At 35.6% G+C, this 72089-nt stretch overlaps 2 protein-coding genes across 3 annotated transcripts; one reads left to right on the forward strand and one right to left on the reverse strand.

The window, feature by feature from the left end:
* Positions 1–1951: 1951 nt before the first annotated feature.
* Positions 1952–33475, reverse strand: Topors (Topoisomerase I-interacting protein). 2 transcript variants are annotated; one of them, XM_073957545.1, is made up of 6 exons: positions 32828–33465; positions 27178–28254; positions 26828–27115; positions 9638–10020; positions 7297–9556; positions 1952–2636 (listed from the first exon to the last, which is right to left on the reverse strand). In XM_073957545.1, exons 2-5 carry the CDS (start codon positions 27795–27797, stop codon positions 7302–7304), a joined length of 3546 nt encoding a protein of 1181 aa, XP_073813646.1. In that variant the 5' UTR covers positions 27798–28254; positions 32828–33465; the 3' UTR covers positions 1952–2636; positions 7297–7301. The 2 variants fall into 2 exon arrangements, with proteins under 2 accessions (XP_073813646.1, XP_073813645.1); XM_073957544.1 differs by having other exon boundaries at positions 7297–10020; positions 32828–33475.
* Positions 33476–44304: 10829 nt separating this feature from the next.
* On the forward strand, positions 44305–49839 carry prod (proliferation disrupter). The gene is made up of 3 exons (XM_073989926.1): positions 44305–44727; positions 44814–45450; positions 48773–49839. Exons 1-3 carry the CDS (start codon positions 44494–44496, stop codon positions 49102–49104), a joined length of 1203 nt encoding a protein of 400 aa, XP_073846027.1. The 5' UTR covers positions 44305–44493; the 3' UTR covers positions 49105–49839.
* The last annotated feature ends 22250 nt before the right edge of the window (positions 49840–72089 follow it).

The following is a 72089-nucleotide window of genomic DNA, read 5'->3' on the forward strand; positions in this document are numbered from 1 at the left end:
TGTTGCGTTTCGACCAACGATTCATTTTTGCTGCAAATATTTCATGTAAAGAAATAGAAATACTTTTTTATTTGCTTATTGTGTGTTAAATTTGTGTGCTAAATCTTCATAAATTTGATGAGATTAGGCAAACAAATCCTGATAATGAAGGTTAACCCCCCAAAAAGATCTAATATAAACAGCATATAATAAAATGAGTTTAAGGCTATGCCGTGTGTTCATTATTGTATTTTAATGTTTACACGTTTACACCAGACAATTTATTTTCAAATACAACTCGGATTTACTAACACATACGTACATTTGCCGGCTGTCTTCCAGCTGTCTATTATTTTTCACAGACAGTAGGGTTAACAAAGTTTTGACATTTTTTGCAAAAATGTCTGAGATAATAATTGATATGGGTTGAAAACAAAAGAATATGAACAAAAACAAAATTTGTGAACGGAAAACAAAAAGATATCGATGATTTTCACTCATAATTTTCCAACAGTTTTTGCAGTTGTCGGGACGCCTACGTCACACAGACAAGTTTTGCGATTTTGACCATCAATACATGAAGTCAACTGTCCTGTCTTGTGTAAACGCAAGGTTAGGAATGTTAATATACATTGCAGTGTACGGCATTTATTTTACGAACAAAATTTATTAATATGGCATATAATATTATAATGTTGTAAGTACTAATTTCGGATGTCCGAATCTTCTGAACAAATTCAGAAGATTTTCTAAGAGATTTTTTGTTTGGTTGTTGTCGAAAAACGAAGCGGTTGGCTATAAAATTCGCATATACAATTTTTCATTTTTTTTTTTTTTTAAATACAAATGCATGTTATAATGATTCAAGCTAGTGTTGATTCAACATACTTTTTACACATCGTTTAAATTGTTCTACTATTAACAACAAAATGATAACAACAGTGAATATCATTAGAACGTTTGAAATTAGAATCTTTCTTAAATAGCATTACTAAAAAATTGTCTCTGAGTGGGTTTTGTTCTGTGGGGGTGTGTCAATAAAAGCCGTCGGCGAAAAAATATTTTTCTTCATTTTCACATAACAAAAATTTCCCTTCCGAATTTCCCAAGATTTCGGAACGAAATGACGGAAGAAACATTCGATTTTCTTCCGAAATTACGGTCCGAAAACATGTCTACCACTAAATATATAATTTGCGGACCAGATTCGGATCCTAAATCGGAAGCAGCATCATAGTTTCGCACCGATTTCGGCCCGTTTTCGGACAGTTTGGTTTGCTGGGAATTTTGTTAAGAACCCGAGAGATTTACAACCGATCTCCTTTACATTCAAGTGAAATTTTTTCAAAATGTTTAAAACATCTGTCAATATTGCAGTTGCATTTTTTTATAAAATAAAAATTCGCTATATAAAACGTCAATATTTTAAAATAAAACACACCGTTATTTTTTTAAATACATGAACATAGGTATGTATTTGTTTTCACTTTCACGTTTGCTCCAATATGAATGTGTGTTCTTTGTTGTGTATGTATATATGTTTATTGTTTTATATTATGTAAAGTGTTAAAGTTCAATCGTTTGTAAATTATAGCTTATAAAACTTAGAACGGTGAAAGCATTTTATTATATTTTAATAGTACAATATCTTTATAATAGTATGAACAGTGGTGAATGATTCCAAACACGAAAGGAACAACCAATCATTTATTTATTTGTTTATGTTTTCCAAATATACGCACACACACTCACACATTTAACATTATAGGTTTTGTTCATTTGAAATTTGCATCAAGGATTAAAGAAGTTGTTGTGCTGAAAATTAAATAAAACCTTTTCACAACACCATCATATTTAGCATTTATGTACAATAGAGTCCCCCGCCATAAAAGGTCTTTTCATTTGATTTTTTTTTCCTTTTACTTGTTCGTTGATTGTTTTATAAAAAATGATGAGAATTCATTTGATCAAATGTTTTGTAAAATAATAGCAATTATTATTTAAGTATTCATTTATAATTAAGTGGGCCAAATATTCAAAGAACTGGGGACAAATTTATGGAACAAATTCTAAAATATAAATTATATTTATTTTTGTTGTGTGCAATTGCAGGATGGAGAGGCTTCTTCTGTCTTATGTGGCTGTGAGATGACATACAAAAATATTTTGTATTTTGATTTCCAGTTGTACACTATACAAAACATAACTTAAAATTTCTATTGACAACTTATCGTTACTTACTAATAAGAATAATTATGTATATAGATTTGTGTTCAAACTTAAATTAAATTAAACTAAGGATTGTGGTTTGTTTCAACTCTCGAGAGAGAATCAAATTTGAATGAAGCATTTGAAGTTTGTAAGGTATGGTATGTAAGCATTGCTGTTTAACTTTTTCTTTTTCTTGCAATTTGTAAAATTCTATTTGCCACATGCATATGCACATATACATACATATGTATGTGTTCACATTGCTATGGATAGATATAAAATTAATCTATTATGTTTATGTGTCTATGGATTTCCGTGCTATTAGTGAGTTTTTTCTTCAGTTTCTATCGTTTTCGGATATTTGATGGATGCCATAAAAAATTGGACAAAGTTTGGTTTATTCTATTTCATTATATTGGAATTAAAGTATAGATGATTATTTTACCCTGAAAGTAGAAGAAAAGATATTGTAAGTAAAAATATAAAAGTAAAATAAGAAAGTAATATAGTATCACACAAAAACCACAAAATAAATTTAGCTGGAAAAAATACAAAATACAAAGAAACTCCGGACCGCATGTTTAAAAAAACGCTATGCTATGTTTGCGGTTATTGTACGTACATACCATAGTCTATGGAAAGATATAACGATGACCTACATACTCAAAGCTAGTTAACCGAGTCAACCGTTAACTAAAGACTATAGACCTTAACCTTAACCTTTCTTCCTTTCCTTTGAAAACGATCGAAATGTTACTAAACCTAAAAAATTGGAACAGTAAATTGTGGACAATGGTTCAAGCGTTATCGAACCCTGCGGAAAAAGATAATGAGTTCTGAGATCCGAGGAGGTGGGCAGGTTATTTTTAACCGACAATTTATGGAATAGCAGTTGTCGGATACCTACAGGGTAGTCCCGGTTCCCATAATGCCAGCAAAGTTGAATCAACCAGCTCGATATCACTTTTTTCGCCAGTTGCGAAGATTTTGAGGCTAACTAACACCTGTGTCAGGCTAAATCCATACCTCATTGTGATACGCAGTTGATAAATATAAAAAACAACGCAGGCCTGCTTGTCAGGAGGGATCCTCATGATCTATAGCGGGAGTTTCTAAGCTATAAAAAAGAGAACCTCTTGATCAACAGGCATATAAAGCAGACATGAATATTCGGAATAGGTCATCACATGTCAATACTGCCCGCAGATGAACAGCAGGTACCTTGAAAAATTAAGATAAACTGTAAGCGGATATGAACATAATCATTTCCTACAACAATATCCTCCAGCGGTTACGGATATCGAGAGAACCCTACCCAGATGCACCAGAACCATACTTGCGCAACTGATATCAGCCTACTCAACCATCCTCAACATGTACAAACACGGAATACTCCAAAGTGTAGAGTACATTTGCCCATGGTGCAGGGAGGAATGTATGGGGGCAGCAGTCAGGTGTGGAAATGCCGAGATAGAGATGCTGAACGTATACATCCCGCCGAGAAATAGCTGTATGTCGAATTACGAGCGTGACACTAGCCCGCTTTTGGAAGGTCCCGGGGGCTTTAATGCGCATTATGAGATATGGCACTCGGTCGTCGGAAACGACCAGAGGGCTACAGCGCACGGTTAATGAGGACGCCCCTACCAGAAATAGAGGAGAGCGCATAGTTCGCCAGACATAACGCACAGTTCGCCAGACATAACCACATCTGAACGCCGCACCTACGTCATTCATACGACAGCTGATTGGCCGAGTTTCAGAAAGTTCACCAATCACCACTTCAGAGAACTGCCCAATCCTTCTGATGTCGGGTATCGGAAAGGACGTTCCGAGATGTCATTACTGTTGCAGCCGCTCGCCATGCTGGTCGAATACCCGAAGTAAGACCAAACTTCCCAGCAGAGTCAGGGAGCTGACACTGGAAATTAACAGGCTGGTCGGCGACCATAAGCGGAACAAGTAGTTAAATCATCTGAAGAGTTGCAATATTGGAGCCGGTATACGTGAATTGTGGGCAACGGTTAAGTCACTCTCGAACCCTGGAAGAAGAGAAGATAGGACCTCAGTCACGACGTTACGTTGACTGACCCGAAGAGGTGAGCAATAGGGGTATAACAACAAAAAAATACCACGCACGCCAGTGCCATGTGCGGAATATTGGCCTGATAACGAAAACGCGTGTTTTAGTTCGATTCGGTGAAAAAAGTTTCCGCACCGACTGCGATTACTAAAGCCCTTTTGATATTTTTTCTATTTAAAAATTTAAATTTGCTTTGTTTGAATAAATATTTATAGAAAACAAATACAATTCTCATAGGCAAATTCATTAAAAACAGTCGGTTACTTTCGCGAATTCGTTACAAATGACCACATATTCCCTTGTCCGATAGGTACAGTAAATATGAACATAAAATTCGCGAGTTTATAAAGAAAAACAAAAAATGTCAATATTGTCAAAAGTGCATTAAATGCTCTGAAATATCGCGATTTGATAACTAATTGGTCCAGAATGGTTCGAGATTGATTTTAAATTAGATTAAAACTATTAATAAGTTAATACGAAAAGCGTATATGTCAGTATAACAAATAAAATTAAATAATGCATTACTGAACTTCAATGCATTTGGTGCGGAAACTTTTTTTGCGATAGAGAAAAAAATCATCAATCGACAGTTTGTCGAGCACCCCGAGAGTGACAGGGCAAAGAGAAGAGTGTTACGTCGCATCAGATCTCTTCTTGGTAATGCTGAAGCAGATGGATGAGCCGGGAGTGGAGTATCTCACCAAAGTTCTCAACTTGTCGCTAGCCACCCTCATTGTCCCGAAGTCTGAAAAATGGGCAGGGTGTTCCCGCTACGGAAGCAGACAAGGATGCCAGCAAAAGTGAATCGTACAGGCCGATTTCGCCTTTGTCGCCCGTAGCAAAGACCCTTGAGGCCTTAGTCCTCCCCAGTATCGGAAATAGCTATCAAGTTGCCGATCATCAGCATGGATTCCATAAGTAGAACATACATTTGTCAAGGACTTAACCAGAGAGCGCCGTGTGATAGAACAGTGATGGTGGCGCTTGACTTATCAAAGGCCTTTGATAATCAGGCACTCCACGCTGTTTGAGGACATTGAGCAGACAACCCTCCGGCCAAGCTTGAATAGTCAACTATACGTGTGGAATTCAGGAACAAGAAGTCCAAACCTCGTAGTGTGAAACAGGGACTTCCTCAAGGTGGGGTTATATCTCCGGAACTGTTTAACCTCTACCTCTCCTGTATTCCGCCCCCTCCAGACGGCATCGAGAACGTAACGTATGCGGATGATTGCACGATCCTGGCGTCTGGTACCATCCCTGATGGCATCTGTAATAGACTGAATTCCTATTTAACCGATCTTACCACCTTTTTCCACTCGAGGGATATGCAGATTTCTGTTCACCACATGGACAGCGCAGTTTGGAAGAGAGTTGAATGTCGTACTCGACGGTACCAGAATTCCGACCACTAACTGCCCCAACATTTAGGGGTCTCATTCGACACTACATTCAAGTAGTGCGCGAAGGCCACAGCTATCTGTGACAAACTGAAAAGCAAGAACAAGGTCCTCAAGTGCCTAGCCGGCAGCACTTGGGGCGCAGATAAAGAAACCTTGTTGTTGACCACATATAACGCGATAGGTCCGTCTGTGGTAAGCTATGCGGCTCCAGTTTGGTCCCAGGGATTATGTGATACGAATTGGAAAAGATTCAAACCTGTCGGAATGCCGCCCTGAGAACAACAACAGGTTGCCTCCGAAAGCCTTCAGTGGACTATATACATGAGGAGGTAACGATTCTTCCAGTGCAGCAACAAAATGAGATGCTTTCGGTGCAGTACTTGCTTGGGTGTTACCGTGAGAGCCATCCCAATCACCATCTGGTTTTAGGCCCGACACATTCAGGCACATCAGGAAGGATATCCACGCTCTCGAGGGATAGGTCCAACGATACAGGAGAGAACCCCTAGATCACAAGCATATTAAGTCGGTTTATGTAGCATTCACATGGATGCAGTTGCTAAGGACATAAGCAAATATAGTGTGAATTAAATCCTCGGAGTACATACCCATCTATCGCAGCTGAGGAGCGTCAGCTACACCGACAAATCGGAGTAGTTTTTCTCAACTACCCTCGAAATATTGCAGTCGCCTAAATTCTTATTGGGAGGAAATCGATCGCGCCGTGCAAGACATCTGTCCAGTATGCGGCATGGACCCGAACGACATAAAGCACCTTTTCAAGTGTCCCGCCAAACATCCGATCGAAGCTGCCACATTCCTGGAACTGGAAATAGACCCAGAGCCAGATTGAACAGAAGAACAACAACATGGTTCAGGCAAGTATCTCACGATACAAAGCACTTATTCGCGTTCCACGCAGATCCTACAGATTTGCGGATTATGGATTTGTGGAATAGGCATAGATTGATTTTTGGAATAGGCTAATACCCCCCGGTTACACTTAACCGGATTAACCCAGTGGGTTTGAATTTCAAATGTCAATTCCATAGCTCAAACGTCAAATAAATCCACTCGAAGTGGGTTAACCCGGCAAAAACCTTTAGTGTAATCGTACTATAAACCAGATTTAACAACTCGAGTTATTATCGCCAGCTTCCCTCTCTTACCCTTGGTCGTTTAAACGCCACAAAAAAATTGACGTAAAACTCGGATATTTTCGTGTGGTTTTTTGCATTTTGTTATAGTATTGTGTGTTATATGTCATTCCACGCTTATAAAGCTTCCTTTGGCTTACGCATTTCCAAGCATTTGATTAGCATTCGCTTTAGAAACATTTGAATCTGCAACAAATAACGATTTTATTAATTTTGAGAGGTGTTCGAATGTGATCTTTGCATACTGCACATATACAAATACCGTTTTTATTCCTTATATAGGCCTTCCAGTAACACTTATATGTATATACATACATACCTTCCGCCACATTTTAAATACATATATCTAGCACGCAAAGAAAGCGAAGGTCCAACTTAAAATTGAAATGTTTTAGCATTTCTTTTTTTCTACATTTAATTTTACTTCGAAAACAGAACACAAATACATATACATACTCACATAATTTATAAATGATAACTCGTAAAGTCATTGGTAAAGGTGCTACTGCTACTACTGCTCGATGTTGTAGTAGTTGATGATACTGAACTTTCCGAACTACTACTATTCATTGTATTGTCGTCAGCAAAATCGGCAGTACTGAAGGAAGAAGACTGAGTAGTATAAAAACTAACGGCAGCTGGTGAAATCTGTTCGGCAGCATCGTTCAATATTGTATCAGTTGTTGTTGTATTGCTCATACTAGTCCCATCGAAAACATTCGATTCGTGGGAAATATTCATATTTAATATTGTTTCAGTTTCATGTACATTATCTTCGTCACCTTCCTCATCATCGTCGTCTTCTTCATTTTCGAGTTTTATATCTTCATGGTCTTCATTGTGTTCTGTGGGTGAATATAAATTGGTTGTTTCATTACTATATTCATTGTCCCCATTTGCCTCTGTGTTGCCTTCTTTTTCTAAGTCCTCTGGGTCTTCCCTCTCCTCCTTTTTTATATTATCAATTGGATTTTGGACATTATCTGAACTTTCAGCAGATTCGTTAGAATTCTCTTTTTTTATGGCATTCTCAGAATTAACGGTAATTGTAGTTTTACTTATGTGACGGCTGTGACCAGCAGCATTGCTATCAATATCATCATCAGATGAACTACGCATTTCAAGGGCACATTCCACAACGGTGGGCATATTTGAGGTGGTGTTATAATCACAGGATGTTGTATGAAGACTTTCTTCGGTTTGAGTTAAACTAGGATTGGTTGTGGCTTTTTTATTAGAACTTTCTGGAGGATCTGCATCTTCGTCATGTAAACGACCACTGTTTGGTGATTCGGGGCTTTCATTGCTCGTGGAATTTTTCGAAATCTTTGTTTTCAACTCACTTAAGTTCAAGTTATCGCTTTCGTCGCTCGAACTTCCACTATTCTTGAAGGCGTACTTTTCATTTTCAAGCAACTCACCATCTCTTTGTGATTCACAGGGATCCAATTTAGGTTGTTTACCGTCGTTCGACTGTTTGTGTGACGTTTTTCGTAACCTTCGTTTGCGTCCATTACTTGTGAGGGCAATTTTAGCTTGCTGCTGTTGCTGTTTTCGAAGAGGTTCATTGACGGCTTTTACTCGCCAGGAATTTTCTCCCTCACTTTGGTTGTCATCATCAGTTTGGTTATTCGCACGGGATTTCTGTAGAGTTTCCTGTTGTCTATTTATTCGACCATGCACTGCCATAACCAGGGCAAAATTCTTTCCCATGTGGCCGTTATCATCTTCATCGTCGTCGTCATCCTCGCCGTTATCATCTTCTTCGCCTGTTGAATCATAGTTATTACTGGCTTTCCTTCGCTTTGTTGTTGACGAGCTGCTACATTTGCTTCTCCTCCTTTTTGATTTTGTAACTCTTCTACGCTTTTTCGCATTTCGTTTTTGATTGGCCGACAGCGTAAATTCCTCGTCGCTTGATGAGTCGCTTGTTATCCCACTGCCTACAGTTGAAAATGAAGATAGCGAAGACCAAGAGTCGAAACTGCTGGAGTGGCTACTTTCGCTGGGCATTCGTTTACCCCGACGTTTTGGTGGATTGGCCTGATTCGTGGTGTCTGTTCTGGCATTACGCAGGGAATATTTGGTACGCCTTAATCTCGATTTTTCACTGCTTTGTTGTATTGACAACCTTAAAGCGGCAGATGTACTAGCTCCCACATTGAAAATCTCTGAATTGTTTTGCGTCTCATTCCTTGCTGCATTTGTAGCAGATTGTTGATTACGTTTTTTAGCTTCTACTAAGGCTGTTATTTTAGATCGATTGGATGATGACCGCTTTGTTTTTTCTGTAGCGACGTCTTCGTTGTCCGGTTCTGCTTCACTTGTACTGAAAGTGGTTTTATTTAAGGGCTTAGTTTCCTCAACAAATACCACATCGGAATCGGATGCCGAGTCTAAGCTAACCATTTCTGGTGTTCGCAAATGTGGTGGTTTACGTTCTAGGACAAATTCACATTCATCACTGCTACCTGAAGTTAGTTCGATGTTTTCGGTAACTGTTGGCTGATTTGAATTCGAAGCCCCAGTTTCTGTATTGTTGTTACCAAATACTGCGGAATCAACGGGAGCAGATTCCTCGGGGTCATTTCTTAAGTCAATCACCAAACTAACTCCATCTTGTACAACGGAACGCACTGAGCCACTTGGTCCGGCTGCTCCATCAACGCCGTGACGTAATGTATTCGTCGATAAGCGATTATGAATTGTCAGATTTATAGCTGTAAAAGAGTTGAGATGAGTATTAAATACTCTGTAATAACTTGGAACATTTTCAACATCATCATTATCAAGAATCCCACCATTTGTCGATACTGCGAAAGATTGTGTAGCAGAATCTTCGGCTACGTCAATTTCATCCGTATCAGTTGTATCATCCGATGATGAGAATTCAATGACGACTTCCTCACTGGATTGTGGTGAGTATTCTACAACTCGATCATAACCAATCATATCGTATGGTGATCTGGCAAAGTTGTTCAATTCGTGTATGAAATGTGCAGTTTTGTTGCCCAAATATGCTTGCAAACGACGACGGAATGCCGGCGAAAGGATATTCATGAGGACTAAGGCCGAATTAATGGATTCTAAAACGGTGTTAACGTCATGCTGTGACTGTCGCAGCAAACACTGCAAATCACGATTAATCCACGGCATTAGGCGATGTATTTGTGCTGGATTATCCCTGAAAATAGAAAGTAAAGACATTAGATACAATGCAATGTAATGGACTTTATAAAAGTATAGTACTAATCTAAATGGGTTCTGATGGGTTTAAATTAAAAATTTTGCGACTTGTGTTTCCCCATGTTTGTGTCTATGTTGTTCATATCGTGAATTCTATCTTGACTACGTCGGTGTTTCCTTCTGATTGGAAGATAACAAAAATTGTGCCAATTCCTAAAAATGGTGGCACTGGCGATTTGAAGCCTATTTCGATTACGCTCATTAGGTCTAAAATGATGGAATATGTGATGAAGAAGCAAATGCTTGAATATTTGGATAGTTCGTCTCTCGCCAACATGGCTTTCAGTGTAATCGCAGCACCACATCATTGCTTGTTGGGATGACTGATAACATAAGGAAAAGGGTCAGTGATGGTGGTTGTTGCGTTCTTTTGTCGATGGATCTCGAAAAGGCTTTCGAATTAATTAATTACGCTACCTTGACTGAGAAGTTTTTTACTCATTTTATATTCTCCTCCTCTTCTTGTAGACTAATGTAATCTTAACTGTGTTGTAGGAAACAATATGTTAGTAGTAGTAATTGTACGTCCAGTATTATGTCTGTGAGTAGTGGGGTACCACAAGGTTCTGCCCTGGGTCCCTTGCCGTGCATAATGTATATTAATGATCTGTTTAGTTGCAGGAATTACTGACGATGTTTAGCTGCTGTTTTTGGTGATTTTTTTGTTTTTAAACGTTCTTCAAAATACTATAAATTTCATGTTAATGGATTGAGTGTTAATGCGAATAAAACAAAGGCAACGCATTTTGGCAATATCCCCGAAGGTTCAATAGCTATTTCCATCTACATATATTAATGTTATAGATTTTGTTAATAAGTTAAATTGTCTGGGTGTTATTGATGAAAAACATTTGACTTTTGAGGCGCATGTTAATATGGTTGTGTCCAAGGTTAACTTTGCACTTAGAAAGTTATTCAACAGCCATACATCACCATCTGTAGCCACACATCACCATACAGTCTCATCCATAACATGCATCTCATCATACGTTTCTTCCACACCATCATCATCTGTATGCACACTAGGGATACGTAAAATCGATTTCAGTTAATCGATTAATCGATTATTAGCCGCAAAATTTCTAAAAATCGTAGTCGACTATTGACTGTGCGAAAACCGGATAATCGATTTTTCTTAATCGACTTTCGAAAGACGGAGTCAACTATTATTCGTAGTCGACCATTAGTCGTAGTCTATTATTATTCGTAGTCGACTATTAATCGTGGACGGTTATTAGTCGTAGTTGACTATTGGGTGTTCTAAAACCGCGTAGTGGACGGTACTTTTTTATACATTTATACATCATGGATCGCATCAACGAAAATGGTCGATTATATTCGATTATAATCGGTTTTCGGCGGTTAACGAATAATCGAAAGTCGACTTTTAGTACACTCTCAAATAATCGACTAACCGAAAATCGAGTTTTAAGTTTTTCACGAAAACCGTATAATCGAAAAACCGATTATTGCATTCCACTGCGTATCCCTAATGCACACATCACCATATAACCATCAGTAACACACCATCACCATCTGCATGCACAAATCATTCCACACCATCATCATCTGTATGCACCCAGTAAACCAAATGTCGGATGTCTGACACGTCTGAACAATTTCGGAAGCAGCGTCGTTCAGATTTCGTTCCGATTTCTAAACGATTTTTCGGTGCGGAAATAGTTCAGATTTTGTACCGATTCCGAAATCGGAACGAATGTCGGAAAGAAATTTCCCAAGGATTTTCTTCAGATTTCGTTACGAAATCGGATCGAAATCGATACGATGTCGCTCCGACATTTCGTTCCGAAATTATGTCAACCACTTCATACAACTTTCGTTAAGATATCGTTACGATTTCGGATCAGACATCGGACGTATCGTCCGAATTTTGTTCCGATTTCGTTAAGATGTCGGTACGATTGGTTTGCTGGGCACACATCACCATATAGCCATCAGTCACACCATATCACCTTATAGCCGCACTACAATCACCCCATACATAACTAGCATCACATCTTACATCTCTACCATACCATCGCCAAATCAATAACCGGATCACCTTTTTAACAACACACATAGCCACATTCTTCATCTACACAAAAAATAACCCAATGTACACACCATCACATCACAACAACATCATCATCTATACAATACACACAATTCAATAGTCAGGATGATCACAATGGACCTCAAGGTCTCCGAGTGGAGTTGCTGCCAGCACGGCAGCTACGCATCCTAAACCTAACCTAACCTAAGTTATACACGTTCTATATCGTGCTGCCTCGTGTTGTAAAAGTCCGCGCTGTTCATGCGTTCATGCCTATGTTTTTGTATGGCATTGAAGTTTTAAGTGGTACATGTGGTTATGTCCTGCGCAAATTGCGTTTAATAAGAGTGGTACGGTATATTTATTCCATAAGTTGGCGTCAGCATATTTCAAGATATGTCGAGAGCTTTCTTGGTTGTAGTTTTCGCAATTTTGTTAATATTAGATGTCTTTTATATTTTTATGCGGGATCACTTCTTTCTTTTAAAACCAAATTGTATACTTATTCCCGATCTCATGATATCTGATTGTAATGCACTCTACGTCAGTAGAATAGAACACCTAAATTTTTGTTAATGTAACCTTATTTATCCCGAACCGAATGAATCAACGTTTTTAATCTTGTGGGATTTAAAGTCTATGATGTTCCATATCAAACACAGAAAAAATTATGTTTCTACCTCTTCGCGAAATGATTTTATGATAATTTTTTTAGTACTATGAAAAATAGACATTTATTTTTGGTCATCAGGATTGAACAGTCACTTTATTTTCTTTCGGTCGATAAAGAAGCGCTTTCTTATCATTTTAACCAAAGAAAACCTATAAATAATTCCGCGGACACAGCGTAAAAGGGTTCAAATTGACAGATAATTGAAACATCTCGGAATATCAATAGGAGTTGAGCAGTTATGTCATATTTCTTAGCAATAAGATAGAATATGACACAGACAACCGCGACGGATACAATCGAGAGCTTCGGATGCTGATAAGATGGAACATTTTTAAAAAATTATGAAAAACTTCAAACTTTCTTCTAAAAACCCTCATGTTTGGGTCAATAAAATGATTTTTCCGCAAACAAGTCGGACGTTTCTTTCCTTTAAATATAAATTCAGATACTAAATTTAATTGTTTGGAGTAGATTATGCTTTAAAAACACTATAAAAACCGTTTAATTAGAAATTCGTTTAATTACCTTTATGTCTTTATTTTAATTTAATTTTTTAATTTAATTTTTATTTGACAAACACAGTAACCTAGCCCATAGGGCCATGAGCGGTTCCAAAAACAGCTATACAATAACTACTCTCAGATACTTATATCTAACAATATTTCTTAGCATATCATGAATAGAATTAAACATAAATAAAAGCAAAAGCATGTAAATTAAGAAATGAAAATATATAACAAAATAATCATTAATAGAATCAGCTATGCAACAATATATCATTACAAACTAAGACAACATTTATGAACGCTGTATTTGATTACGATTAAAATGAGCACATAATTTATTCTTGTAACATTTTAAGGAGGAATTAAATGTCTTGAGACTTGGTGGCAGATTGTTATAAACACGCGAAATTCTAACATAAAACGATTTTTCCAAAAAAGGAGTCAACTGCGGAACAATTATCTGTTTGTTCCTCTCAGAACGAGAAAACGTGAACAGACTCAACACACATAAAGGGGTCTTCAACTTAAAAACCTTATAGAAGAATAACATAGAACGCAAACTCAAAAAATGTTCAAACGTGCAGCCAAGAAACTCTTTCACATAAGGAGAAATATGATCACGACGTTTAACACAGAAAACATATCTCATAACACTATGAAACAATAGTTGCAGCTTACGCAAAACAAAACCATAACTAGTTTTAAGGATTAATTTCGGAATTAGGTGTAGTCTGGTATAACTTTGCTTTTGTAACATAAATGGCCTTAAAGGCTTGGTTACCCGTTTGAAATAAATAAAATAAAAAAATATTTGCAACAATTACAAAATCAATGAGAATTCCTGCTTTTAAAAAGTAAACCATAACCATAAACCATCTTGAACTACGTTCGAACAACGTTTAAACGTTTCAAAAGGATTTGCAATCCAAACCACATCCTACTAAAATAAAATGGTAGCCTCATTTTATGAGTAATTCGATTATAAAAACTTTTGTTGGAGGAGGAGACAGTCTCATATAATTGAGCTTAAAATGGAATGGGGGCTCTTCGGAAATGTTCGTGATAAATAGTACACAATTTATTTTGATAAGATTTCGCAGCCGCTATAATTAACAGCACCAGATTTAGACATTCCCACATACACTCATAAGGTTGGCCAAGTTGTCAACAAATCAAAAAAAGATGACACATGGAAGACATATGTACATCGATTAATCCCTAGGAGCATAGGTACAACACGAAAGGCGGACATCGGAAAGCTGCAATCACATCAGACAGCTGCAGCTTGTTCCATTCAACGTATCCAATAGCTTAATGAAATCACTCCTCGTTCCGAAAACATATTAATATTGTCCACTCCATAAAAGCAGACGCAAAATCTGTCATTGGGTAGCAGAGACCTCCACGAAGAGAAAAACGTTGCATAAAGAGCTACTCTGATTTAAAACCCTAATGGGCGCGTCGAGTTTCTGATTCCTGGGATTGTACTGAGCAAATAAGTCCACTAAACAAATTGGAGATTTTATCAAAACGGGCGGAGACTATGGAAAGTTCCTCCTTTGTTGAATCTAATTCCAAACGTAAATCCTTTGCAAAATCGTAGAATTCAGCAGAGATTTTTCTACAATTTGGACAGCACCAATGAATTCCGTTATAATGTCAGTAACTGTTGTCCTCATACGAGCAGCCTTGCAGTGCCATTGATTTAGACAGAACCAATAAGTAACACAAACTTCACTATCATTTTATAAGAACAGGTCATGATATTTATATTGTTTATTAACCCTTTCGGTGCTTCTTTTTTGTTTTTGATCTGAAAAATATATTTTTACATTTTTATATATACTTAAGCCCACTATATAAATAATCAAAACTAATTTTTTAACATTTTGTTTGGAAAAGTGGTTTTTGGACACTATGCCATATGGCATAGAATGTATTTAAAGGAAAAAAAAAAAACAAAACTAAAATATTCAAGTTTTTAATTAAATTTCATCTTATAGAAGACCAGGAGGCCTCATAGAAGAGGAAGAGGTCTTCTTATAGAAGAGCAGGACGTCTTATCATAAAAGAGCAGAAGGTCCTCTTATAGAGCAGGATGTCTTCTCTTGGAAGAGCAAAAGGTCGTCTCATAGAAGGACAGGACGTTTGCATATAGAAGGGCAGGAGGTCTTCTTATAGAAGAGCAGGAGGTCTTCTTATAGTAGAGCAAGAGGTCTTCTTATAGAAGAGCAGGAGGTCCTCTCTCTGAAGAGCAGGACGTCTTTTCATACAAGAGCAGGACGTTTGCATATAGAAGGGCAGGACGGCTTCTGATAGAAGAGCAGTACGTCTTTTCATATAAGAGCAGGACGTTTGCATATAGAAGGGTAGGAGGTCTTCTTATCGAAGAGAAGGAGGACTTCTTATACAAGAGCAGGAGGTCTGCTCATAGAAGAGCAGAGCGTCTTCTCGTAGAAGAGAAGGACGTTTGCATATAGAAGGGCAGGAGGTATTCTTATAGAAGAGAAGGAGGTCTTCTTATATAAGAGCAGGAGGTCTGCTCATAGAAGAGCAGGACGTCTTTTCATAGAGGAGCCGGACGTTTGCATATAGAAGGCGGGAGGTTTTCTTATAGAAGAGAAGGAGGTCTTCTTATACAAGAGCAGGAGGTCTGCTCATAGAAGAGCAGGACGTCGTAGAAGAGAAGGACGTTTGTATATAGAAGGGCAGGAGGTATTCTTATAGAAGAGAAGGAGGTCTTCTTATATAAGAGCAGGAGGTCTGCTCATAGAAGAGCAGGACGTCTTCTCATAGAAGAGCAGGAGACCTTCTTATAAAAAAACCAGATGGTCTTCTCATAGAAGAGCAGGGGCCCTTCTTATAGAAAAGCATAAAATCTTCTCATTGAAGACCAGGAGGTCTACTTATAGAAGACATGAAGGTTTTTCATAGAATATCTGGAGGTCTACTATTAGAAGATTTGGGGGTCTTCACATAGAAGGTCTTCTTATAGAATATCTGGAGGTCTTCTTTTAGAACATTTAAAGCCTCTTATAGAAGACCTAGGGTCTTCTTATAGAAAACCTAAGGTCTTCTGATAGAAAAGCTAGGGTCTTCTTATAGAAAACCTAGGGTCTTCTTATGGAAGATTTGAGGTCTTCTTATAGAAAAACTGGAGGACTTCTTACAGAACACCTGAACGTCATCCTATAGAAGGGCTGGAGGTCAGCTTGTAGAAGACGTGGGGGCCATCTTATATAATATCTGGAGGAGTTATTTTAGAAAATCTGCAAGAATTGTTATACATCATCTGGAGGTTTCCTTATAGAAGACCTGGAAGTCTTCGTATAGAAGACCTGGAGGTCTACTTATACAAGATCTGGAGGTCTTCTTATAGAAGACCTGGAGGTCTATTTATACAAGATCTGGAGGTCTTCTTATAGAAGATCTAGGGGTTTTACAATAGAAGATCTGGGAGTCAAACAAAGTGAAACATTTCCGTTGGGAAAAATCTATGCCATATGGCATAGTATGAAATATAAAAAATCTGGCAGCTCCATTGAACTATATTTCGGATCTTTTTTTCGTTTTAATTATTAAGGCAATGATTAGCTACTAAATTAAATACAAAAAGTTAACAAAAAAATTTTTTTTGTTAATAAAATATATAAAATTATAAGATGGTATTTTCATGCAAATTTTAAATCGAACGAGGAGCGCGTGCTCTTTGAGACATAACAATGTATAGGGTCCACCAATCAAAAATTTTTGTCGAATTATTTTTAGATAACACTTCAGGGAAAAATACAAAATTATTAAAAAAAGAGTGCCCATAAGTATTTTACCTTAAAACGGGCTTCAAAAACTGGTTATGCCATATGGCATAGACTCACCGAAAGGGTTAACGAATTAAAAATTCCAGGAGATTTTGTAGCTGGATTTCTTTATCCTTTACTTATAATAAAACAAATCTCAGGATCAGAAACGCGACAGGCCTTTTAAGGTTTCTCCTTCTATACAAATCGCCCCCCGCCAATTCCAAGATAATTGGTTCTCAAAAGGCATACATCAAAGGCAAACCAGTAGAAACCACATTACATGAAATGGTGGACACGTTCAAAAGAATATGGAAAATTTAACCCTCCGTTGGACACCTGAGTCTAGCCAGGCCTTTTTCATTTTATTTTGCATTTTAAACTGGGTTAAAATAAAGCTATGGACCTGAGATTTCAGGTAGCTTCATGAAATTTTCTTACCTTTCCAACGAAAGAAACATGAAATCAAAAGGATGACCAGAAAAGGAGCTACAAGGATTTTTTGACATACATATCACATTCGTAACACATGAGTCTGGCCAGACCCCACCTATTTTTTACTGAAAAATTTCCAAAATTTTTCTTAAAATTGTATTTTTTCTACATTATTTGACAGAATGAATACCATTTTATGAAATTTATCGCATTTCACCCTACCATGTCTTCAAAATTGCACGTAAAAAGGTCGCAAAGTAGGAGATGGGTTTGAAATTAGTGTACGTACCACAACCTAAAAAAAATTCCTTGGAAATAGGGTTACCCATTTATTTTAGACAATTTTACACATAACTGGACAAATAAAACCCATTACAAAGCCTTTATGCTCTTTTTGTGGAGTGGAATGGTTCAAATATAGGATTCTCCATATGAATTAGAAGAAAGTCCTTAGGACACATGCCCTCATTTACCTATTGATATTATCGTTATTGCACTGCAATAAGCTGTAAAGTTATAAAATAGACCCTATTCATTCAGAGTAATACCCCAAAATAAAATATAGTGCATTGGAGTTATATATAAATAGGATTTTCGAGCATAGAGACAAGAAAAGTTCGAATTTTTACTCCATAGGCATATGTCCGTTTTTACTACCTTGATAAAATTAATTAAATTTAGTGTTTTTAGGTATGTTTTTTGACAAATAACGATTATATATGTAAGATTAGGATCCTTAAAACATATTCTACAACTTTTTATACGAAAATATTCATTAAGTTTACTAAAAAATTTATATTTATTACATGGGTCTGGCCAGACTCATGTGTTACGAATGTGACAAACAATATCGGTGTCCAACGAAGGGTTAAAATGTTTTAACTAGTACTGATAAGTGGGTCTGTCTGACATTACGCAAGTGCTCTGGTACTACTGTCTAGCTGGGCTCATGACAATTGTTTTGGCGTCAACAAAATATTTGCATTCAGGATTGACTCCGTCTCCGTAATTTTTCCATTTGAACTGAATGTAAACCTCCGGCGAACAGTCTGGCAAATTACAAAGATGGATACAAGGTGGAGGAAAGCACTCATTTAAGCTTAATAATACCTGTAGCGTCTTTTAAGAAGAGATTCTTGCTATAAGAAAATTGCCAGTATTGGTTACCGGACTTAAAATCAGGACTTGATGCTGAAGAGAAAGATATGGTCGAACATCTGCTTTGCACGAGCCCCTTGTTGCACACAAGAATACACGTACCTCTGGGAAGATACGGGATACATTATTATTATATATATCGACGCCTCCAAACAATAGTATGCTAAGTCGACTTAGCATGTTTTCAAGTTCTTTACATTTTTACATTTTACGTCCTTTAACTTAAATTCTGTCAAATTTTGGTAATGATCGCTCAATCCGAACAGAAGTTATAAACAAATGTTCACTCAGAATAGTAGTGAAGGTCAAAGAAAACTGTAAACTTTGAGAGCTTCTCCTGCAAAACTCACTTTTCAGACTTAGCATACTATTTTTTGGAGGTGTCGATATGTACATTATCCTTTTTTTTTAAATTTGTCAAAAAGAATTATCATGGCTTGGCAAAAACACATTACTACTTAACTTGCTTTGCTCTATATATTCCGGTTCAAACCATCGATCAATAAAAATAGGTAAAAAAAAACTTTTTAAGTTAAACGGTCTAGTCTAGTCTGTGCATACAGTTTGTCAAGTAATTGTTTTCGAACTAAGAAAACTAATAATTTTCTGTATTAATTTGTGAAAAATGTCTGATAATTGGGATAAAAATGTCGGGTTTTTTGCAAAAATTAGTTGGTAGACATATTAAAGACAAGATAGGATGTATAAATAAAAAATTGACCCACGTAGTCCAACAAAAAATAACGAAAACCCATAACTACATATAATTCCAGCTGTCAAATAAATGTTTTCGAAATTTAATGGAGGTTCCAAAATAACACATATTTTTGCAAAATTCTTGAAATCATGACATTTTATGAATGTCATTCTTAAAAAGGGTTAACTACTAACAAGTATCAACAATATTAGTCATAGTATATCCCTACTAGGAGGGTTACCATATGGACCAAGGGAGTACCAGGTCATATTACATGTAAATAGGGTCATATAGGTCTTAAACAGGGAATATATGAAAACTAAGACGTTTTATGAGTTTCTTTAGTTCACTAGGATGGATTGTCATCAACAAAAATAAAGATTACCTTCAGAATAATAAAATCAGGAGGGTTGCCAGATGTACGAAAAAGGTACCAAGTTATATAAACAGTAAATGAGACCACCTAAATCCATAACCAGGGCTTAAGATTTGTTTATTTAACTCAAATTGAATTAAGGGATAAGGGAATTCTCCAACATAAACCAAAATATGACTTAAAAGTACAAAAATCGCTTAGAAATGAATATATAAGATATTGTCAGTCTATACTGATTTTTAATAGACCTCCGATTTCAACTGTTTATAGCCAGTTCGGAGGAATTCTCCATGTTTTTTGCTTCCATTCTAACACTGAAGCATTATTTACCCATTAACATAATTTTTCGCTTAAGAATGTACTACAGTAGTATTGCAGAGTACGCGAAATGTGTCCAATAGGTCGAAGTATGCATTTCTGAATATTGTCGAAACCTTTACCCCATACATTTCTAAGCAATATTGGTCTCCTACTGCGATATTTCCGATTATTTAGTGAAATGTCATTATCTCTTAATCAATATTAGGTAAAAAAAACAAACTTCGGTGCCCTGTTTTAGGGCCTACGTGGCCTCGTTCACTGTTTATATAACCTGATACCTTTTTAGTCGATCTGGCAACCCTTCTGATCTAGTTATGCTGCAGGTAATTTTTATTTTTGTTGATGACAATCCATCCTAGTGAACTAAAAAACTCATAAGACGCCATAGTTTTCAGATATTACCGGTTTAAGACCTATAGGACCCTGTTTACATGTAATATGGCCTGGTACTCCCTTGGTCCATATGGTAACCCTCCTAGTAGGGATATTCTATGACTAATATTGTTGATACTTGTTAGTAGTTAACCCTTTTTAAGAATAACATTCATAAAATGTCATGATTTTCAAGAATTTTGAAAAAATATGTGTTATTTTGGAACCTCCATTAAATTTCGAAAACATTTATTTGACAGCTGGAATTATATGTAGTTATGGGTTTTCGTTATTTTTTGTTGGACTACGTGGGTCAATTTTTTATTTATTCATCCTATCTTGTCTTTAATAAGTCTACCAACTATTTTTTGCAAAAAACCCGACAGTTTTATCCCAATTATCAGTCATTTTTCATAAATTAATACAGAAAAACATTAGTTTTCTTGGTTCGAAAACAATTACTTGACAAACTGTATGTTTATAATTCCCACGACTGTATCTATTTTATTATTGTTTGGTTTTTAGTACATTCATGTTAAATATTGCAATTTTTGTTTAACATAAAACCGTTTAACTTAAAAAGTTTTTTTACCTATTTTTATTTTTTGGTTTTTAGTACATTTATCTTAAACATTGCAATGTATGTTTAACATAAAACCTTTTAACTTAAAAAGTTTTTAACCTATTTTTATTTGTGTTTATATTTTTTAATTTTTTTTTTACTATTTTGTTCCCACGAGTAATGGACATTTAAACGGTCGACCCCCCAGAGGTCCAATAAAGGGGCAAGGCTATGTACAACAAGATGCGCCTGAGTCTTGAGGGGAAAACGCTAACGACATATCATTTTTATCCACTCTAATGTCATACAGTTCTCGGCGCGTTTTAACCTTTCACCTTAACTTGGGTGGTGTACCGCTAACGACGTATCATTTTTAGCCACCCTAACGCCATACAGTCCTCAACACGATACAAAATCTTGACTTGGGTGGTGGATTAATCAGATACAGATTACAGATTCAATTTCTAAATTTAAATCTTAATTATACGCCATTTAGTGGCTGCGCCTATCTAAAATATTGAGTTTGTATAGTGCACTGTATTCTTCTTGTCAATCCCTTTTATTTTGATACCCATATTGGGGATTGATAAAAAATATTATTTACATTAGTGTCTTGATCTAAATCAGCCCTGCTCAAAACCAGCATCTGTTGTTGTGTGTGTGAGCAACACTTTGTCGAACACTTTCCGTTAGCGTGTTGTTTTGTTAAACGATTCAACAGCAACTGAGCATGCATACATGAATATCGTCGCACACTTTCCTCTGGCGTGTTGTTTTGTTGACGACTCAACAGCATAGATGGTCAAAATTACTCTTAAATACGCTTTAAGGGAAAAATTAAAACAGCCTTTTTGTTAGCATTTTTTACGTTTTTTAATATTTTTAAGACACAGACGGCATCTAAACAATTATAAAAAACAATTTTGTAAACAATACAATAAAAAAACAATCCGTAAATGTTTATTTATGTTGTAACAACGAAAAAGAGAAACAAACCACAGCAACGCTGGCGTGCGAGAAAGCCCATCTATGCTCAACAGCAACTGAGCGAACGAGCATAAGAATACAGTTTGTCAAGTAATTGTTTTCGAACGAAGAAAACTAAAATTTTCCTATATTCATTTATGAAAAATGACTGATAATTGGGATAAAAATGTCGGTTTTTTTGCAAAAAATAGTTGGTAGACTTATTAAAGACAAGATAGGATGTATAAATAAAAAATTGACCCACGTAGTCCAACAAAAAATAACGAAAACCCATAACTACATATAATTCAAGCTGTCAAATAAATGTTTTCAAAATTTAATGGAGGTGCCAAAATAACCAATATTTTTGGTAAATTCTTGAAAATCATGACATTTTATGAAAGTTATTCTTAAAAAGGTTTAACTACTAACAAGTATCAACAATATTAGGCATAGAATATCCCTACTAGGAGGGTTACCATATGGACCAAGGGAGTACCAGGTCATATTACATGTAAACAGGGTCCTACAGGTCTTATACCGGGAATATCTGAAAACTAAGACGTTTTATGAGTTTTTTTAGTTCGCCAGGATGGAATGCCATCAATTACAATAAATATTACATACAGAATAAATAGATCAGGGGGGTTGCCAGATCTACTAAAAGGTGACAGGTTATATAAACAGTAAACGAGGCCATCTGGATCCATAACCAGGGCTTAAAATTTGTTTATTTAACTCAAATTGAATTAAGGGATAAGGGAATTCCCCAACATAAACCAAAAAACGACATAAAAGTACAAAATTCGCTTAGAAATGCATATACACAGTCTTACATAAGTATACGTACGCCCCATAAATCTCGGGTTTTAGAAAAAGTAATGATATTTATGAAATTCCAAGTACACAGGTTTATTTCGTCTCACTAATAAACAATATTTAATACAACAAAAGTATATTCCATAATATAAATAACGGTAAATTTTACAAAAACCAAAAAATGATACTTACAAAAGTATACATACGCCCCAAGGAAATTGAGTATTATCGCACAATTAATGGAATTAGCAGCAAAATTTATACATTTTATTGTTTTGGCGAATGTGTCTGGGAGTCCGGGATATATTTTAGAGAAAAAAAAAAATAATTTTTGGGTGTTAAGTGCCGTTATTTAATGCCAAACTTCTTGTATAGCTCGTTAAAGCGGACCCTTGCTGATTTCTTTCCGTTTTAGGTATTTGAGTATACAAAAGCCACAATATTAGTGTCAGATTATAGATTTTGAGATCTTAGGAAGCTTTTTAGTTGACCTTGTGCATAACACACCTTCCTGGGTGTCGATAAATTCACATTTTTCCTGGGATATCTCAGGAAGTTAATAGATTCCTCGGAATTCTTGGCTCAAATTACATACAGAAGACCTTGAATTGTGTTCTAATATGGCGTTATATAATCCTTGGACACCAATTGAATCAGAAATGTACAATTATCCGATACTTTCCGACCCTATATTGACGGTAATGGTTATAATACGAAAACTACGTTGTTCACAGTGTAAATTTCATGCTTTTTGGTAGTGATTATATTTTGATGCTTTGTGAGCAGGTTTTTAACAGAATATTTCACATTTCTGATTCAATTGGTGTCCAAGGATTATATAACACCATATTAAAATACAATTCAAGGTCTTCTGTATGTAATTTGAGCCAAGAATTCCGAGGAAACTATTAACTTCCTGAGATATCCTAGGAAAAATGTGAATTTATCGACACCCAGGAAGGTGTGTTATGCACAAGGTTAACTAAAAAGCTTTCTAGGATCTCAAAATCTATAATCTGACACTAATATTGTGGCTTTTGTATACTCAAATACCTAAAACGGAAAGAAATCAGCAAGGGTCCGCTTTAATGAGCTATACAAGAAGTTTGGCATTAAATAACGGCACTTAACACCCAAAAATTATTTTTTTTTCTCTAAAATATATCCCGGACACCCAGACACATTCGCCAAAACAATAAAATGTATAAATTTTGCTGCTAATTCCATTAATTGTGCGATAATACTCAATTTCCTTGGGGCGTATGTATACTTTTGTAAGTATCATTTTTTGGTTTTTGTAAAATTTACCGTTATTTATATTATGGAATATTCTTTTGTTGTATTAAATATTGTTTATTAGTGAGACGAAATAAACCTGTGTACTTGGAATTTCATAAATATCATTACTTTTTCTAAAACCCGAGATTTATAGGGCGTACGTATACTTATGTAAGACTGTGTATAAGATATTGTCAGTCTATGCTGATTTTTAATAGACTTCCGATTTCAACTGTTTATAGCGAGTTCAGAGGAATTCTCTAAGTTTTTTTTGCTTCCATGCTAACACTGAAGCATTATTTACCCATCAACATAATTTTCCCCTTAAAAATTTACTACAGTAGTACTGCAGTGTACGCGAAATGTGTCCAATAGGTCGAAGTATGCATTTCTGAAAACTGTCGAAACCTCTACCCCATACATTTCTAAGCAATATTGGTCTCCTACTTCGATATTTCCGATTGTTTAGTGAAATGCCATTATCTCTTAATTAATTTTAAGTAAAGAAACAAACTTCGGTGCCCAGTTTCGGGGCACAGGTGGCCTCGTTCACTGTTTATATAACCTGGTACCTTTTTAGTCGATCTGGCAACCCTTCTGATCTAATTATGCTGTAGGTAATATTTATTGTATTTGATGGCAGTCCATCCTCGTGAACTAAAAAACTCATAAAACGACTTACTTTTCAGATATTTCCGGAGTAAGACCTATAGGACCCTGTTTACATGTAATATGACCTGGTACTCCCTTGGTCCATATGGTAACCCTCCTAGTAGGGATATTCTACACCTAAAATTGTTGATACTTGTTAGTAGTTAACCCTTTTTAAGAATAACATTCATAAAATGCCATGATTTTCAAGAATTTACCAAAAATATGGATTATTTTGGAACTTCCATTAAATTTCGAAAACATTTATTTGACAGTTTGAATTATATGTTGTTATGGGTTTTGTTGGACTACCTGGGTCAATTTTTTATTTATACATCCTATCTTGTCTTTAATAAGTCTACCAACTATTTTTTGCAAAAAACCCGACATTTTTATCCCAATTATCAGTCATTTTTCATAAATTAATACAGAAAAATGTTAGTTTTCTTGGTTCGAAAACAATTACTTGACAAACTGTATGTGTGACATAGCTGGTGTAAATTTTTCACCGTATTGAGCAGGGCTGATCTAAATATTATAAAAATTAACGAAATTCAGGTAAGTTTTATCTCACAGTGAAAAGTATCCACTCCAAAAGTAAAAATTGTAAACATCACCGATTTTTATCTCACGGTGAAAAGTGTCCACTCTAACAACAATATTTGACAAAATGTCTAAAAGCTGTATAGGATAACAAAGGATGTCATACCGAATGCTAAATCGCTAAGAAATCCTTATGGTTTCATAAAACTTTTAGAGTGGATACTTTTCACTGTGAGATAAAAATCGGTGATGTTTATAATTTTTACTTTTGGAGTGGATATTTTCACTGTGAGATAAAAATCGATGATATTAACAATTTTTAATTTATTATCTAAATTCATCAGAATTTCGTTAATTTTATCTTATAATATTTAGGTCAAGACATATAAAAATAATGCAAAGAAAAAAGAATGAAGTCGGCATTATTAATTATCTCTTCGCAATAGCAGTTTTAATAAAAGAAATTGATGTGGATACTTTTAATGTGATTCGCTGTAAGTTATTCGCCATTTTGTAGGGGCCGCCATCTTGGATTTTAATTTTATATAGTACATTGTATTCTACTGGTTGAGCACTTTCATTTGATACCCATATTGATGGAATTGATAAAACCTACGTTATCCGCCATTTTGTAGCGGCCGCCATCTTGAATTTATAGTGATAATGAATAAACATAATTGTATTGCCCCCAAAGTCCAAAGTGTATACAAAATTTCAGGTTAATCGGTTGACAGGAAGAGGGTGAAATTTGATGTACTAAATTTGACCCAAGAATAAAACAAACAGGCTGAGTTAAATAAAACCGTTTAACAAAACATATTCTTCTTCATCCAAAATCCAACAACCAATATTTTCATTGCCATCTTCAAACCTATCCAGGATGAACACAATGTACTTAAGATCTTCGAGTGAAGCTGAGCTATATTGTTGCATCCATCTATTAAGGGGTTATCCCTAGTTGTACAGACCAAAAGAAACTCATTCTTCACATATTTTTTTTTTAAAGAAACTATCAATATTTTTTAGTTCTTTCTTTCACCTGAGAGAGCTTTATACTACCTCTCCTTCAAAATAAGCCAATAATATGTTTCTACTTTCAAGTTCCATATCTCTGTGGTAAAAATTAAAAACAAAATATTGGGCAGTGTCCAACCGCACTTAGTCCAAAAAATTCCATAAAAATTGTAACATTTCCTATGCACATGTGCAAAAGTCGGCTACGATAACTAAATTTTCTTATAAATTATAAGTTTGTCCCAATAGTTGGCCTTCTGAGGGGAATTTAAGACTTGCGTGGCTACGAGATTTTTTGGAATTTTGAAGGCTTATATCTTTGGAAGTATGAAATGTATTCACGACAAAGAGATATATATGGTAAAAATGTAAAAATGTCAAAAGAATCGGGAGGTTGCATGTAAATTCGTATTTTGCCCAAAAATCTCAACTGTAAAATATGACAGACTTCCCTCATAGATCTAGTAATTGTGTTTGTTTCGAACTTTCAATAATAAATGAATACAAACATTTATAAAACTTACCTATAATACTGAGAGCTACTATCTCGAAAACGTCCAGTTATATCACAAACTGGTAGGGCGTACAATTTTCGATCATAGACATAACGACGCCACAATTGGCTTAGTGTACTGTCCGGATACTCTTGACGATATAAATCCAATAATTCGGCACGATAAACATATTGGTTACGCAAATTACCAACGGCCATGGAACGATTATTGCTAGCAGCACCAGCTGCTGTAGGAGCGAGAGCATACATAATATTTGGATTTACAGGATTATTATTCCAGGATTCATTGCGTCCAATACTAGAAGAAGAAAATATAAATTTATAATAAGTGTTTAAATCATTTTTCTAATTTTCACTTACTTTTGGCTAACCACGCCAAAGATACGCATCTGGGTAAGGTCCATTTCAAATTGTGATTGAGCAATTTGTACAGTAGGCGGTTGGACATGATACTCTTCGAATTGATCCTCCGATTTTACATTGTGTATAATCGACTTGAAGGTTTGCTTGCACAGTGGGCACTCCGGTTTCACTTTGCTCCACTCGCACAAACACTTGAAGCAAAATTGATGCATACAAGAATCGGTGAAACATTTATTTTTACAACGACCCAAGCAAATGGCACAATTTGGAGGTGGTGAAGCCACCCTATCTCCATTACCATCGGCCGATGTGCCAGCTGTTGTATTTATGGCCTCCTCTGACTCACTCTCACTGCTGCTAGATGATCTAGGCAATTTTAATTCAAGACGTGGTAAAAAGGCTTCTTCCAACGTCTGTTGTGCCTGAGACACAACAACATCTGCTCCACTGGCATCACTACCAACTGTTCCACCTCCACCTGCTGATGCAGTAGCCATTGCTTCGTGAACTAAATTATTTGCATTCGCTGATTGCAGTTGGTATAAGGATTCGCCAGGTGTCGTCGTTGAACTTCTGTTACTAATAGTGGGCGATGAAGTATTACTCAATAACTCCATTACGGTGGACAATACTTTACATTTACAATTCAACACTTTATTGTAAAAAAAGAATATTGTTCACATTCAACCACTTCTTTATTGTATGAACCATTTGTTAGTTTTTTCTTCCTCAAAAAAATTTAATTTCCACACGTTTGTTCAGAAAATTGTAAAATGTCTACATATTCTGCGATTTTCTTCTTCTCTCTTATTTTCTTTCATTGTGTTATTCACATACGACGCACGCACTAGCACACAAACACTATTTCTTATTTTCTTTTGTTGTTTTTGTTATTGTTTTTCATTCATTCCATTTGACAGTTCACGAATGACGATTGAAACAAAAGGATTTTGTTTTTGTTTTGTTTTGGGTTTTTTATAGCTTTTCTCACTTTTTGCCGAAACAAATGTGTTATCGAATTTATTTCCAAAAATTATTTTCTTTCCTTTCCCCAGATGCGAAGGAGTCTAAGTGCTGCAAAGAAGATAGATAAGAGAAAATAATGTAAAAATTAAAAATTGTCTTCAGTTGTAAGCACGAAAATGGTTTGTTTACGAAGAATAGAATGACGGAATACTAAACTAATTGTTGTGGTGGTAGCTGAGATGGGAACTCTTCAAATTTAAAACGTACGAAAAATGTTACTACTTTGTCAAGAAACAAATTTAAAAGAATTATAACAAATAGAGGATATATAAAAAAGTAAATAGCACGCCTGTTCCAGAACCTGCAAAAATCTACACATTTTTACTCCGACAACAATTTTTCCTTTATGTTATCGAACAAATAGTAAAAATTAGTAGATTATTGCAGTTCTGGAACAGACCAAGCATTTACTGTTAAACCTATTACAACCGTCAAGCCAAAGCATAATGAATTTATAGACGGCGGATTACTCAATTGCCGCTGTCAAGTCACTCAAATCCGAAAACTCAAAAAAGTTCGAAGACGATTTCTGGGGAAAATGACAATATTTTCTTGGATATTTTTCGTGAAAACCTAAAGAACCCCTAAAAATGTGAATTTAAATCGCGATTTATTTGAAAATGCCCCCGGCGATTTTTTTTTGTTTCTTGATATTTCTCATCTATGAGCATTGTAGTTTCAGAATCTGCAAAAAGGTGTAAGCACCTTCCATTTAAAATTAGTTAAGGAGCACCGTGTTTATTAACTTGTATATTTTTGGCATTTTATATTGAGTTTCTTAGTTACCACACTCAATTCGAACATATTCGGTGAGAGCATTCCGTCGTCTATAAATGCAACAATTTGGACTCGTTTTTCGCTGATATCTTTTTACTATGCTGTTTTTTAGACCAGAGCCTACCGTACCAAATACTTCGAAATTTATAACGATTTCTATCCAAAAATTACTTCTGGACCGGTTAGCGGCTTTCATTCGTATCTAGTCAATAGAAAGGGATAAAAAAAGTGACTTTAAATCTGGAAATTGGAGGTAAAAGTCTTAGCACGTTAATATAGAGAATTCTAATACTGCACAAGTAATTGTTAATCAATTAAGATCAATAGCACAAGAATTTCCTCTATCATTGTGGGATGGATTGATGAAATGTTAATGAACACAATAGTTAACCATATATAGGAAATTGTGCCGCTAGAAAAACTTTTACCACTGCTAAATTCAAGTGTGGTTTGATGTTGTTGCCAAGTCGTAAATTATAACCAAATTGTCTGACCTGATACTAGGTGCTGATACTACAATAATCTTGTTTGTAATTCTTAACTTCCCTGATACTACAATAATCTTGTTTGTAATTCTTAACTTCCCAGTTTCCCGCTACTCTGGTGGAGTTCCACTGGAGCACAACTCTGATAAATATACATATTATTAAAATTTTGGGTTTAGACCATCATAAAACACAAAAAAAAATCGCCTCAAAAGTTGCACTTAAATCACATGTACACGTGTTACAAAAGCGTAACCACCCAAAATGTGCAGTCTATTTTAGGTCCTAATCATGCCATTTTGTCTAATCGGCCAGCACTGCATTATCTACAAACCTTTGGTATAGGATAGGATCCTCCAACGGACATAAGTGAGGCCAGCTACAAATGCGAAGGTGTTAAAAATCTCTGACAATCAAATTGTGGGCAGTCATCTTCAGAAGCTCCAGATTGTTAACGGTTGGTTAACCCAAAACCGGCTATTGAAACAAATGTCGTTCTTATGTATAATTTCATGTTTCTTAAGGTTAATGGGCTTCACCGGTGCTTAATAAAGTGAAAAAGGGATTACTTTCGACCGTGTCGACATATCAAACATGTTTATATTATAGATATATGTATATAGTAATATATATTTTTGTGAAGTTTAATAAAATCAAAAGTAAATAACAATAACAAGTCGTTTTTAATTCATTTGACAACGCGTTATACAAACGCTCAAGGAGAAGCAGCAGTTATGCGACGCCACTGTAAAGCAAAGCCTTATACTAAGCAGTATAAGGGCCATTATTATATGTGTTCTTTTACTATCTGATGGATTTGAAAACGCAAAATAAACCAATATTGAGGCATTAAAAATATAGTTTTTACATTGAAAGTTATTGCCAAGAAGCTCCTCCTTGAAATTCAATCATCACTTTTAACTTTATGTTAACCGGAACGCTATAAATCTGTTCGGTAAATCCAAACTATAACAAAAGAAGACTTTTATAATAATGGGGGTCAGAATATTAATTCAAAGTAGGATGCCTTTTTATGTCATAAGTGGATTGCCCTCATGAAGATGCGCACATTTTACCGATCCACTTGGGCAGGTTTCCCTATTGAAACCTGTTTAGGGCTGACATTTTTAATATAGGTAGTTGTTGATCACAACGATGAACAGAGGCCAATTTTCAAAAAAAAAAACCTGGCCAAAACTCCAAAAATGAATGGTTTTAGACATAATACCCCGTTTATATATAACCGGATTTAACAAACCGACTGGGTTTTAAATGTCAATTCCATTGCTTATATTTCAAACAAATCCTTATAAAGAAGGTTAACCCTGCAAAAAGCTCTGATATAAACAGCATATAACATTAGGTTCATATGTTTTTCGGGTCGATGATTTAATTTTTCGTATTTTTTAACCCTTAGACGGTCATTAAAGGGGTCTGTTTGGTCCCTTCTCATATAAAATGAGATCGTATCAGATCAAAATATTCTACAAATTTGTTCGTCATCAATTTCTACTATAGGTCCTAGAATACACCAAAATTCTATTTCTTACCTAAACTCCAGAAATATGCAAAATTATAAACACATTTTAGGTTTAAGGACGTACTTTATATGGGTTTTGGCAAAATTGTCATACAAAGCATCATTTTAGAAGAATGGCGTCAAAGACAAAAATGTTCTCTGCTAAATTTCACTATAAGTCATTAAAGAAATGAAATCTCTATTTGAATTACATACAAAGGAAATATCGGTATAAATTTTGCCAAAATACCAAGAAACTAAAAGCTTCTACCATTTCTACAGTTTTGGAAATGTTTGAGTTAAGATCACTTGGAATCCTTCACTTTAGGTGTATAATGTCTTTGGGAACTTTACTGAAAAGAATGCGAGGAATATTTTTCTTAAAATAATTAACCATCGTGCGAGTCATAAAAGGGGTCTTTTTGGTCCCTTTTTCTAAAAATCTTTTAAATTTGTTCGCCATAAAATTTTATTATAGGTCTTACAATACATCAAAACTCTAAACTGAGGATAGCAAAGTCTATCTATGATAATTGTATCCGATCTAAGGAGTGCTCCTAAATAATCGGATATGTTCTGAGACACACCTCACCCCATTTACGCTTATTTTTCGAGTATTTTATGGGCGGACAAGGGTGTACTCTTCTTTTTGAATACCGTAATAAATCTTAGCCCAAAGAAATTCGCAAAAAAAATACAAGCATAAGGGGTGAACAAAATGCTTGAGGCCTGAAGTGTGTTTCAGAACATAACCGATTATTTAGGGCACTCCTTAGATCGGATACAATTGTCATAGATAGCCTTTGCTTTCGATTTGAATACCTGCTACGCAACCAAACCTTTTTGCGCAGGAATGATGTATTAGGGAAGTTTCAGGTGTTGAGGCCCCGATTGGACGTATGACTTGCCGACAAAAATATATTTGGATTAAAGTCCGGATTTGCTCTATGAACTGATGAAAATATTTGTAAAGTTCCATCTCTGGCTAGTTTTATGGGTTATCATAGACTAATGAATTTATAGACGACGGAGTGGTCTCACCGAGTATGTTCGAATACAAGTTCGATTTGCAGAATCGAAATGGTATATAATCGGATTACCGTTGATGATATACCCATATAGTTTTGCTTCGCAAAAGCCCCTTATTTGAATAATATTTTTAAAATCCATTTTCAATTTCATTAAAATATTCACCAAAATTAGAGATATACGATTTCGTTTTATGGCAAAACGAGTCGAATCGTTTTCCATCACATACTATGATTACGTTTTTAGATGTTTTCATTCAAATGGTTACATACATTTCGAAATATTGTATCACTAATCTACAAATCTGAAGTAATATGTGACCATGGTATAAGTAAAGAGGTAGATTTAAATGAAAAAAATCTATAGAACCCTTGTTTTTCTTGAATTCCTAAAACTTCAAAATAAAAGCAACAAGTGGGTTTGTTTACAATCCATTTTTTGAGCATTTTATAAAAAACACGAAAAATGAATGAAGAGTTAAGTTTTCTCCACATAATCGAGTTGTGAATATGATAAACTGATTGTTTCAATGCAAATCTCACCAATTTCTTCCATACAAATGGTCTAAAAACAATTTTAAAAATCATTGAATTCGATTGTTTTTAAAATTGTTTGGCATATTATTCAAATACCACACACACATACACAGTTTGGTTATATTGTTTTGAAGTTTCAGGCATACTCGAATGAAAAAAATTAAATTGACATAAAGCTTTGGCTAACCTTTCTTATTAAACCATGTATGTGACAATCTGTATTTAGAATAAGACAACAAAAAAATTCAAATATATACTGCTCGACTTTCTATTACCTTTAAATCTTGTATTTTCTTTTCCATTTATCTTCCTATTTATTAAGGAATGTCCGCAACGACCCGGTATTGTTCAACTCAATATCTCTACTCAAATCTCTTTTCAACATTTCCACTCATTAACACCAAGGCAATTACCAATCACTTTCGACTCAAAATTCAATGGCCAAAACAACTCACTGATTGATTTTGGCTTATTGCACAAGTAGCAAATTTTCTCATAAGTTGTTTCACTCTGAAAGCTTTATGTTTTAAACTTTTTTGATTGTTTTTGATATTTGGGCAGCTCCCTTTGAATTTTCATTTCTTTTAAATTTTATTTACTGCAAGTCTGAATTTGTTCATCAGACGACAACTACTAACAGTGTTGTAAAACGCATATAAACTGTTTGTTGGTATTCATAATTACATCAATCGCAATCACACTCATTTTCTTTTTGATAAATAATGCAAAATGAGATTTTAGAATCACTACAATTTAATGTTTCTTCGCATTTTTATACCACATTTTAATAGATTTTGGGCAATTTTAATAATATTTTGTCCGGTTTTAGTATTTAAAATGGATTTTATTCCTGAAAAACACTCCGATTCTTTTCTTAAACACGTTCGTATACCAGCTGTCTACACACAATATTGCCAGACAGTGGCAAAATGCTTTTAATGGGAAATACAATATGGCAAGGGAAATTCAAACACAATTAAAAGTGCATTAACGTACGTTTACATAATACTGGATTTAGTAACTCCAGTAGGCCTATTCTGTAACTTTTATCGATTTAAAAGTTGTTAAAATTTCTTTTGTTTTTGTAACAACTACAAAACAAACAAATGAAATTGTTGTAAAATAAACAATGAGTAAAGTTGTTAAAAAGTTACTGAATAGGGGGGCAGGTAGGGATACGCAAGTCGGTTTTCGAGTAATCGATTCATCGATTCTTTGATTTGAAGAATCTAAAAATCGGAATAGAGTTTTGACTTCATAGAAAATCGAAAGATCGATTTTCTATTATGATTCTTCGATTCTTGCAGTGGGAATCGAAAGATCAATTCTGTTTTGACTTTTTGATGTACCACAAAAATGAAATATACGGATTACATTGGAAAGAGCAAGACAATAATGTTATATTATTTGTTGTACTGATGAACAAAGTTAATCTAACGGTACGGCAGTGTTAAACGCGAAGCATTGTACACTAAAACGTTCACATTTTCAACTAAGGAGTCATCTCGATCGAACGATTCTCTTATCCAAGTGAGTTCTAAGTAAGAATCAAAAGATCGATTCTTGAATTCTAAGTAAGAATCAAAAGATCGAAAGATCGATTTTTGCTTGGTAATACGTATCCCTAACTCCAGGGGCAGGATTCTTGTTCTATGAAAATTTCAAATGAAAAATAGTTCCTTTATAATTTTTTTCATTTGACAGTTTTTTTTTCCTTTATAAAAGGTTTTATTTCATATTTTCATAGAAACAGAATTGAGCCCCAGTACATATCAATATCATATCAACTGTCACTTCTTTTATCCAATCGACATCTTTTTGGTCTGTTCCTTTACTTTTGAAAATGGTAAAACCGGCAAAAGTAGTAAAAGTTTTAAACTGTTCCCAAATGAATTGTATCGTGTCAAAAGTAAAGGAACGCTTTTCAGTAAAAAGTGGTAAAACTTGAAGATTCTTGAACGTAAAGGAACAGAGCTTTTATGTTTGTCAAAGTACCACTTCTAGTTTTTGCGATCACACTAGCATACAATTTCGTATAACCACAAAATATAAATCACGCAACAAACACAATTTATTTTGTTAAAAACTTTAATCGCTCTCACATTTTCGTTTCATTTACCTATTTTCTTCACTTTTTGGTAAAATTGTTTTCTTCCAATAATTTATTTCTCCAACGCATACGAAAATACATAGCCACTCCCTAAAGGGGTGTTTACACTATCTATCAACGTCATATGAGCTGTCACTTCTTTTACCCATTCGACATCCCTTATGTCTGTCAAAGTCCATACCACTTTTAGTTTTTGCGTTCACACTAGCATACAATTTGATATGACCACAAAATATAAATCACGCAAATAACACAATTTATATTGTTAACAACTTCAGCTCTGTTCTTTTACGTGTAAGAATATTCAAGTTTTACCACTTTTTACTTTAGACACGACACAACTCATATGGTGGCAGTTTACAACTTTTACTACTTTTGCCAGTTTTACCATTTTCAAAAGTAAAGGAACAGGCCAATAAATCCCTCTCACATTTTCGTTTTTCGGTAAAATTGTTTTCTTCTAACAATTAATTTCTCAACTGCATACGAAAATACATGTCCGAATAGAGCGCTCCTTAATGGCCCCGGCACATACGGTCCGTTGCGCGTCGCATCACGAGTTAAAAACAACAACCATATGAAAAAATTTAAGTGATGCCAAGTTTGTTGTTGAAGTTTTCATGTGGTTGTTGTTACGCGACGCTCAACGCGCCCTATGTGCAGAGGCCTTATATGAAAAATGTACATATGAGTTGCCAAATCATTTTAATAGATGCAAATTTTCATAGTGGTCACACTATAGCTTTGTTCCTTTAATTTTTTAATGGTAACACTGGTAAAAGGGAATAGTGTCAAAATTTCTCAAAATTGATCTCTCATGAACATTTTTACCAGAAAAGTAAAGGAACGAAAAAATGGTAGATCTGGTAGCAATGTCAAAAAGAAACATAAAAAATCAATTTTCGTCTTTTATTTCACAGTTTTTAATTTAGTTTTGTCAGCGTTCGACTTTTTCTTCTGGTTTTCTTTCATTTTTTTCTTCATTGCGAAATAATCGTCAAACAAAATTCGAAAAATCAGTTCTACCATTTTTTACCTGCAGAAATTTTGCTGGTAGCCTGTGGTAGAAGAGAAAGGCATATGTGCTCTCTCTCACTCTCTTAAAAATTGCTGCCAGTTTTGCCACTTTTTGGGGTTAAGGAACGCTTAAAAATGGTAACAAATTGTAACCTCAGGTAAGTAAAGGAACACAGCTTATGTGTACAACATTCACAGGTAGCAAATTTCACATCTCATATGACATTCATAGATAGTGTAAACACCCCTTTAGCTGGATTAACCCAGTGGGTTTGGTTTTCAAATGTAAATTCCATAGCGCAAATGTAAAATAAATCCTCGTAAAGTGGGTTAACCCGGCAAAAAGTGCTAGTGTAACCATGCTATAATGCAAGATCGCATTTTAATTAGGTAGTACTTGTTGCGTGGTAAATTATATTTCATAATAGCTCTGTTCCTTTACGTGCAAGAATCTTCAAGTTTTACAACTTTTTACTCGAAAAGCGTTCCTTTACTTCAGACACCATACAATTCATATGGAAGCAGATTACAACTTTTGCTACTTTTGCCGGTTTTACCATTTTCAAAAGTAAAGGAACAGACCAAATGTCTACGTTGAGAGCCAGCAACGACTCTCCACTTACCGGCGCTATGAAAATAAAGCGGAAACAGTTTACTGGGGTTATCAGACAAGTGAGGCCAAGTACAAGGTTGCATGGCCATAGGCAATTCATAACGAGGGGCGTGCGGCGAAATACAACCATGGGGTATCTACAGGCCTTCTTAGGTTGGGTTTTCACAGACACAAATAGAATGTCGGGGAAATAAGAAAATGAGGAACAATTAAGCATTATGTCCGGCATATAAAAGGGCCCAAAAACTTAAAATGTCCTCTCATTTTCCAGTATTCTGCCCAAACGGTAATTGTTGTCAATTTGGTAACATAAAAAGTGAAACCCCAATTTTGTTGGAATAAAACAAGTGACTTGGTGTGAATTTCTTTTATTAAAAGACAAGTTTATTGTCTATAAACCCTTGTTGTGGGCGATAAAAACAAATTATATCGCCAACCGCCAAATTGTGTCATTTACTGACCTCCCCGGATGTCTATGCGGAGAGGTCAGCTCATGTTTTACATAAATCCAAACGTGGCCTTGATGAGTTGCTTTGGATTTGACCGTGGTCGGTCAAATAAATTGGATTCCCCGGGGAAATGTACACAAATCCAAAAATAGTATCTATGGGAAATCCAGGTAAAAAGAAGTAGCCCAAGTTGAAATTTGCTTAATACCGGAAGAGCGCTGGCGCACCGAGGTGTTGCCTAAAAACGAAAAAGAGAGTAGCAAAACAAATTATTATACAAAGCTATTACTTAGAAATCAAAAAACAAATTAATACGAATATAAAATATAGTGTGAGCATTTAGGAGGCACAACTATTGGACTTCCTGGTGAAGAGTGAGAAACTCTATAAGAAATAATATTATACGATCAAACCAAAAAACAAAAAAAGAAAAAAGATATAAAACCTCTAAATTTCTGAAACTATATTTATAACCTAGATTAAGTTGTGTTGTTTATGTGATGTCTAATAAGTGTTAGCTATAAGTTATTTCTCATTGTAAGGAACATTAACATCTTGTTGATCGATTTTAAGTGTAGGGTTACCCCAAATTACGTGGTTTTTATATAATTTTTGAAACTTTATTATTCATTGTGCGGACGAATTGAAGTGTCCGAAGGCCCCCCTAAAAGAGCTCTCTTAGGTAGGAGATATATAAGTAATTGTTGGCCAGGAATTTGGCATCATTGCGTTTTCCTCGTTAATTGAGGGTAATCTAAACTAATGATGTTTTACAAACACCCTTGTGGAGTTAGTGTTCCAAAAATTCAGTGTTTTATTTACGTTTAGATGTTAGGTTTAAGACCAAAAATGATTCATGTAATAAATTCTGTTTTTGTGTAAAAATGTTGTAAAATTGACATGATGTGATAGTGTTTACATTACAGAGAGGGAGGCAGTGGAAGCCGTTGTGAGGTGAGTGTCTGTAGGGAGTGGGCCCTTATAACGATTTTTGTGTTTTCTTTGGATTTAAGGGTCAAGGATGGGCGGGCGAAGTGTGGGGGCAAGTACGTCAAGCTCCTTTGTTTCGAGTGTACTCGTGTTTATGATCGTTTCATTTTATGTTAGTCTAGTTTTCATATATAATTGTTCGTCCTCTAGGGCTACTGGTGTATGGGTTGGGACCGCAATGGAGATGGCCCCCTGAGCTAACTGGTACCACACCGTAGCGCCACAACAGGTGGCACGTAACATACTAATTAAAAGCTTTGTTCCTTTACTTTTTTTAATGGTAAGAGTGGTAAAAGAGAAAAGTGTCAAAATTGTTCAAAATTGCTCTCTCATGAACATTTTTACCAGAAAAGTAAAGGAACGGAAAAATGGTAGATCCGGCAGCAATGTCAGAAAAAAAACATAAAAAGATCAATTTTCGTCTTTTATTTCACAGTTTTTAATTTAGTGTTGTCAGTGTTCGACTTTTTCTTCGTTTTTTCGTCCATTTTGTGAAACAAAACAAACAAAAGTCGAAAAATCAGTTCTGTCATTTTCTACCTGCAGAAATTTTGCTGGTAGCCTGTGGTAGAAGAGAAAGCCATTTTCGCTCTCTCTCCCCTCTCACTCTCTTAAAAATTGCTTCCAGTTTTGTCACTTTTCGGGGTTAAGGAACGCTTTGCAGGTTAAAAATGGTAACAAATGGTTAAACTGGTAAGGGGTAGTTTACACTATATGTAAATGTCATATGACATGAAATTTTCCATCGTTATATATTCGCTAATATGTGTTATATTGGAGATTTTCCTTACGCCATTTACTGTCTGCGTCCACACCAGCAAAAATGTAAAAAAACTACGTCTCCACATTGCCTCCGTGGGTAAATATGGAATGTTTTTATTTCGTGTCATATGACATTGATAGATAGTGTAAACTACCTCTAACCTCAGGTAAGTAAAGCTTAAAACAGATACAACGTTTGATTAAAGTTTTGCGTTGGGCGTCGAGAAAAAAACAACAACAACAGGGCGACGACGATGCCAAAGTCCAGCGTTTATCTGTTTGTCGGCATATATTTCAAATGAATTTGAATTTTTCGGCATCATGCCCAACAGTGTAAAAACGGCCAAAACGACACAAAACTTTAATCAAACGTTGTATCTGTTTACAGCTTAAAGGAACACAGCTAAAATGTGATCTTGCATTTCTTACCCTGCGTTTACAAATGACAGGACAATTGTGTTCATGTATTGATTGTCAAAAACCCAAAACTTGCCTGCGTGACGTAAGCGTCCAGACAACTGCAAAAACAGTTGTAAAGTTATGAATGAAAATCATAGATTCCTTTTCGCTTTCCGTTCACATATTTTGTTTTTGTTCATGTTCCTTTCTTTTTTTCAACACATTTCAATTATCATCTCTCACATTTTTACAAAAAATGTCAAAAATTTGTTAACCATACTGTCTGTGAAAAACTGATGGACAGCAGGAAGACAGCCGACAAATGTATGTATGTGTTAGTAAATCAGAGTTGTATTTGAAGACAAACTGTCTGGTGTAAACGCCTAGTTAAGCTGAAAGCACATACAACGTTTGAGTAAAGTTTTGCGTTGGGCGTTGACAAAAAAACAACAACAACATGACGAAGCCGACATCAAAGTCCGGCGTTGATGTGTTTGCCGGCATATATTTCAAATGAATTTGAATTTTTCGGCATCATGGCCAACAGTGTAAAAACGACCAAAACGACACAAAACTTTACTCAAACGTTGTATGTGTTTTCAGCTTTACACATAAATTGAGGCTTGGATATACGTGAATTTCTCATTCTGTTCGCACCTTTAAGGCATGAGTACATAAGCCGCCTCGCCTGGTTGCTTTGCTTTCCTGTTTCATTTCTGACACAAAAATAAAAAAATAAAGAAGAAAATGGCAACCTAGTTCGAAATTGGCTCGGCCTTCTTTATTCTTTTATTTTATGATATGTCAGAAATGAAGCAGGAAAGCAAGACAACCAGGCAAACATAATAATAAACACTGTTACAACAACAACCAGGCGATGTACCCAGGCCTTTATCAAAATCAAGAGATATATTGAAGCTGTAAACACATCGTACATACCGCAGTCTATACAGTCGGACACTCAGCCCAAATTAGTTAGCCCTGACTATTTAGTTTGTTGTCAAATACATTATTGTGACATAAAATACAAAGGAAATCAAGTCACAATAATGAGCAATCTATTATGTTTGTTGTCTCTTTTGTTGGATAATTTTGTTATAGAACAGAATTCAGTAAAAATTTGTACGAATTTGTACAAATTTTTGGGTTATTGTACAGACCTAATATTGTTAGGCAACGACGATATTATTGTCAGTTTGCAAAACCAGATAACATGTACGAACGAACATATTTGCGTTGCTACAACAACAAGAGTAACCAAAACATAAATAAGTATAATAGATTAAACAAGTTAAAAAGCTTTAAACTCTCCACCATAAAATACTCTGCGCTAATATGGAATTATTAGTTTTCTTTCTGTTGCGAAAGTACCTATGCACACAATTTTAGCTGGAGAAGTCACTTGACCACTAGAAACCCTAAAGGCCAGAACAGAATCAGTCGTCGCTTGCTTTGTTTGCTTCCCAAATGTCAAATTATAAATGCCAAAGTATAGCTAATTCGGCCAGATCATGTACCTAAAAACGTCAAAATACCGGGCGGTACTGCTATATGGGGGCTATAGGAAAACGTGGACCTATGTCCATAATTTTTAGTGGAGAAGCTTCTTGCTCACTGGGGACCCTAAATGTCAAATTATAGCTAATTCAGTCTGTTCAGTGGCTAAAAACGTCAAAATATCTGAAATCGGGCGGTACCGTTATATGGGAGCTACACCAAACCGTGGACCGATATAGCCCATCTTCGAACTTGATCTAAGTTCAGACCAAAAACAGATGTGTACGAAATTTCAGCCCTGTAGCTCAACTCATTCGGAGGATAGCGTGATTAAAACAGACGGACGGACAGAGCTAAATCGATTTAGAATTTTATTTATTTATTTATTTATTGATATTAATATTATAGTAAATATAATATTAATATGGGAGAAAGAAAAGCATTGGCTGCAAAGGCCATCAGCTTTTACAATTTATAATACTTAAATTTACTGAAGGATATGACTAATTATTATATTATTGACTTAGTGGTTAATATAAAATTATACATATTTTTGATGTTGTCCGGGCTGGGGGTTTTGAGCATTTCCATGCCATTTTTGTTGAGAATAGTTTGTTGGATTTGTGAGAGACAGGTACATGATTCCAAAATGTGTTGGATAGAATTTTATGCTGATCAAGAATATATATACTTTATAGGGTCGCAAATGATTATTTCGATGAGTTACAAACGGAATGACAAACCTAATATACCCTCCATATTATGGTGGAGGGTATAAAAAGAGTAAGGCCATGTTTATATTATAGCCTTTTGCAGGGTTAACCTTCTTAATGAGGATTTATTTGACTATACGCAAAGGAATTGACATTTGAAACCCAGTGGGTTTGTTAAATCCGGTTATATATAAACGTACTATAAAGCCCTAAACACATACAAATTTTGTGTTGAAGTTTTGTGTCGTCCGTCGTCGTCGATTTACGTTGGGCGTTGGTAACACACATAAAGCTTTTGATAACGCCGTCGTCAGCCATACGTTTTATGCATGGTACAATTACAAAGGTAGATGCATCGGCGAATTGCTACAACAAAGCAACTTTTTTTGTAATGTAAACTGTCAAAATTTTCGCCAAATGGTCTCTTGTTGCCTCTTTTTATCGTTGTGTTTGTCTATAAAGTGTAGACATGCTATATCTTACTTACCGAATCATATAGTTTTTTGTTTTGATTTTTCATGGCGAATTCCTAGTTTTTTGACGTTTTATGCTAAGTTTACATTGACGAAATCCACTCGATTTCAACTGTCAATTCCATAACTCAAACGTCAAATGAAATCTCATCTGGATTTCATTTGACGTTTAACCTATGGATTTGACAGTTGAAATCGAGTGGATTTCGTAAATGTAAACCAAGCATTAGATTCGATCAGCTGGGCTGAGGCATCTACCTTTGTAATTGTACCATGGTTTTATGTAAACAATAACATATGTTCGGCGCTCAACATTTAAGAAATGTAAAAATATAATATAAGGCCATGTTTATATTATAGCTTTTTGGAAGGTTAACCTACTTTATGAGGATTTATTTGAAATATAAGCAATGTAGTTGACACTTGAAACCCTGTGAGTTTGTTAAATCACTCCCCATACATTGTTATTACCAAGGCATATTTATAGAAGGTAGAAGTGACAATCAGCTGTATTCTTACTTTTTTTTGTAAATTTAGTTTTCAAAATGTAATAGGGTCTACTCATGAAATTTGAAATTGAAATTTGCTACCATAAAATACTGCTTTTCATCCTAAACGTGTAATAAAAATTACCTACGAGAGTTGTGAATGCGTTAAGGCCTGCGTACATAAGCTGCTCTGCCTGATTGCCTTGTTTTCCTGCTTCATTTTTGACATAATAAAAATAAAAGAATAAAGAAGGCCGAGGAAATTTCGAACTGGGTTACCCTTTTCTTTTTTATTCTTTTATCAGAAGTAAGCAAGGTAAGCAGGCAAGGCAGCTTATGTACGCAGGCCTTTATATTTACATTTTGATTCAAATTTGTTCTATTTTAAACGATTTTCAAAATGTATTTATGTTTTTTCCTGAAAAAAAATTTTGGAACGAGCCAATTATTCAATATTTTCTTTGACAATTAATTTTCAATAACAACAATGTTGTTTTTGTAAATTTGTTAGTTGTTGTAATTCATTATATGAATTTGCCTTGGTTATTACAGTATCATGGTACAATAATACAGGTAGCATTATCATGCCAGCTGATGGTAACATAATGTGTCAAAAGCATTGAATTGATGTCAAATTTTGACATCTTATGTTGCCAACAATTGCCGATGCGGCTACCTGTGTATTTGTACCATGTACAGTATTTTTGACCATGATACAATAAAGTACAGGTAGGCCAGCTATGAAAATCGCTGATAAAGGGGTGTTTACACTATCTATCAATGTCATATGAACTGTCACTTCTTTTATCCATTCGACATCCTTTATGTTTTTCAAAGTCCATACTACTTTTAGTTTTTGCGTTCACACTAGCATACAATTTCGTATGACTACAAAATAAAATTAATCAACAAACACAATTTATTTTGTTAAAAACTTCAATCACACTCACATTTTTGTTTTCTTTACCTATTTTCTTCATTTTTTGATAAAATTATTTTCATCCAACAATTTATAGGTCGCTCCCTAAATAAAAAATGTACATATGAGTTGCCACATCATTTTGATCGATGAAAATTTGCATTGTGGTCACACTATTGGTCTGTTCCTTTACATTTGAAAATGCAAAAGTAGTAAAAATTGTAAACTGCTCCCATAGTCGAAGGTCACACTAGAGTGTTTCATTGAAACAATTTCATGAAAACAAGGGTCGAGTTTCACAGTAGAGTGATATTATAAAGTTGCTGTAGTGGGGAACTCGATCTATACCTAAAAGTTACAATGAAACCACTCTAGTGTGACCTTCGACATATGTGGCATGTTCCTTTACTTTTGAAAATGGTAAAACCGGCAAAAGTAGTAGAAATTTTAAACTGCTACCATATGAATTGTATGGTCTCTAAAGTAAAGTAAAGGAACGCTTTCTGAAGATTCTTGCACGTAAAGAAACAGAACTATAATTTGTACGGTGTCTGAAGTAAAGGAACGCTTTTCAAGTAAAATGTGGTAAAACTTGAAGATTCTTGCACGTAAAGGAACAGAGCTTATGTGTACAACATTCACAGGTAGCAATTTGACATCTCATACAACATTCATAGATGGTTTAAACACCCCTTTAGGGAGCGTTCTATTCGGGCATGTATTTTCGTATGCAGTTGAGAAATTAATTGTTAGAAGAAAACAATTTTACCAACAAATGAAGGAAATATGTATAAAAACGAAAATATGAGTGCGATTAAAGTTTTTAACAATTGCTCTGTTCCAGAACCTGCAAGAAGCTACTATTTTTTACTACGATAACATTTTTTCCTTTATGTTATCGAAAAAAATAGTAAAAATTAGTAGATTCCTGCAGTACTAAAATAGACCAAATATAAATTGTGTTATTTGCGTGATTTATATTTTGTGGTCATATGAAATTGTATGCTGTTGTGAACGCAAAAACTAAAAGTGGTATGGACTTCGACAAACAAAAAGGATGTCGAATGGATAAAAGAAGTGACAGCTCATAAGACATTGTTAGATAGTGTAAACACCCATTAATTGTAACCGGCGTATTAGGCTTTTACATGAAATCAAGCGTGAAGCAAGCAACAAAGTGCATTGCATTTTAACCTTTATTGCTTCACTTTAAAACAAAACACGGCTTCCTTTTGTTATTATCGTAAAAATGCTTCTTGGCAACCCTACTGTTGCATAACAGTGTTGCATTGGATTCGTATTAATTTGTTTTGTACTTTTTCACAGTAATATTTATGACAACTGTACATCAAGCGCATATAAACTTTGACAGTTTGATTGGGAACAAATTTGTGTTTACAGAAATTTTATTTTGATTCGTTCTCAGGCGGTGGAAATATTTTGGAAATATTTTTTTGGAAACTCTCTGCAAATAAAGAGGAAGATAGGGAGCACATAAGAGATTTTGACCAATGTCAGAAAGTGCAGAGACAACACAACAAAAAATGGACAGACGTAAAAAACGCACATCAACCAATCAGTACATGATGTACATTGAAATGATGGAAAAGGATCCTATCTTTGCAACAGGACGCGTACCACGAGATTACGATCCGAATTATTTGTCGAGAAAGTGGAAAGAGCTTTCGGATAAACTCAATGGATGTAGTAATGGGCCAACTTTGACTTCCGAAGAGTGGCGCAAGGTAAGTGTTTCTGGAGATGGCGCCAATCCACTGTATGGATTAGGGATAAGCTTTTCGTTAAATAACTATTCTGCTTTTTTCGATAGCGTCTAAATGATTGGAAGAATACTACACGTTGTAAATATAGACGTAGCATATCGGGCGAAAAGGATATAACAATGACTTCGTTAGAACTGCGTGCTTTGGAACTATTTGGTAAAGTGCCGGCTCAATCAGCACCCGAACAGATTTCAATACATTTCAAATCGGAAAAAGAAGACGATATGGATGACATGGAACACATGCCGACCACGGAAACATTCCAGAAGCAACTGCAAGCAGCTGTGGAAGAAGCCATCGGTGATGACGACGACCCAATTGTGGAAAACGAAGCTGAAGAACATGAGGAAATAGTACCAGAGAGTAATCACACAACGACAGTGCAACATGCAACAAATGTCAGTGGAACAATTACCCAAAATAATGGGCACACTAGTGGCGGCGGGGCTCCTCCGTCGGGTACAACATATCGGACTATTGTTGTAGAAGATTCTGCATACCACGATGAAGATAATGCCCCCGAGGAACAGTTGGAGTTTATAACACATCGACGTTCGACATGTTCTAGCTCTGGCGTACAAACTGTTGTGACCGCACCATCGGGCACGGTGACAAAATTAATTAATGGTGATATACCATTAAAAAGATTACGTTCACAAATATCGGATCAAATTATTTATGAAGGTAAGTACATATTTACTGTAAAAATTGGTCTGTTCCAGAACTGCAAGAATCTACTAATTTTCACTATTTTTTCCTATAACATAAAGGAAAAAATGTTATCGTAGTAAAAAATAGTATCTTCTTACAGGTTCTGGAACAGAGCATATGTTTGGATAAATAAACTACAAAAAAAGGTATACTTAGTAAAAATGAGGTGTGTTAAGAATAGTTTCAAACGTGGATTTTGAGTAAACTGTTAATTCTTCCACTGTGTATTTTTCGAGAAGGGATATGGAGAGTCTCTTCTCACATTAATGAGCGCTACCCGATTGTCCTTTTATCGCTGAGACCGAACGACGTGTTGAACATAAAACTAATGTAGAAATTAAGTAAAACGAGAGGTTTAACCATCCCTAAAGAATCACTTTGGCAGTTTTGTTGAGATGTGTGTTTTACTTACTATTTGTATGTAAGTTAACCTTAATCTCATATTTGTTGTTTTCAAATTTAAAAACAAGTTTGAAGTGGGTGTAGTTAAAATTGATTACTTTTGGGGATAGCAGAGAAGAGTAGTTTCGTCCAACGCCACTTGGACTCATCAGTTCTCTTAGTTCTTTGTATTGAAACAAAGAACCCTTCCCCAATTTTATGACGACTCGAGCTCAAGAATAAATGTGACTGATGAATTCGTTTAAATGCGAATTCAGCCGAAACACCTAAAAACAACAAATATGAGATTAAGCTTAACTTACATACAAATAGTAAGCATCCCTAAAGAATTTGAACTTTCCTAGACTGTAAAAGAAATTCAATTTGTAAGGAGGAAATGCTTGTAGTTCAGACAGTGCCACTAAAGGTCTTCTACTTTGCTATTGTTTTCCAAGAATTTATTTTTTTATTGCTGTCCTTTCTCTTCGGTATGAGCCTTGATCGGGACAGAACTTACGAGGGGGTTAGCCACTTGGAATGTAGGGTCTTGCCGTCTTGAGGAGTGACCACAAACAAAGCAGGCCCAAAAACCTTTCTGTTCTTTTCACTTCTTCAAATTTATTTGTCCATATCATCAACACGAGTGGCTACAAATGTCAATAGTACTCCACGAAGGTGAGTTATGGGAGGGTGTTTCTGACACGGTAACTTATTGTATAAGGGAAAGAGATAGTTTCTAGCGTTCGTCAAGTGTGTTCCTTCATTCCTATGACCTGGCTTAAATGAATAAGAGAGAACTCTTTCAACAGCGCTAAAGTTTAATTGTCAATTACAATTATGAGTTCAGTTGAGTGATCGTTTCTTGAAGCGCATGAGGAGCAACATATTACCCGATGTGAAGGGGATCTGAGGACAGTTATAAGAAACACCCACAACCATACCTATTATCGTTGGTTCGCCCACGAATTAAGAATGCTCCCTAAAAATACAATCGGAATTCTTACTAACATTGTACATATCACCTCTTCTGTAGAAAGCCCTTTTTATGATAGAATACCGCAAACTTTGTCTCGATTTTCCTCTTTTCGTATCCGGAAATGGCCTTTAGAAATTAGGTAATTGCGTTGAATGCGTCATGCTCTGGTTGGCTATCGCTTTCTTTTAGACATTGGTGGAAAACTGCTTGCCTTTCAATACATAAATCTAACAATGAAGGATGTTGCTATATTTGGACTGATATTTTAGCTATTTATATCTAACTAGGGGACCCGGCGAACTTCGTCTCGCAGTTTGTTAGGTATAGAACTGGAACAATAATACTATTATTGCTATCACCTTGTTCAATGGAAAATATTTCTTTGTTTTGAACTGTTTAGGACGATCTCTGAAGCAGATGCACATTAGACAATTGTCAGTTTGACGAAGAGAGAAGGTACTGAGAGGCAAAGTGTTTCTATTTTCCTCGACTCTGTCTCTCCTATAAACTGACAATAGTAGCGAAAAAATTAGGCAACTGTAAATCGGGACTAAGATATATTTTTTAAACAAATAACACGTTTTGTGATGTAAATAAAAATATTTGGTAGCACAGTTGAAGCAAAATAATATCATAACGCGCCTATTCGTTTCATAATTGATGGTTTTTTGCAATTCTTGTTTTCACCCCGGAACACGATATTTCACTCAAGCAATTGAATACGGAGGAAGGAATGGGATCGTAGGAATTTGAATTTAATGCTGAATATAGTGCTTATTTAAATTTGCGTTTTAATCAATTAACATATTTTGAGAAGAAGGATCCCTCTGCTCTCGCTATCAGGTAACCACCTTCGTCTGCTATTCTATTAGTTGCCGTTCTTTGTGTGTTTCGGATGCTTGAAGTCTTGTCACACTAACACGTGACTGTTGTCGATTACTTGGTCAACCTATATTAATTTCGACGTAAATATCATAGTCAAATTAATATCACAAACTAATTAAAGTTTAATAAATATTTACCTACTTATGTCGCCCGTTAAAGAATATTTGTCAGATAATTCGACCAAAAAATCTCCAGTACCTCCGATTTCATGTTTTTCTTTTTTTCCAATTTTGAATATCATCCTTTTTCGATGTACATACATACAGTGTACCAACAGTACCAGTGTATATATGTATGTATTTGGCCATTTGTAATTGCCTTCCAGCTCTGCGGGAACTAAACTGATTGAATTCATACTCCTTTTCAGTGGGGACATCATTATATATCTGGTACAGCTTAAATTTTATACCGTATAATTCGGAAGATGATCTTAAAAGTATACATATACCTCGGTGCTCTTGATTTTTCAAATAACCCACCATGTTTGTGGATTTGCACCTTTTCCCTCATAACTGTGGAAACCACTTTCAGCGTTATCATCTTCATCTTTTCAATCGGAATCTGACCGAAACCACCACTAATATTTACAAACTCTTAAGTAAGCCCTCTCCTTTTAACTATTTTTCGCTGTTAATTTCTTAAAAAGACACTTGAAAATATATGAAATTCGATTTGATTGTGAATAAAAAATTGGTATACAACTTTCAAAAATTGACAAAACAGAGGCGTACAATAGACCCTCACAGTTGGTGCATATACGATTTTCGCCAAAAACTGTCCAAATAATTGTCGAGGTATACTCCAAACGCGAAGCTCGATAGAAATTTGTGGAAAAATTGACATTCTTGAAAAAATATTTTTGCAAATTTTACGCAAATTTTCGCGATTTTTTTAGGTTTTATCCTTTTCTGCCATAAGACCATTCCGAATTGGTGCGAATTGTTAAAATCTGTTCAGCCGTTCTTGAGTTATAAGCGTAGTAACTAACATCATCCTTTTTTATATATATAGATTATTTCTAATGTCGCAATTTCCACATTTATTTCATTACAGTGAAAAAGGCTCCACATTCATCTCGTCCTACAACTTTTACAGTAACCCATCCACATATACAGCATCATCAGACGCAAACACAAAGTCATCATCAGCAGCAGCATCAACAGCAGCAGCCACAGCAACAACATCATCAAACCATTGTACAAGAGGTACCCGCAACTTCAACAACCTCTGCACTGGCCGGTCAGTTATTTGCATCACAGGATATTCGAGAAGTTGCACGACAACTAAAACGTCTGGCAGATATAAAAACCGAAAAACTCAAATTCGAAATTGCCCGTTACAAATTCAACAATCCCGGCTTCAATTACAACTTTAATCCTTTATAGTAGGATGAAGTCGACAATTCGAATTATATACACACCAATGTCGACATGAATGAAGCTTATTATTCCTAAAAACACCTTATTGTAAAGTTTCAACAATTCTTTTCTACCAGATAAACTTCTTTTAGTGACGTCAATTGTTTTCTTAACTAAACAAACAAAATATTCTAATTATTTTATCGTATTTAAGTAATTATAAGTTTAGCAGCCATTCTTTATACATATTTCTTTTATTGTTTGAACATTTTTATTGTTTTTTTTTTCGTAATTTATATAAAACAAATTGTTATTTTATCTAGCCCACCTCCCTACATAAAGAGTCCTGCAATTACGTTAACAGAAAACGTATTGTAAAATAGTATGCTTCTTTGCTAAATTCTTTAATTTGAACATTTTCATGATTTTATTTAACCAATCAATTAGTGTCATTTTTTACAATTTGGTCTCTTCTCATTTTTATTGATAATTTTTTTCATTATTTTTACATGACTGTGGATAAGTTTAAATTATACATATTCTCATATTTAGATGTATGATCACTTTTAGTCAGATAGTTTTAGTCGTCATTTTTTTCATACATACATACAAACAACAATAATAAACATAACAAATGAAATGTTTTAAATTCGTTTGTAATCTGAAAAATATTCATATGAAATTAATGTTTATAAATAAATAATTTAAACTAAGGATTTATTGAAAACAAAAGCACACAAAATAAATCATTAATTAAATTTATGAGGGGTTTTGCGTTTTTTTATTTAATGTGGTTCTATGATTTCCTTAATGCTATACATAAAAAAAGATGAAAATCCAATAGGCCCACGCCTTCATATAGGCCCCACAGAACAGTACTTCCCGATTTTCGGTATTTTGAAGGTTGTTGCCTCAATGTTCCTTCGAAATGACGGAAATTCGGTATTTAGTTTTCGTTGGGGGTGTAAAACTTTCCCCCTGAATTTTGTCCGTATAGGTCAGGGACGTACGCAGGATTTGAATTGATAATAATAATAAATAATAATAAAAAATAATAAACAACAACATTAAATAGAATACATTTTAAAACTCGCATCCACCGTTGTTTACCAAAGGAAAGACTATGAGGTCTGAAATTTTGTACTTAGTCTTCGTTGGGGTATAAAACTTTCCCCCAGAATTTTGTCGGTATAGGTCCACGCCTTTTTGTAGCCCCCATAGCACGGTACCTCCCGATTCTTGGTATTTTGAAGGAGTAATCCACTGAAAATGCTGAAATTTGGTATTTAGTCTTCATTTTCGGTACAAAATTTTCCATATGAAATTTGTCGGTATAAGTCCACGCCTTCATATATCACCCATAGAACTATACTTCCCGATGTTCGATATTTAATTTAATCAATATTCCTCCGAACTGGCTAATATTTGCTACTTAGTCTTCATTGGGGGTATACAACTTTCCCCCTGAATTTTGTCGGTATAGGTCCACACCATCGCCATTGTGTGTGTGTGTGTGCAACTTGACCAAAAATCATGAAATTTTAAAATGTTGTGTAGCGTTACGTAAAGCTACTTTAAAGTGTAGTTGATTTTTCACAATATTAAAGAGACAATTTTGAAAATTGCTACATGGTACCAAATGAAAATGAACCATATCGGACCACGGTATAATCCTCATACAAAAAGTTCTGCCAGATTATCGGTATTTTAAATTTTTTAATCATGTATGTTCTCGGTTTCGTATATATCCCAAAATTGTTCAACCACATTAATATGAATTTTATGTTCTAATTCCCGCCGAGAACTATCATTGCCTTTGCTATCGCAAGATTTTGATTTTTTCGAAGATCTTAGCCTATTTTTTAAGGACATCCGCTATAATATGGATTTTGGGATTCTTTTCGGTTTGCAGAATCTCAATGCAATCCACATATTATTCCAATCGCGAATATGTCAAATAGAGTTACAAAGGGGTTTGATGTCGAGGAAATTATAAAAATTTCGGTCCGAACATAACGTTTTTACAGTGTTTTATTTAACTTGCTTTGGTGTCCTTTAGTTCAAATCTGGTAACTCTTTTTTAACACAGTTGCAGTTGACCAATCGAACCGAAACTTTGCACACTTTTCAGATTTGGATATACAGTGACTGTCTCTGAAAATGATGCAACCTGAAATTAAAAATGAAATTAAAAACTTAGAAACGAGTTGAGATTTTTTAACAATTCAGAAAACAATTTTGTTGGCTGAAAAGTTATACTAAAATTTTGCCGGAAAACAGAAAATGGACATTTTTGAAGTGAGCATTAAAAATGATGCACCACAATAATCGATCAACAATTTCCAAATTCTTCGCTTTTTCTGTCATTTTTAGTCATTTTAGTTTTGTCATTGTTCCGATAGAAAAAATGATATTCCTGACGTAATTTTGACATGAATATAATTAATGTCCCTTTGTAGGCAATTTGGCTAGAAATTTCTAGTTTTTGAAGTTATTTTCCAAAAAATGACTATGAAACATCATAAAGGGTTATGTCCAGAGTACGTACGTACAAACAATTTAATGACATGTGGTAAGTCATGTATTAGCCAGGCTTGCCCTATATTATACTAGTCTTTAACGGCGTTGCCCTGATAGAGGTAAAAATCAGGACATAGAACAAAATTATTTGCACTTTTCTCTGAAAATAATTTTTAGAAATATTGTTAAAAATGTTTGCTTTTATAAAAACCAAATTTTTAACAACCTTTGTTGCCATAAAAGCCCAAACAGTAATACATACTTATTACGAAGAGTTTTGATAGCGACAGCTTATTTATTTAAACTCAGATGTGTGTTGACTTCTTCCACAAGTAAAATATCGATGTTACGCCAGATATGCTGATTTTTATCCGAACTATGAATTTTATAACACACAACGCCGGCAAAAATACGACATAACTTGAAAAAATCGCACCAAGTGATTCTATGAAACTCGTTGAAGGGCGTAGTATTGTTTGGCTTGAATGGCAACAATGGGTGTCGAAATTTTTGTTTTTATAAAAGCAAACATGATCTCGACATTGTTAATATGTTTCTAAAAACTATTTTCAAAGAAAAGTGCACAAATTTTGTTCTATGTCCGGATTTTTACTTCTATCAGGGCAACGCCGTTAAAGACTAGTATAATATAGGGCAAGCCTGGCTCATACAGGACTTTCTATATATTATTAGATTGTTTGTACGTACGTACTCTGGACATAACCCTTAATGATTTTTCATAGTCATTTTTTGGAAAATAACTTCAAAAACTAGAAATTTCTACCCAATTTGCCTAGAAAGGGATATTAAACAATCATGCCAATATTACGTCAAGAATATCATTTTTTCTATCGGAATCTTTGACAAAACTTCTGAAGGCGATAAGGAACCAATAATTCCACCATTCTGATTACTAAAATTGAATAAAAATCGAAAAATTTGGAAATTATTAATCGATTATTGTGGTGCATCATTTTTAATGCTCACATTAAAAATGCCCATTTATTGTTTTCCGCTAAAATTTCAGTATAACGGTACCCAGCAAAAAGTTTGCCTCCAAAGAGGCAGTTAAATGATATGTACAAGTGATCTGGAAGTGCATCAAATTATGCATTTTCACTCATGATTTTTACAAGAGCGTGACTACTGAAAGTGGCACTCCATTGCACTGCATTTTAACTGACCCTTTGGCACTGATTTTAACTGACCCTCTGGCAATGCATTTTAACTGACCCTTTGGCATTGCATTTTAACTAACCCTTTTGGGGTAAAATAGGAGGCAGTCCAAAGCACGTGTTTTGATACAGGCATTCTGCGGAAATTGTGCAAGCCATTACAAAATATGAACAAATAAAATGCATTATTTGTGTAAAACAAAAATATTAAGAACTTTATTACATTAACACAAATTATGAAAATTCTCCATTGAATTCAATCGCAAACATGCGTGTTTCCTCCGCTCTCCATTTGTTCCAAGCTGAACTGTTTTTGCTTCATTTGCTAAATGGGTTGTCTTCCCATCACCAGTTAAGATTTTGACATGTACTCCAAGTCCCGGTCCACACTAGAGTGATTTCATTGAAAAAAATGCATGAAATTATGCGTCTCTAGATCGACCTCCATAGTAGAGTAAAATCATAAAATTGCTGTAGTGGGGATTTCGATCTAAGAACACCTAATTTCATGAAATTTTTGAATGAAATTCACGCTAGTGTGGACCGGGACCAACAGCACTCCATTCGGAAATTTTCTTCTCTTGACTTACCGGAAAAATGTTCACAAATGAAATATTATGTAGTTTGTATTAACAAATGTTTGAAAATGTTAACACGCCTGTATGTCGCTGCCTGTAGAGATGTACATACATACATACATACATATGTTCCCACAACATCCCTGAAGGGACAAGGGAGACTTCTCTCATACCAATGAGTGCACGCCGATTCATATTGGATCAATGATATGGGACCTACTTTTTATTGCCGAGTCCGAACGGCGTGTCTTACGACACCACTTATAGAGAAGTTTTTCATGGCTTAAATACTCAGGAAATGTCGCCGGCATTACTGAGGGGGAATTTTGCTACCGTTGAAAATTTGATGTTGATTGGCCTGGGATTCGAACCGCAGACCTTCTGAGTGCAAGGCGGACGTGCTAACCATTGCACCACGGTGGCCCCCAGTAGAGATGTACAAACTGATTTATGTACCTGTAGGGATCTCTAACAACTGCTAATAATATGTAGCGAACGGAGTGCCTTTTTCACGACTCCGTTTGGACTGCATCCGGATGCTGTTAAATTGTGAGGAATTGAAGTGCCTTTTTCACGACTCCGCTGAACTGCATCCGGATGTTGTTAAAATGTGACAAGTGGATGTGATTCTTTGGATTGCATCCAAATGCGGTTAATATGTGAGGACTGGAGTGCATTTTTCACGACTCCGGTTGAACTGCATCAAAACATGCCGTGACAGAACTAGTCCACATTGCACTACTTCCAATTTATTTTGCTGGGTACTGTAAACGGAATATTTTTATATGGCATCTTAAAGACAACTCTTCAGCCTACAAAATTGTTTTTTGAATTGTTAAAAAATCTCAGCTCGTTTCCAAGTTATCAACGTTTACATTTTTTATTTCAGGTTGCATCATTTTCAGTGGCAGTCACAGTATGTCCTTGGTCACACTAGATGGTTTCATTGAAACAATTTCATGAAATCTATGGTTCCTAGGTCGATTTCCATACTAGAGTAAAATCATGAAGTTGCTGTTGTGGGGAACTCGATTTAAGAATCCCTAAAAGTTTCAATGAAACCACTCTAGTGTGACCTTCGACTATGTAAAACGTAGAGGATGAATGATACCAAGCAACGGTCTTGACCGGCTTTAACATGGCAAAGGATTTATCTTGGTCACTCTTTTATCTCAAGTGGACACTGACCTCCCCGTGGTGTCATCTAGAGAGCTGCCTTTAACATCCGTCAAAGGTAGTGAGCTAACATGTGAACTTGGGTTGGGCGTTGGGCTAGTAACTCACCCCGTCAAAACACCGCCTACTATGAAAAAAAAAAACAAAGAAAAATAAGAAAAACAAACCCCTCTAAAGTTGACGAACCCCGTAAACGTTTTAAGGGCCATGATCTGCGAATCTGCACCTGGAATGTCAGGACACTCTACAGTTGCGCAGTGGTGCAGTTTGCGCACTGGCGGATGTACTTGGCAAGTACAAAGCTGATATTATCGCCTTACAGGAAGTGCGATGGAACCGGAGAGACTAACCTAACCTAACCATTATAGCTGCCATGAAACGAAACATGAGCTAGGTGTTGAATTTATGGTAAACAGGAGGATTAAAAATCTCGTCTCCAGCTTCACTCCTGTTGATGAGAGAATTGCCACAATCCGCATAAAAGCAAAGTTCTTTAACACCAGTCTCACATGCGCTCATGTCCCGACCGAAGAGAAACCCAGCGAAAAGTTTGCCTCCAAAGAGGCAGTTAAATGATATGTACAAGTGATTTGGAAGTGCATCAAATTATGCATTTTCACTCATGATTTTTACAAGGGAGTGACTACTGAAAGATGCACTCCATTGCACCGCATTTTAACTGACCCTTTGGCATTGCATTTTAACTGAACCTTTGGCACTGCATTTTAACTGACCCTTTGGCATTGCATTTTAACTGAACCTTTGGCACTGCATTTTAACTGACCCTTTGGCATTGCATTTTAACTGACCCTTTGGGGTAGAATATGAGGCAGTCCAGAGCACGTGTTTTGAATAACAAAATAAAATGCATTTATTAATTGTGTAAAACAAAAATATTAATAACTTTATTAAATTAACACAAATTATGAAAATTCTCTATTCAATTCAATCGCAAACATGTGTGTTTCCTCCGCTCTTCATTTAATCCAAGCTTAAGTGCTTTTGCTTCATCTGCTAAATGGGTTTGATATTGTCTTCGCATCACCAGTTAAGATTTCGACATGTACTCCAACAGCACTCCATTGGGAAAGTTTCTTCTCGTGAGTTCCCGGAAAATGTTCACAAATTAAATATTATTTAGTTTGTATTAACAAATGTTTGGAAATGTTAACACGATTATCTCCTTTTGGAAATGTATTCCGGTGCCTGCACGCAGAGAAAAAAATATGTTTGATCCAACAATATTCCAAGAGCAAAATATTTATTGTTAACATATTGTTGGATTCCTCATGTAGTATTGTAAATCCAACAAGTAAGAACGGCGTTAAGTTCGGCCGGGCCGAACTTGTTATACCCTCCACCACAAGTTGTATTAAAGTAAAATGGAATAATTAGTTTCCTTTCGTGTATGAAGAAGACTTAATACTAAATTTCAGCATATTTGGTAAAACAATGTGAGGCACCATTCTATGGGGGCTATTTCAAAATGTCGATCTATACCGACAAATTTCTGACGGAAAGTTTTTAGGCTCAAAGAAGACTAAATACCAAATTTCCTATATTTCGGTAAGAGAATGTGACTAAAACTTAAAAAATACCGAAAGTCAAGAAGTACGCTTCTATGGGAATATAGGAAGATGTGGACTAGGGCTATAACCAAAAAAATACCACCACATAGCCGTGTAGAGCATGGAAAACTATTATGAAATACGGTGTCAATTTTTCTCTATCGCGAAAAAAGTTTCCGCACCAAATGCATGGAAGTTTAGAAATGCATTTTTTAATTTTATCTGTTATAACAACATATTTGCTTTTGATTAAAATTTTTATTTTTTTGTAATCTAATTTAAAATCATTATCAAAGCGTTCTGGACCAATTTGTTCTCAAATCGCGCCATTTCGGAGCATATTAGGAACTTTTGACACAATTGCAATTTTTGGTTTTTCTTAATAAACTCGTGAATTTTATGTTTATATTTCTTGTACCTATCGGACAAGAGAATTTGAGGTCATTTGCAACGAATTCGCGAAAGTTACAGGCTGTTTTTGTTGACCTTGCCTGTGAGAATTGTATTTGTTTTCTACAAAAATACAACACCAGTACCATGTGGGGAATTTTGTCCTAATAATGAAAACGCGTATCTAAGATCGATTCGATGAAAAAAGTTTCAGCACCGACGCAATTACTAAAACCCTTTTGATATTTTTTCTACTTATAATTTTAAATTTGCTTTGTTTGAATAAATATTTATAGACAAAAATACATTTCTCACAGGCAAAGTCATTAAAAACGTTCTGTAACTTTCGCGAATTTGTTGCAAATGACACCATATTCTCTTGTCCGATAGGTACAAAAGATATAAAAATAAAATTCGCGAGTTTATAAAGAAAAACCAAAAATTGCAATAGTGTCAAAAAATTCTAATATGGTCCGAAAAGGCGCTATTTGAGAACAAATTGGTCCAGAACGCCTTGATAATGATTTTAAATTAGATTACAAAAAAATAAAAATTTTAATGAAAAGCAAACATGTTGTTATAACAGATAAAATTAAAAAATGCATTACTGAACTTCAATGCATTTGGTGCGGAAACTTTTTTCGCGATAAAGAAAAAATTACACCTTATTTCATAATAGTTTTTCGTGCCCTACACGGCTATGTGGTGGTATTTTCGATATCTGCAAAAAAGTGAAAAAAGTTATATCCCTAATGTGGACCTATACTGATAATACTCTTCTGGAATATTTTATAACTCTTGGAAGACGAAATAACGAATTTCAGCTATATGAAGGTATGGACCGATACCGACAAAGTTCTGGGGGAAGTTTTATACCACCAACGTATACTAAGTACCAAATTTCAGCCATTTCGGTTTGATAATGAAGCTAAAACCTTGAAAATACCGAAAATCGGGAGGTACCGTTCTATGGGGGCTATATAAAGGTGTGGACCGATACCGACAAAATTCTGGGGGAAAGTTTTATACCCCTAAAGAAGACTACGTACCAAATTCCAGCCATTTTGGTAGGATAATGAAGCTAAAACCTTAAAAATACCGAAAATCGGGAGGTACCGTTCTATGGGGGCTATATAAAGGTGTGGACCGATACCGACAAAATTCTGGGCGAAGGTTTTATACCCCTAAAGAAGACTACGTACCAAATTTCAGCCATTTTTGTAGGATAATGAAGCTAAATCCTTAAAAATACCGAAAATCGGGAGGTACCGTTCTATGGGGGCTATATAAAGGTGTGGACCGATACCGACAAAATTCTGGGGGAAAGTTTAATACCCCTAAAGAAGACTACGTACCAAATTTCAGCCATTTTGGTAGGATAATGAAGCTAAAACCTTAAAAATACCGAAAATCGGGAGGTACCGTTCTATGGGGGCTATATGAAGGTGTGGACCGATACCGGCAAAATTCTGGGGGAAAGTTTTATACCCCTTAAAAAGACTACGTACCAAATTTTAGCAATTTTGGCAGGATAATGAAGCTAAAACCTTAAAAATACCGAAAATCCGGAGGTACCGTTCTATGGGGGCTATATCAAAACGTGGACCGATATATCCCATTTTCAATACCAACCATCCTGCAAGTAATAAAAACTTCTGTACCAAATTTTGACTCTCTATCTTTAAAATTGCGAGCTGTATCTTGATTTCAACAGACAGACAGACGGACGGACGGACGGACATGGTCAAATCGACATAGAATTTTATGCTGATCAATAATATATATACTTTATAGGGTCTCCGACGAATATTTCGATGTGTTACAAACGGAATGACAAATTTAATTATACCCTCCATATGGTGGAGGGTATAAAAATAGTTTGTGTCAACTGAACAATTTTTCTCTCTTTTCTTCGAAAATTTGTTTCTCTTCTCTCGCTATTCGATGCCGTGTTGAAAAAACAATTTTGGTGAGTTGTGGTGTGTTTGGTGTGTTTGTATGACATGCTGCCTTTACCTTTGTTTTTGTGTGTGTATGTACTTGTGAGACTCTTGTTTTAATTTGTTTCTGTTTTGTTTCATTCTTCTTTCCTTTTCATGTTTGTATTGGTGTTTAATTATTCCTTCCCAGCAAACCAAAATCGGAATAAACATCCGAATTCGGACCGAATTCGATCCGAAAGTCGGAAAAAACATCCGAGTTCGGATGCGAATTCGGTCCGAACTCTGACCGAAAGTCATATGGCGTGGTTGACGTGTTCTCTGACCGAAATTCGGATGAAAATCGGAAGTTTTTGCAGACTTTCGGACCGAATTCGGTCCGAATTCTGATGAACTGTCGTATGAATTTCTGATTTATTAACCGACGTTCGGACAGATATCGGTCCGAATTCGGAAGAAAAATCTTATGAAATTCGGAAGTTTTGGACGACTTTCGGACCGAATACGGTCCGAAGTCTGATGAACTATTGTATGAATTTCTGATTTATTTACCGCCGTTCGCACAGAATTTGTTTTTATTATTTAAAAGTGTAAAATGTACACAGTTAATTCATGAAAACTTAAAATCCTTAAATTTAAATGTTTGTTCACCTACTATAAACATATGAAGGGTTTTAATATCATCTTATAGCCTGTTTATATTATAGATTTTTGCAAGGTTAACCTTCTCTATGAGGACTTATTTGACCTAACGGAATTGATATTCGAAACCCAGTGGTTTTCTTCAATCCGTACGTCCCCACCAGCAGTGGGAACAACAAATTTATCAACAGGATCTGTGAAATATGTAAAACCATTTTATTAATATATGAAAAAATACATGTCTTCACATACAAAAGTTGATATACATGAAAGTATAAAGAAACTTAACTTTGGTAATATTTATAAAACATATGACTTTCCACGAAATAGCGTTGGTTTGACGAAAAAATATTTACTTTCATTAACTTTATAAAAATAAACAAATGTGTATACAACGGTTCACTATGAATGATCTTTAAACACTATCATGCATCAACACGCATAACAAAAATAAACCAAATTTGTTCTCCGTCACAGAAATTTAAACCCGAGCACTCATTTTTTCGTTCGCACTTCATCGGCACATCAAGAAATACACACAATTTGCCCAACATGTGCGAGCGCAACATGTACAATTCTTTTCTCTCTGCTTATTTACAATGAATATAGCCAAAGCAGCACAAGAGAAAAAATAAGAAAAATCCCTTCAGAGAGAGAGAGGGAAAAAGTTCGTCAGACTAATCGGACAGAGTTCGGACCGAATTCGGTCAGACGTGTCGGAAAAAACTTCCGACTTTGAGCAGACGTGTCGGACGTCCGACATTGTGTTTGCTGGGTTATGTTGTGGTGGGTTCTTGTGGCTTTTTGTTTGTCTTTGTTGTCAGCCAATGCAGCAAACCATGTATTGTGTTCATCAATGATTGCAATATTATACGCGACATTTATATCCAAGTTATGCGAAAAGTGTATATGAGAAGTATATGCACTCAAATCAAAAATTTCTGGGCTGGTTTTCTGTATTGACAATACTTTTTGTAAACAAAATTAGATTATGATAGTTCCTACAATCGGTATTGTTAACGATTTTAACAATATTGCGGAAATTCGAAAGTTGTTTTTGTTTTCTATGTTTGGAACAAAAGATGGTATTTTTGGATTTGGATTACAATGTTTGAACAAAACAAATACATTTTTGGAACCAAAACATATATTTTTGTTCCAACAAAAGCGAAAAATATTTTTTCTCTGCGTGTGTAGAGATGTACAAACTGATTTATGTACATGTAGGGATCTCTAACAACTGCTAATAAAATGTAGTGAACGGAGTGCCTTTTTCACGACTCCGTTTGCACTGCATCCGGATGCTGTTAAATTGTGAGGAATTGGAGTGCCTTTTTCACGACTCCGTTGAACTGCCTCCGGATGTTGTTAAAATGTGACAAATGGATGTGATTCTTTGGATTGCTTCCAAATGCGGTTAAAATGTGGGAAATAGAGTGCCTTTTTCACGACTCCGTTTGAACTGCATAAAAACATGCCGTGAAAGAACTAGCCTACATTGCACTACTTCCAATTTATTTTGCTGGGAAGATGAACATACTAAGGATATATGCACAATCGGAAAGTTCAGCTGATCGATTTTGCAGCTGCGAAAAACATGGTCCCGGTTCACACTAGGGTGAATTTAATTAAAAAATTTCATGAAATTAGGGGTTTTTAAATCGAATTCTCCACTACAGCAATTTTATGATTTTACTCTACTATGGAAGTCGAACTAGAGACGCATAACTTCATGCAAATTCAATGAAATCACTCTAGTGTGGACCGGGACATGGTAGTGAGCAGTATCAGATTCCAACACCTCGGCCACATGAATATCCCCAGATGGGAAAACAAGAAACCAGATTGATCATGTTGTGATAGACGGAAGACACTCGTCCAGTGTGTTAGATGTCCGATCGATTCGAGGAGCGAACATCGATTCGGACCATTTCCTTGTAGCAGCAAAGATACGCAAAAGTGCGATCTAACACAGGACGGAAGCTGGATGTCGAGAAGCTGCAAACACAACAGATAGCACAAGTATATTCCGCTCAACTGACTCACATACTGGAAGACGGCACTGCTTGTCCCGATAATGTGGAAGCGCAGTGGCAAAGAATAGCCCACGCACTTCAAACTGCCGCAAAATCTGTGCTTGGGTACCAAAAACCACCACCTACAAATCTATGGCACGATCAGGAGTGCCGTAAGGCTACTGAAAAAAAATAACGCGGCAAACAGAGCAACCCTGCATTCAGTATCAACACGAAGCGCGAACGAAAAATATCGGGAGAATAAGAAAGAGGAGGAGCGTATTTTCAGAAGAAAAAAGAAAAAGCAAGAAAGACGTGAGCGTGAGAAACTCGAGATGTTCAGGAGTCAGAATGAAGTCAGCAAATTTTACCAGAGTGTACAACAGCATCCGGCAAAAAGGGGCACACGTGCCCTTGATGAGAATAACAACAGAACAACCACCACTCCGTCTTCGCTCAGAAGTCAATGAAGAAGGTTCTGTTGTCGCTTGTTTCAATGATTTTTAATTTTAGCAATGCATTAACGCACACGCTGTTTGTGGAGAGAGCGAGAGAGAGTCGTATGCGCGAGGCCGCAAACAATGCGTTTGTATTGGTGCCGATACCTGGTGTAAAACACCAGACTGAAGGGTATGATGCAGGCACATTCTCCTGCAAAGATCACGAAGGGAATCTGGTAACTCATACAGATAGCGTACTGAGGATCTGTAAGGAGCATTTCATGAAGCTCTTAGTATCGAATATGAGCGGCGATGAAGATACACCAGAACCAATCGCAAACGACGACGTTGAATGCCATCCACCTAGCCAAAGCGAGGTCATGACAGCAATTAATCGGCTGAAAAGCAATAAAGCAGCAGGAGCTGATGGGCTGTCCGCCGAACTGTTCAAGGCCGGTGGCGAAATGCTGACAAGGAGTATGCATCAGTTAATTACCTAAATTTGGCAGGAAAAGAGCATACCCCACGATTGGAACCTCAGCCTCCTATGTCCCGTACACAAGAAAGGAGACAAGACGGTGTGTACAAACTACAGAGGCATAAGTCTGCTCCCAATCGCATACAAAGTGCTGTCGAGTGTACTGCGTGAACGTTTAAAACCCATGGTCGATAACATAATCGGGTCATACGAATGCGGTTTTAGACCTGGTAAATCGACAATTGAAAAAAATCTTCACACTGCGCCAAATACTGGAGAAGACCCACGAAAGACAGATCGACACATACCACCTGTTCGTCGACTATAAGGCCGCCTTCGTCAGTCGAACTAGAGCACAGGTTTTCCAAGACATGTCTGAGTTTGGTATCCCTACAAAACTAATTCAATTCTGCAGGATGACATTTGCTGACACAAAATCAGCAGCTAAATAGGAAAGAATCTCTCGGAACCTTTTGAAACAAGACGAGGTTTCAGGTAAGGTGACAGCCTATCGTGTGACCTATTTAACATTCTATTGTAAAAGGTCATACGAGAAGCGAATGTATATACCGATAGAGATAAAAATAGCACTATATACAATAAGGATATAATGTTACTGGCCTACGCAGACGATATTGATATAATAGGTCGATCAACTCGATCCCTAACAGCCACCTTTGCGAAAATTGAAACAGAGTCTGCCAAAGTGTGTCTGGCAGTCAACGTCGATAAGACAAAGTTTATGGTATCAACACGCAAGTCCAGTACACTCGGACCAAATGTTGATGTTCAGAACTACAATTTTGAGCTAGTAAATGATGTTATTAACCTCGGCACCACCATAAATAAAACGAACAACATCAGTTTTGAAATCAAAAGAAGAATAATATTGGCCAACAGATGCTACTTTGGTCTGAGTAAACAGTTTAAAAGTAAAAACACCTCTCGCCAAACAAAACTTACACTCTACCAGACACTAATACTACCCGTACCTATGTATGGATCTGAAGCATAGATATCTGCGAATGCAGATGAGGCAGAAGTTGGTGTATTTGAGAGAAAAATTCTTCGAAAGATTTATGGACAAATTTGCGTTGACAGTGAATACCGACGCCGTATGAACCATGAGCTATACCAGCCGACCGACATCGATATAGTAAAACGTATCGAACTACAACGATTGCGTTGGCTTGGCCATGTTAGCAGGATGGATAAAGATGCCCCCGCCCCCATATGGCGCTACCCCCCATTTAGTTCAAATCTGGTAACTCATTTTTGACGCAGTTGCAGTTGACCCATCGAACTGAAACTTTGCACACTTTTCAGATTTGGATGACATTACATGAATATGGGCCCTTTTTTCCTATAGCCCTCATATAGCGGTACCACCCGATTTCAGGTATTTTGAGGATTTTATCTTCATTTTTAGCCCGAATTAGCTCTCATTTCGCATTTGGGATTCCCAATGATACAGACATTTTCCCACCAAAAATTGTGAACATAGCACAGTGTCCGATTTTCCGAAAAACCTGGCCAAAACTCTAAAAATGAATAGATTTTGACCTAACCGTTGGTTCTTATGTTTTTCTGGCCGCTGATTACATTTTTGATATTATTTAACCCTCAGGCGGTCATTTAAGGGGTCTTTTTGGCCCCTCCTCCTATAAAATGTGATCTTATCGGATCAAAATATTTTACAAATTTGTTCGCCATCAATTTTTACTATGGGTCCTAGAATACACCAAAACTCTATACCTTACCTAAACTCCAGAAATATGCAAAATTATAAACACATTTTAGGGTTATGGGCGTACTTCATGTGAGTTTTGGCAAAATTGTCATACAAAGCATAATTTTAGTAGAATGCCGTCAAAGACAAAAATGTTCTCTGCTAAATTTCACTATAAGTTACCAAAGAAAAAAATCTCTATTTGCATTACATACCAAGAAAATATCGGTATCAATTTTGCCAAAAAACCAAGAAACTAAAATAGGGTTGTAAGCTTTCACCATTTCTACAGTTTTGGAAATATTTGAGTTAAGATCACTTCGATTCCTTGCACTTTAGGTGTATAATGTCTTTGGTAACTATACTGACAAGAATGCGAGGAATATTTTTCTTAAAAAAATTAACACTCGTGCGAGTCATAAAAGGGGTCCTTTTGGTCCCTTTTTCCAGAAATCTTTAAAATCTCCTATAAAATGTAATCGGATCAGACCAAAATATTCTAGAAATTTGTTCGCCATAGAAAAGTGACCCTATACTATATTCTGACATTCTGAATGAAATAAAATCTGTACATACCTGCAAGACAAAATATCACATAAAAACAAAAAGTGCAAATATGTGCAGGATATTTCGATGGAAGTTGGTGAAAAACCTTTCCTTTTTTATGAAATGATAAATTACACGGCCCAACTCGATCTTACTCAACACTATTTTCATAAATTATTGTGAAAATTGATCTTGAAAAAAATTAACAAGTACGGACATCAATTATTAAAGAACGCACAATTCATTGGCGACACTGAACATCTTAAATACGTTTCACATACCTTTCATTACAATTACAAAAAGAAAATATTTAATAACCGTTGTTTATTTTGCATATTATCATAGATTTATAAACAACTTAAATACTGAAAAGAAAAAAAAATTCCAAATAGGGTCACTTCGACCTGCTTTTATACCCACTTATTAAACAAGAAATGTATATTTTTTTTTAATAATTACACGCACTGGGATCCTATAAACAATATCCGACCCTTTAAGTGTAAATTGATAATTTTTTTTTTTCGATTTTTGGCCAGGTTTTTTGGAAAATCGGACACTGTGCATAGGTCCAGGTTTTGGTATAGCCCCCATATAGCGGTACCACCCGATTTCAAATATTATGAGGATTTTATCTTCATTTTTAGCCCGAATTGCTGTAACTTGGAAACTTGGTACAGAAACTTCCTCACTAAAAATGATGGACATACGTACAGGTTTTGGTATAGCCCCCATATAACAGTACCACCCGATTTCAAGTGTTTTAAGGATTGTATCTTCATTTTTAACCCGAATAGGCTGTTACTTGGCATTTGGAGTTCCCAATGGTGCAGAAACTACTCCACAAAAAAGTGTGGACATAGGTCCAGGTTTTGGTGTAGCCCCCATATAGCGGTGCGACCCGATTTCAAGTGTTTTAAGGATTTTATCTTCAGTTTTTGGCAGAATTGGATGTAGCTTGGCATTTGGAGTTCTCAATGGTACAGAAACTTTCCCACCAAAAATTATGGACATAAGTTCAGGTTTTGGTATAGCCTTTATATTAACGGTACCACACGATTTCAGGCATTTTAAAGTTTTTATCTACATTTTCGGCCTAAATTGACTATATATTTGTTCAATGTGGTCAAAAAAAAAATATTTACTAATAAGTTAAAAATAAAAAATAATTTAAAGAAATTAATTTTCAGTGTTTTATTTATAAATGCACTTAAAACTAGAAAATAACTTGTCGCTTAGCCTCATGTGTGGACATGTGCTTCACATTTAGAGGAAGATATCTTAATGCACTGAGGGAAAGAGTGTATATAAGGAGTGTATATAGTAATCTTACATGGTATTTTATTAACTCAGTATTTTTCTCTCTATAAACTACATTTATAATATTTATCTGAATAGGCTCTGCATGGTTTTCGTTAGTTTCTGAGTGCAACCCAAACGATTCTTTGAATTAGATACCTCTGAAAAAATGCTTAATTCGAATCCGCGAATGCTGCTATAATATGTCGATAACATAAGAAAATAATACTCGTTTATATCATCAAAACACCAAGCGTGCAAGCCAAAGTAAAAATGCAGAAATTTTACATTTTGAAATACAGACTATGGTTCATAGACTCCGAATCCTTCTCTCAGTACTGTTTGAGACTACAAAACTCATGTTTTGCCTTTGCCAAAACATGGTCGGAAAAATGTTACAAACCAACTTTTAGCGAAGTCCTGACAAAATACTACAAATTAAAAACTCCATGATTTTTGTTCAAGCATTATTCTCTACTTTTGGCACAATGCTACAGAAGAAGCGTTATTAATTTCTTAATTGTACGAGTTTTTGGACTCGGTGACATTAAAAACTTTGGTAGACACCGTTTGTGCTACTTATTAGAACAAGAATTCAAACACTTATGTATATGTATACCCATGGTTTGTAACGCATTTTGCGACCCTATAAAGTATATGGTAAAAACCAAAAAAGTTTTACAATCGATGAATCCGAGTTTCACCCATTCAGAATTCGCGAACTGTTAACATAATCTATATAGTATGACTGAATTTTTTTAAAATGAAGTGTTTTGACATCAATGTAGAAAAATGGGTTGCAGCCAACAAGTTTTGTTATGATCCCTTTCGATTTCTGGCTTAACATTACATTTTATAGACCTATGCCCAAAGAAAGAATCACAGAATACTCCATGGGCAACAAGATACTAGTGTATGATTTTTCGATATATCCACTACATCCACCTAAAATTGATGCTGACATTTTGAAGCCGAAGTTTCGGTGTTCTTTGAATTTTTTTTTTATAATTCGGACGCGCAACAAGATAATATTCAAAACTCATAATAGGATTGTAGAACTCGTGATTTTACGTCGTTTAATGTATATCTCATGAATGTGCTCCTTAGAGTATCCTAGTAATTGGAGTTTAAAGGCCAAAATTTGATGCGTGAATTTTTTTAAAAACTTATTTATACCCTACACCACTATGTGGGGAGGGTATTATAAGTTGGTTTTGGCCAAAAAGTTTGTAACGCATCGAAATAATGGTCGTAGACCCATACTTATATAAACCAAAATGAATGTCTCGACGAGCTGAGTCGATCTGGCTATGTGTGTCCGTCCGTCAGTCTGTCCATCTAAACCTTGTAATCACGCTACAGGTCGCAATTTTGATCGGATCGTCACGAAATTTTGAGGGTTAATGGGGGTCACATAGATGAAGAAGCCTATTGATTTTGGTGATGGTCGGATAATATTTAGTGGTCGTAATGGGCAAAAAACTTATTTGGAGAAAAAGACAACGTTTTTTTCCTAAGCGAATATCTCAGCTTCAATATGGAGTATACCAAAAGCAGAACCTGGCCATGAAAGTAGAAAATATCGCCTTTCTAATGATGTAAAGTAGGTTCTCCTAGGTGATCAAACAACGAAAATATCACAATAGCCGCTAATAGAACCCAACTTTTTATTTTTGCGGTTTTAATAATAATGACGAATATTACAGCTTCGGTTGGGGATCTTCTAAAAACAAAGCCTGACTATGAGAGTAGAAAATCCCATCTTTACAGTGATGCAAAGTAGGTTGGCGTACGTGGCCACATAACGGAGATATCACAATAGTCGTCAATACATCCCATTTTTTCATTTTTTTGTAATCACGCAACAGGTCGCAATTTTGATCGGATCGTCACGAAATTTTGGGGGCTAATGGGGATCTTACAGAGAAAGAAGCCTATTGATTTTGGTGATGGTCGGATAATATTCAGGGGTCGGAATGGGCAAAAAACTTATTTGGAGAAAAAGTCAACGTTTTATTTCAAAGCGAATATCTCCGCTTCTAAAAGGGGTATATCAAAAGCAAAACCTGTTAATGAAAGTAGAAAATATCACATTTGCTGCGATGTAACGTAGGTTGTGGTAGGTGGTCAAACAACGAAGATATCGCAATAGCCGCTAATAGAACACAACTTTTCATTTTTGCGATTTTAATAATAACGACAAATATCACAGCTTTGGTTCGGGACCTTCTAAAAGAAAACTCTGACAATGAAAGTAAAAAAATCCCATCATTACAATGATGTAAAGCAGGTTGGCGTAGGTATCCAAATAACGGAGATATCGCAATAGTCGGTAATACATCCCATTTTTCCACTTTTTTGGAAATCACGCTACAGGTCGCAATTTTAATTGGATCGTCACGAAATTTTGGGTGTTATTGGGGGTCCCACAGAGGAAAAACCCTTTTGATTCTTGATAATGGTCGGACATTATTTAGGGGGTCGGAACGTGACAAAAAATATATATATTTGGAAAAAGACCAACGTTTTATTTAAAAGTTAATATCTCCCTTCTGTAGGAGGTATATCGAAAGCAAGGAAAGTAGAAAATATCACCTTTACAACGATGTGAAGTAGGTTGTCATAGGTGGTCAAACAACAGAGATATCGCAATAGTCGGTAATGCATCCCTTTTTCATTTTTGTGCAATCACACTACGAAATTTTGATCGGATCCTCACGAAATTTTGGTGGTTGATGGGGGTCTAACAGAGAAAGAAGCCTAGTGATGGTTGGCATACATCCCACTTTTCCATTTTTTATTTGAGTTGTACTGTCGTTTCAAACAAATTGACCTGTGTTAATGAAGACATTCAGAGCAAAGGCGCAAAGCTATCCCAATTCTAATATTTTGAATTTTATTAGTCAAAAGCTTATGAACAGGGGTAGTGGTGTAGGGTATCACATAGTCGGCCCCGACCCGACTATAACCTTGGCTCACTTGTTTTTGCATGTAAAATTTACAAGAGTAATTCTATTTCCTTTGAACACCGCGTGAATTTAGTTTTTTTTTTTACACGACGGATCTAATGAGCCCTTCCGTGATCGAATAGGAAAATCAGCAAAAATATATTTTGACAAATCCGCGTACTAAACCGCGATTTTCTTTAAACATTTTTACATAAAGGGAATCCTTTATATGCGATTATAATACAGTATAGTCTCGATAATCCAGACACCACAATGCTACAGAAGAAGCCACGGATTATAGAATTGTCCGGATTACCGAGTTGTAGTAAAAACATATATGCTCTGTTCCAGAACCTGCAAGAAGCTACTACTTTTTACTACGATAACATTTTTTCCTTTATGTTATCGAAAAAATAGTACAAATTAGTAGATTCTTGCAGTACTGGAACAGACCCATAATTTTGAAAGTTTAAATCATTAATAAGGGGCGTTTACTATATAATAACCTGACATCTAAGGGAAACGAATTCATATTAAGCAAATATCATGGGGTTGCGACCAACGACTAACGATATAAAATTTTCCGGGGGGAAGTCCATACTTCCCAAGATGTGGGTCTTGACATTTCGGAAATTTCGTACTTTAACACCTTTAGGTTGTTTATGGGCACCTCTCGGATCGGGCTGAAATTTTTACAGTAGATAGCCCTTGGCACCCTGAATAAAACTATATATAGCCGGGGGGAAGTCCATACTTCCCGAGATATGGGTTTTGCCATTTTACAATTCTAACGTGGGCAATATGGGCATCGTTTTAAAGCTTATGGAGAGTACTTTCGTGCACGCGAGCTTTTTTGCACCAGTTTATAGGAGAATGTATTAAATTATCAATTTAAAAGAAAGTTTTGATCGCGTAGCCCACTTTTGTCCCTGTCCATAGGAGAATGTCTTAAATCCCAGGCCGAAGGCCGGCTACTTAAGAACACTTCCAATTTAGAAGAAAGTTTTAATCGCATAACCCATTCTTGTCCCTGTCCATAGGAGAAAGCCTTAAATCCCCGGCCGAAGGCCCGCTACTTAAGAACACTCTCAATTCAAAAGAAAGTTGTTATTGCATAGCCCACTTTTGTCACTGTCCATAGGAGAAAGTTTTAAATATCCGGCAGGAGGCCTGTTGCTCAAAAAACACTTTTAATTTAAAAGCAAATTGTGATCGCGGAGCCCACTTTTGTCCCTGTCCATAGGAAAAAGTCTTAAATCCCGGCCGAAGAACACTTTCAATTACAATTTAGAAGAAATTATTATTAGTAGATACAATTCTTCGTAAGCTTTAAAACGAGACCCATATTGCATAGGTTGTAAAAATAATGGCGATAAAAGTAAAAAAGTCAAGACCCATATCTCGGGAAGTATGGACTTCCCCCCGTAAAACTATATATCGCTGTGTTTAGGGTCCCAAGGGCTACATATGGTAAACATTTCAGGCCGATCCGAGAGGTGCCCATAAACAACCTAATGGTGGTAAAGTACTTACTTACTTAGCTGGCCCATTACAGAACATTTGTTCCATATGCCGAACTAAGAAAAGATCTCCATTTCTCTCTTTTGTCCCTGTCTATAGGAGAAAGTCTTAAATCCCCGGCCGAAGAACACTTTCAATTACAATTTAGAAGAAATTATTATTATTAGTTACAATTCTTCGTAAGCTTTAAAACGAGTCCCATATTGCATAGGTTGTAAAAATAATGGTGATAAAACTAAAAAAGTCAAGACCCATATCTCGGGAAGTATGGAGTTCCCCCCGGAAATATCGTTGTGTTCAGGGTCCCAAGGGCTACCTATGGTCAAAATTTTGGACCGATCTGGGAGGTGCCCTTAAACGACACTTGTTCCGAAACTTTTACTAAAGGTATTCCTTGTGTTTAGAGCGGTATTATATTTTTTGTGGGCAAGTCCATAATTCCTGAAAAAAAACTGAAAATTATACTGTGACGAACTGAAATGACTGGTGGGCGCAATATCTGTTAAAAGGAATGACTCCCAAAATAAGATCTACTTCCAAAATGTACTATGTCGGTCCGGTCCATTTCTTCAGGTACCTCCTCAGCAACATTTCTGATCAATGATAAAATCCATATTTTGTATACGTCCGAAAATGGCTACACAATTCTGAAAATCTCCCAATACATAGATTTGGGTTAAAGTATTTTGGTTGTGTAGCCGCTATTCGATCTGTCCATAATTGAAAGTTTCAGTTCCTGTCCGCATAGCCGACTGATACTTGTTAAGATTTTGACGAAGAAAAATCTGTTTCCGATCAGTTTTTTTTTATTTTGTTTGTCGTGACAAAGTTCTTTGCCGAAGAAGGAAAAAAGAACATTTTAGAAATGTGTATCCATTGAAAGTACATTTCAAAGAGTAATCGACGGAAAAATCCTTGAAGATGAAATTTAATGTAATTTCGAAATAAATAAAATATAAACATTGACCTCAAGTTCAATAATCTTGATTTTATTAACATTGGAAAATATCGAACAAAATATAAAAACACTACAGAAAAATCCTTTTTTGTCCAGACATTTCCTAATTTGTAGCAAGAGGCCAGTTTCAAATAATCTCAAGACGACGAGATGTAAATAGAAAGGGTGAAGCTATATTTTGAATTTTGGTAAATTTTTTTATGGGCCGATTCCGTACAGCGAGGCGAGTCGTGTCGCGTTGCCAGTTGCAATTTTTCCATTACGTATGGCAAAAGTCGCACGACGACGTCAAATTTTGTCGCCGTAATGTTCATTTTCCGGGGACAACAAATTAGCTGTCGCCGTTCATTTTTACTAACGAATAAAAATAAAATAAAAATAACTTGTTATCGACGATTATTTTCTATCGCTGTACGTAGTGCATTTTTTAAATTTTGTCACAGAGACGATAGACGACGCGACATGACTCGCCTCGCTGTACGGAATCGGCCCATTAATATCCTCTTTTAATTCATATCGATTTTACGCTAACGAAGTGTCAGTCACTTGGTAGCTTTAAAATAAAATGTAAAGTTTTCTCGCAAGCAGAAGACCATCTGTTCCGCTCAGCATATGCGCCGAACATAGCGTTAAGGTGAGCAGAATATACAGTTGTGGTTAGCTAATTAGGCATACGAATGTCGGCAAAACCTAATACATTTTCCTTTATAAATGATTTTCCTTTCAGAACTCCACATTGTTTTGGTCCACATGTAATAGAACCCCTCTATTTGCCTTATTTTCAAAGATATTCGTTTTTGATATATTGCAAATGTTTACACATTTTCTATATTGATAAATAAAATAAAGGACAAAAACTGAGTTTCAGCACCTTTAACTTTTCAATGCCCAATTATTGTGCATGTGCCAAAGAGAATCATCTGTTATAGAAATAATGTTTCTTAACGCTACATCACAGTTTTTTGGGAAAGTTCCGTTAAGGAAATACCAAACCATTATACCAAACATCAAATTGCCAAAGCATAAATCACTCCATAGATTTAACTGCATCGTACAAACTGACACCTTCTCATCACCTCACAAAACTACATT

Source organism: Musca autumnalis, unplaced genomic scaffold (assembly GCF_047663935.1).
Source record: "Musca autumnalis isolate F117 unplaced genomic scaffold, ASM4766393v1 scaffold_5, whole genome shotgun sequence".
Taxonomy (NCBI): Eukaryota; Metazoa; Arthropoda; class Insecta; order Diptera; family Muscidae; genus Musca; species Musca autumnalis.

Bases quoted from the DNA above. Each gene is read 5' to 3' on its own strand.
- Topors (XM_073957544.1), bottom strand. From the start codon at position 27,797: ATGGAGTTATTGAGTAATACTTCATCGCCCACTATTAGTAACAGAAGT. The intron at 27,116-27,177 runs GTAAGTGAAAAT...TTCTTCTTCTAG, and splicing joins TTTGGCGTGGTTAGCCAAAA to TATTGGACGCAATGAATCCT. The intron at 10,021-26,827 runs GTAAGTTTTATA...TTCTATTTTCAG, and splicing joins AGTAGCTCTCAGTATTATAG to GGATAATCCAGCACAAATAC.
- prod (XM_073989926.1), top strand. From the start codon at position 44,494: ATGTCAGAAAGTGCAGAGACAACACAACAAAAAATGGACAGACGTAAA. The intron at 44,728-44,813 runs GTAAGTGTTTCT...TTTTTTCGATAG, and splicing joins CTTCCGAAGAGTGGCGCAAG to CGTCTAAATGATTGGAAGAA. The intron at 45,451-48,772 runs GTAAGTACATAT...ATTTCATTACAG, and splicing joins GGATCAAATTATTTATGAAG to TGAAAAAGGCTCCACATTCA.